This window comes from Ciconia boyciana, chromosome 5 (assembly GCF_034638445.1).
Source record: "Ciconia boyciana chromosome 5, ASM3463844v1, whole genome shotgun sequence".
Classification (NCBI taxonomy): domain Eukaryota; kingdom Metazoa; phylum Chordata; class Aves; order Ciconiiformes; family Ciconiidae; genus Ciconia; species Ciconia boyciana.
Window position 1 is genome coordinate 15,148,201 of NC_132938.1, and position 66,097 is coordinate 15,214,297.

Below are 66,097 nucleotides of genomic sequence, written 5' to 3' on the forward strand. Positions count from 1 at the left end.
CTAAAAAAATAAGGTAAATTGCTGCCCTTGAAAGGTCTAGAAAAATCCTGAAAAGAGGGGTTATTTACTACCAGTGGAAGTGCCAACTGCCAAAACGAAGGCGGACTGTGGGGCGCAGGGCGTGAAACCGTGGCGGGTGATCCCATTCCCAGCCCCGGGCGAAGGAGCTGCCTCACCGGCTGCTCGCTCCCCGGGCTGCCGGCCAGGCTCCCTCGGCCCCGTCCTCGCTGGCTCCGAACACCTCCCGCACGTTGCCCGTTCCCCGGCTGTCCCGCCGGCCGGTCACGGTCAGGGGCGCGTCGTCCCCGCTCGCTGTCCTCCCCGTCTCCCTGGCTGGAGGGCATGTCGGGCCCCGCGCGTCTCTGTCACCTCGGGGGCAAGCGCCCTGTGCCTCCCCGCAGGCGGCCGCGCAGGGCTCCCCTGCCCGCCTGCAGGGGACGTGGCCACCTCCTGACTGCTCTTCCGCGGAATAAATTCTCCCTTACCCCTAATCTCGACCCTACTGTTGGCTGAGTCTAAGGCAAGACCCCCCTGCCCCGCAAAACCTCGGCAGCCTTTACCCCCGGCAGCCTACCTTCCCCTTGGGCAGCCGGGGACCCCCCGGAGGCCCCCGCCCGGCGGGCAGCGGCTGCGGGGAGGCACGGGGAGGCCGGCGGCCCCGCTCCGCCCCCGGCCGCCGTCGGGGGACGGGCCAGCCGACGGCCTCGGGGCTCCCCGGGGAAAGCGGGGCCGCCTGCTTGCAGCACCTGGCCGGCGGCGTGGGAGATGGAGAAAGCCGCCGGTTTCCCCTCCGTGGGCGGCAGCTACCCGCAGAAAAACGCCGAGATCCTCAGCAGCCAGTACGGCATCAACCTCTTCCTGGCCGGGCTGCTCCTCACCTTCGCCTGGGCTGTGCATGCCGTGGGCATCAGCAAGAGCCACTTGCTTTCCTACCTCATCACGCTGATGCTCATCCAGCTGCTGTGGATGCTGTGGTACCTCTGCAGGAGCTGCACGCAGAGGAGGCTGATCCGGGACAAGGACACGCACGCCGGAGCCCGCTGGCTGAAGTGTAAGTACTGGCCGGTGGCACACAGGGTGGTACCGCGCACGGGACATCCGTGCCATCACCCGTCTCTGCTACCACTTCGTTACCCTCTCCATCCCTACCAGGAGGCATCCTGGTATTCATGAACTTAACACACATGCAGTGCGCTCTAGAGTAAATATATGCATAAGGCGAACGTACCAGGAGATTGTATGGGAAAGCTGTTTGCTAAACATCCTCGCTTTCCAACCTACCATTTGCAGTACTGAGAGCTCTGGTGCCTTTTTTCCCTTACCAGGCTGGTTTGGCGACACTTGAAAAATAAAATATAGCTAATGGAAGAGGCAATTTTGTTGATGTCATGCAACTCTTTTGGAGGAACTATCACCTTTTCCAGACAATATAATGCAACTTACTTCAGGCTAGTATCAGTCAGAAAGGTCCTCAAGTGCTCTCTATGCCAATGTATATCAGAGATTCCCATTTATATGTGTGCAGTGATGCCTTAGAAACATCTGGAGTTAGACAGAAGAGGACAAAATCCCTGGCCAGATCAGTTCATAGATTAGTACATAAAACATCTAAGCAAGGAAGCTAAAGCTAGCATTAGCTTGTAGGAAAAGCATACAAGTTTGCAAGGGTAGTGATGGGATGTGATGGCCCTTATCTGCAGAGTCAGGTGCGTACTGGAGTAAGGATATAAAGGTATATTGAGAGAAGGTGGTTGGGGAACACATCACAGAGTCAGTGACAGGAATGCTGTGTTTCTGGGCCCCAAGAAAAAGAAACAACCCACATCAGCACTGTGTAGAGTAATAGGCAAGTCCAGTTTTACCGACCTCTTTTTCAGTCTCAGCACTGTAAATGTTAGGTTCAAAAGTAAGTACGTAAAATGGAGTGCTATAAGACAGCTTTTCCATAAAATATTTCTGTCCTGCTAGCAATGAGACAACAGTTATCACAGCAGCTAATGAAATATCTAAATGAAAATCCCAAGAACACCTAAAACCTGATTATTTTGAAAAATAAGGTTGTGTTGTGGAAGTTAGTTTGTTCTCAGTCTCAGTGCTTGTATGTCTTTTATTTTCTTTGCAACTGTTAACAATTGTGCTGTACGAATTGCTCAGGGAAAATCTTTTTTTTTAATGTCTAACATACAGTCAGGGCCTGTAGAGTCTTTCCTGAAATGTGTGGAGTTCACGTACCAACTGTTCAATTTTTCTCCTTGATTATTCACTGTTTTCCAAAACAATATTCAGCTCTTGGGCATTTTTCATTTATTAGCTTATGTGGCTTACAATCTCCTGAAATTCATTAATGCAAGGCTTAATTTGATCCTATTTTGGACCAAGCTATGCTTTTGTTACTCAGAGGGTAGCTTTCTCCTCCTAAGTATGGAATAAATACTGCTTAACATGGGTAAGTACAGCAGGACCCCTTGCCCTTTTTCTTTTGGCACAGCATTCACAGCATTTCATTTGTCCTACAGGATATAAGGAGTCACAGAAACTTAGAAATAAGATCCTGGAATGAACTACTAGGTTACCTTATCCATTTCTTTTACCAGCACAGGATGGCTCTTTGTACTAGCTTCTCAAGTGGTGCGGCTTCCACTGCTTCTCTTGGATGTCTAGGCTGCAATTCAACAAAGTTGCCCTTAGGGAAAGACCTACACTTTTCTATTCTGAGGAGTTTCTTGTAGTTACAACAAGGCTGTACAAGTCCTTTATCCTCTGTTGGTAAAAGAAAACTTATTTGAGCTAAGGAAAAACTCAGGTAGCAATTCCTCTGCCAAGATCCCCCTTGCCCTCCTCTGCATCAATGGTTTTGTCATAGAAATCTTTTATCTGAAAGATTAAAAGTCCAAAAAGAAGGAGGGGGGAGGAGAAAGTTTCATCAAGTCTTTCTACGGAAAGCTCTCTGCAATTTTTGACTAGCTCTATCAACTGCTTTTGAAGAATGACTCCTTGCTCTCATCATTAGAGAAAATGTTCATGTACAGTTAGAGAAAATGTCCATGTCCAATGTCCAGTATAAAATGAGTATATTTTCATGATTCCCTTCAAACTGTGAATATAATTTTAGTAGAAGTGGTGGTAGCTGGCTACTTAGAGCATTTTGCTATCACAAATGTTGAAAAAGAATGACTTAACAAAAACCTCCTATAACAGAGTCCTTGCACACAGTTAACAACAGTCGAAGGACAAATAGCTTACAAGAATCGGTCACAGAAAGGTTTCCTTGAGCGTTTTTGCAACTGTGTGAACCCTAGAGCACAGTTGTCTTCCCACTTGTGTGGTCGACCAAGAACTGCTCTTACAGTCTGAATGTGGGAAAAGTTTCAGGGAGAGCTTTGTCTTGAATAGGGTACAGTTATCCCAACCCAAATAATCACAGGGAAGTTTAGGAAGTCCTTTCCTTGACTTACTCCAAGTGTTACTCCCCTGAGTACACTCTCCTGTTAGGGAAAGGTCTCTGGCCATTATTTGGAAGTTCAGCCAAGTGAGACAGAGAACTCAAAAGAAAATCAATTTGCTTCACAAATAGCTTTATTTTATCACGTTCTCCAGCAGCACAGCTTCCGTTTAAAGCATAGACAGCTGGTCAACTTACAAAGCTCTTGGCAGACTTCAACTTGTATATTTTTCCTGCTTGCATTAAATTGTCTATTATTTAAAACCAAATAATATTTTAAGTTTAGAGTGGCATTTTCACAGCTGTATCATTATGGCTTTTTTCTTCTTGATGGTTAATAGAAAGAATTAAGCCAGCACTTAGCAACACTGGAAATCCTGTTCTTGATTTCCTAAGATATGCAGGTTTCAGTGACCATTTGAAAAAAATCCCAATTTTTTTTTTAATAATTCAATGCTCAATAGCAATAATTTCATATTTCTTTAACTTTCAAATAGAAATAGCAAAACAGTAGCATGATCTTCATAATTTATAATTATTGATATATATCTAGTAGTTAGTATTAATATACAATACTGAAGTTTCCATCAGGAAAAGTTAACATGGAAACCATTAGCATACCATATGTATGGTCATTATAGTTGTGCTTTGATTTTTGCCTAAGCAAATTAGTACAATCATTCTCTTTTGAAGCCCCTTAAATATGCATCTTGGACACCTGGCATATGCTTACAGTGTGGTCACCTGAGTGATTGCCAGAAACATCTAGATTATCATTTGAATAAGTGAAATAATTGAACATTAAAAGAAATGAGCCATATAAAATCTTCTAATCCCTGGAGGACAATGGCAAAACTATTGACTTCAGTGGGAACAGATTGAAGCCCACCAAATCTCTGATGAAGGTAAAGGAAAAATGAAGAGGCATACTAAGGCATAAACCAAAATGCTCAATGTGAAAGAAACTTTTTGTTGTTGTTGTTGGTTGGGTTTTTTTTTGTTTCCCCTCCAAGGGTCTGATGGACTTTGACGTAAAACTGTAAAACTGTGCAACTGAAAGAGTGATCTTGTGAAATGCAAGCAAGACAGAGTGGAACTACAATACAAGTCATCCCTGTAAAGACAAGATGCATATATGGTGCAGGAGATGGATCAATAACCTAAGATGCATTTGCTTTTTACGTTAGTGAATTTAAACCTGAGCCCCTTGCCTTGCCTTCCCTTGCCTTCCCTTGCCTTCCCTTGCCTTCCCTTCCTTTCCCTTGCCTTCCCTTGCCTTCCCTTGCCTTGCCTTCCCTTGCCTTCCCTTGCCTTCCCTTGCCTTGCCTTCCCTTGCCTTCCCTTCCCTTGCCTTCCCTTGCCTTCCCTTGCCTTGCCTTGCCTTGCCTTGCCTTGCCTTGCCTTGCCTTGCCTTGCCTTGCCTTGCCTTGCCTTGCCTTCCCTTCCCTTCCCTTCCCTTCCCTTCCCTTCCCTTCCTTTTCCTTCCCTTCCCTTCCCTTCCCTTCCCTTCCCTTCCCTTCCCTTCCCTTCCCTTCCGTTCCCTTCCCTTCCCTTCCTTCCCTTCCCTTCCCTTCCTTCCCTTCCTTCCCTTCCCTTCCCTTCCCTTCCTTCCCTTGCCTTGCCTTCCCTTCCCTTCCCTTCCCTTCCCTTCCCTTCCCTTCCGTCTTCTAGTTAACAAGTCCCTTGTGCTCCTATTCTGCTGAACCACTCTCATAAGTAATGGAAGCAAGGATGCAGAACTTTTACATTATAAAATACATTTCCACCCATTTTGCTCTGATGTTACTACTTCACTAAAGCAGTTCCCCAGGGCTTGATCCTGCACCATGAATTAACTGGAAAATTACCTTACTAGTGTCACGAATGGAGAATTAAATACCTTTCTGAAATACACTGTAAAGTCAATATAGGCGTAACAATTCACTGTAGAGTAATTGTGGAAGATTGTTGTCATCTTTTGGCTTCAGAAGATAGCATTTTCCTAGTTATTGAAACACAACACACAGTAAGTCATCTTTGACATCTTTCAGACAAAGAGTGAAACAGGCTGAGTTTCCCACATACTTTCTAAATAAACCACAAACTAGAGAATCGATCATAGAATAATTTAGGTAGGAAGGAACCTCTGGAGGTCATCTAGTCCAACACCTTGCTCAGAGCAGGTCCAATTACCTCAAGTAAAGTTATTTTAGAAGAATTAATAATTCTAATTTATTTTAGAATAATTTAAATTCTTTAAATAAGGAAGGAAACTTATCACTCCATCTCAAGAGTAGCCTAGAATTTTGCATTTTGTGATGCCATTTACATTTATACATAGCGAAAATGGCATATATATTTAAGTATGGGCTCTAGTCCTCTCACATGTGTTAGAAATAATACAAATTAGCTGACATAATAAGCACAAATAAAAAAATGTACGGGATTATACACATGCATGAAGTACAGAGCAGAGGTTTTAGATTTTGAAATACGAAGGCAAAAGTTGGGGGGAGGCAAACTGTCTCTTGGTAGAAATAACACTCCATCAGTAATTTGACATTGATTTTATTACAGAGAGATTATAAAACAGAAACATAAAATCCTAATGGAATTCATAACCTTGTGGTTAAAAAAATTTCTGGTCTATTTTTGTTTAATTGTAAAGGATCAATGAAATAGTAAACAAAAATATATTGTATTTTTATAATTTATACTTAATTTTTATCAATGCAACTTTAACAATACATGTATTATTAATTAAATAAATTATTAAATTAGTGTTATATTTTATTAACACAGGTCAAGTGGAACATGTGGTGCTTATAAGGAAGTTAGGTTGTGGGCCCTTATAAAAGATAAACATTCATCAAAGTCAACACTAGTGATGTTATTTCCTCTGTGAGGAATTACAAAGAAAGTTTAAGATTCTGATGCTGATCTATATCTTAAGGTCCAGTTAAGGTCCATGGATAGATTTTTATCTAGTCTTAATTCAAATAAACGCAAACTAAATCCAGTGGAAACTTGTTTGAATAAAAACCTAGAGAGAAAAAAACCCAAGCAAATGAAGATTTTGGAGTTTGGTTCAGTAATTTTATTGCCAGTTGTGCTTAGTCTTACAGGTACAAACCCAATAATATACATTCTGTTACCATGTAGCTTTCCAGAATAAGTTTGTAACAAACATTTGCATTCCTGAAAGAAAAAGAAAAATAAACAAGGGGAAACGTATTTTGAAAGTTCTTTAGGATACGAAATACGTATTTAGAGAATATTAAGGGGCTTTTTGTGTATGTGTGTGAAAATAATAGATACTGAAATGAAATCTTTGGTTCCTTTCTAGGAGAACAAACCATACAGCTCATTGTAGTTTTGGTCTCAGAGTCAAAGCGTAACCTCCTGAACCATGGGGAAGGCATACCAAGTGATTGTGTTACTTCCCACTGTCGAGCTCTTGGGCCAGGAGACTGTAACATGATTGTTCAGCTCTGGAATGGTATAGTTTGCTGTGTGGCTGTATCGAGAATTAATTCATGCACTGTATGGCTGCTTCAGTGCTACCGTTACTTGAGAGGCTGACCTTGCAAGGAGCTGGGAGCCATCTGCAAGGTGCTGAGTGTCTCCAGGTCCTGGCCACTGCTGGACTGGCTCCTCTGCACTGATCGTGCAAGGCGTGTATGGGGATGTGCTTTCGTAATATATTGGGCAGAGGCTTTCACAAATTAGAGGGACTTATTACACTGAGTCGATTATCTTCATGAACATCAATCTACTTTTATTTCCCTAAACAAGAACCTGGATATTGATTGACTTTTATTTCCCTAAACAGATTTTAGCAGATATGGGTACAGATTGTCTCTAGGCACTATAACTGTCCATTGACGCTTTCTAATATCTTTTTCATTTGTAGGTGGGATTACATTATTTGCAGTGATTACTTTATTTCTGGACTCTTTTAAAATTGGATATTATATTGATTTTTCAAACTGTTTATCACCAACTGAAGGCATTTTTCCTGTTACACATGCTGTGCACACCATCTTACAGGTAAAAGTCACTGGTTGCAGTTTTATATTATACCTGTATTTCTCACCAAAAATATATTTTACCTTCTCATCATCAGTGAATTTTACACTAATTTTATTTCTAAGCATATCACAGGATACTTTTGAGGGCTAAATTCTTGTGCATATATATCCTTTCTATGTGTAAATTCAGGCTTTGCAACCTGAAATTACTCAGCTGTAAAACTCACATGTGTTCAAAAAAGAAATAATCAAAACATGCTCTCCTATAGTTGAAGTTACATGCTTTTTTTAGTTCAAGTTACATATATAATTTTCAGAATTTTCAGGCTGAAATGAGCAGCTTGGCTAAAGACAATTCACTTATTTCTATATGTAGGACTTGCCACACAAGTTCAATTCAATCTGACTATCCTCATGTCCCGTTGTGGTTAGGGGTGGAGGCCTGATACTTCAAAGGCACAAAACCCTTCCCATGTATTTAGCTTGTTATAAAATACTTGCACATTTTTCCTATACCAAATGAACATGGATTTTCCTTCTAGAAGCATTTGGTTATGCTTATCAGTGGCTGCACAGTAGCAAACATAGTCAGTGACTCTGGTAAAATAATCCAGCTGCTTGTTTATTTTAAGGCTTTGGGTCTACATTATATGGTGATATTCCATAGCTGATTGTTTATCACATGAATTCCTCTGAGCCCCTGTCAGCAGATTTGTAGGAAAGAAGGAAAAAAAAAAGCCACTCAACTAAGATACTGAGTTATAGCCAGGTCATTTAGTGCACTTTCCAAGATGATTAAGTCATTCGGAAAGAAAAGAAAGATTTTCCTAGCATGTAAATGAGCATTTGAACAACCTACATTTTTCTGTTTTCTGTAACAAAAAAGCATTGAAATTTAAGCAGTAACTCTGACTTCTATCTTTTTCTCTGAGGGTGAAATTCTGATTTCGTTGAAGTAATCTTAATTTCACTTTCTTGTAATATCCACTCTCCATGTCTTGCAACTTCTTTGCTTTACCTCTGAAAAACAAACAAAAGAAATTAAGCCTTTTTTCCTTGCTGGTCTGCATGCAGCATTCTTCATTGCATCCAGTGACCCTGAGATGACAAGGTTTCCAGCTACCGTGAACTGGAGTGGGGAAGAAACTGTATAACAATGCTGAACAAAGGGAACAAGAATTCTAATTTAAATTTTACATCAGCCAATGTTGCTGAATTTATTGTCTACTTAGCTTAAAATAATGAAATCTTGAATGTTAGCCTGAGCAGTCAAAGAAAAAGTAAAAAAGTTATTTACCAGATACCTCTTACCTAAGACAAAGCTTCTCATGTCTTTGAAACACAGGATGAAATTACAGCAGAGAACATTCCTAATAACGTGTCATCTAAAAACCGAAGGATTTGTTTTCTACAGAATATGTGTCAGATTCTGTTGTATTTTACTCTAATGAGGCATCCTGATACAGGCCATTAAATGAACAGATCTAGACATACTGCACCTGTGCAAGCAATGAACTAACACATACCTGCCCTTCCAAGATGGGCTGTGATTTATGCTCTTTCACAGGCAGAAGTCCCTTTGAGGCAATGAGTACTCTATGAGCAAAAATTGGATTTTATGCTATTTCTTTACCTTACTGACTTTTCTGTTCCTATTTCCCCCCACTTTCTTGACTCTACTGTCTGAACAGATCTTCGAAACTTATGTTTTTTAAGTTTTGAAGAATGCTTTCACATCTGCTGTTAGATTTTACTACATCTATCCCAGAATGGGAAATCGAACATGGCATTAGATGAGACTAAGGTGCTAATTTCAATTTGTTTGATTTCAGTTGAAACCTCCATGATATCTTGCAGTCTCTACACCTGGGGTTTTACAGTGGTCACACCTTTTGAAAAATGCTTCATTAGGGGAATGAATGAACATGTTATTGCTGGATGATGTAGGTGACCCACAGAGAACTGCATTTTCCTAGCTTTTTCAAAAATCAGATACTGAATGTCTTGGACAACACCAGCTGTGGTTTAGGATGCCTACATTAATGGGCACAGTGGTAAAATGGGCTTCCAGTTACTTTAATTGCTGAAGAAGAACCCAAAATTCTTTGCACTTTTCAGACCATTTCTGGAACATCAAACCAGGCAGGTTTCTAAGAGAAACCTTTTGGACCGTTTCTCTCCTGATAGTTCACCTACTGTCAAGTTCAGTGTCCTAGGAGCTATTCTGGGTAAACAGGACTCCCAGTTTCACCCTAACATCCCTGAGGAATATTGGTATCGTTCTCCTTGCACTTACTAGCACTTGGAACCCGTTTTGTAGCAGCAACAATCTGTATCCTGAGGTTTCCATTATCCTCGCACAAACAGAGATTCCCACTTTTAATATTTCTTTCCCCTTTACTTGCTAAATCAATGCTGTTACCTTTCTCTCTTTTATTCTCCAGGTTGAGCTTTCTGCACCATGCTTGAGTTCAACTGCATGCGTTCCTAATGGGATTGTCTCTCGGACTGATAGTACAACCTTTTCTCTTGCTTCCTGGGTGTCCGTTGTTTGTTTTATTAATCAAGTCTGGCATCCTTTCACTTATCTCTCTCCCTCCCTAGAATTTAATGTATTTCATAAATTATTCAAACTTAGCATCACCATGCCCTGCAGCAATCATCCTGCTGTCCACAGCTGGTAGCTTTATTTCCTTTGAAATAAAAGCCTCTCCAGATACAGCCACGAGATATGTTTTGGTCAGTCATACTGAGACTTTCTACTGTTGAGCCACTGACTTTGCATATAAGAAATCTCAGGTTCATCATACCAGAGAGGTTCTGGGTGAACATCAGAGGAGATCATAAGTTATGTCATATGCGTGGAGATGGAGCTACCTCAGTTTAAATCTTCAGAGTTTCCGCCTACAGATGCACTCTCCTTTTTGAGTGTCACACATGCTCATTAGCGTAATGACATTTTTTGTATTCCTTTCATTTAGGTGTACTTTCTTTGGTGTCATGCAAAGGATATTATCCAGTCTTTCAAAACACTTGAAAGGTAAAGTGGATCTAATCCTCATCTGGAATGCTAATAGCTGTAGGTCTGCACAGTGCTTTAACACCTACAGTTTTACTGTATGAGGGACATTGAAAACTTACAGAGCTTGGTTCTCATCTTAATTGTGTTAATATAAATAAAAAGTAAATTCATTTACCCAAGCGAGAAGATAATAATTAGTCTGAATTACTTTTTTTCTTATTTAAACTGTGCTTATATTTTATAATATACAACAGTCACAGAATAAGTATCTTTTTATCATGAGAGAGGGAAGTGGTCAATGTATGATACCACAGTGTCACTTGCTCTTTTTGAAGGAAGGAAGGGCCATGTATGTGTCTTAGGGCTATGCACTATATTATGTTTTCTTTATTTAGCTACTGAAAGGGAATCTGCATCAGCAACCTGCAGTCAGTGCAATATATCTGAGGTATTTTATATGGATTTTTGTGGAAAGCACCTTTTGGAACTAGGTGCAAATTCACTGGGAAATACAACCTCCCCGGTGGTATCCCATATACCCAAATCAGTAAAGGTTGTGCACATTTCTGACACCAGAACTTGGTTGTCGCAGTGTAACTGATGTGTCCTCTGAACAGCTGAATACATACATTTCTTATAGAACTGAGGACTAGTCTTTGAGGCAGCAGAGTCAATTCCGATGTATTTTTGGTTTTGTGAGAAGGTGGATTAATGTAGATTATCTGTACATAGAACATAAATAAACAAATATGGTAACTTTTAAAATAGTCATCTCAAATTATCAATGAGGTGACCAGTTTCTATAGAAAGTAGAAGACATGTACTCAGAAACGTCATTTATGGAGAAGGTTCTCCTTTTGTTTTGCTCTCTTGGGTAAGTGTTCAAGCCCCATGCCAATGAGGAGAGAGATCGCAGAAGGCTTGCAAAGTCAGCTGGTGAAATCAGCTCTGTTTATAAGTAGAATTTTAAAAACCCCTAACTGCAAGTGTATCAGTGAGAACAGTGCAGTAATAAAGAACTATTTCTTGGTGAAGGAATGTTACCAGCCTCAGGTGCAGGAGGAAAACGCCTGGCTTGTCAGAAAGCAGGAGTCCCAAAAATACTTGGAGACCTACCTTCACTGTACCAGTAGTCTGAATGGGATAAAGCCCTCTGTTGGCTTCAACTCTCTCCAGGAGACAAAAATGAATGGACTAGAAGTTAGAGGAGGTGGTGGTATCTGTGAAGAAAGACCAGCCACAGTGAGTATGAAGGAGCACCGCAGAAGGCTGTGAAATATGGCTTGCAAAACAATTAACCCTGTTCAGACTATTCAGTCACTGTCATTAACATGAAGCTTGTGCAGCCCAAAGAATAACAATCATCACATAAAAGAGCATAACAAATAATAACAGCATGGTATTAATGGTTTAATACATTACGCCATTGTGTTTCTATAAAATTTTGGAAGTCTAACATTCATTGTGCTCCACTGAGGAACTTCTTTAGAGAGATCAGTTATGATTTTATTTTCCCTGCACTGACAACTAAATAGTGCCACGTAGCATGTTTACAGAAAGTTAATGCATTTTATTTAACATATACGGAGGTATACTCTGTGCAAATTCCTTCAATAATTACTTTATTTTTGTAGGTTTGGTGTTATCCATTCCGTGTTCACAAATTTACTCCTGTGGACAAATGGAGTGCTAACAGAGTCAAAACATCAACTGAATGAACATAAGGAAAGACTAATCACACTTGGTTTTGGGAACATAACAATAGGTAAGTGAAAGGGTTGATACATTTTGCAATTCCTGCTCTAACATGCTCTCATACAAAATACTGCATCACTGTAGGATGGAGCTGGGTCATTCATGACTATGTCGTTCCTGGGCAAATGGTAGTGAGCTGATACATGAGCAGTGCAGATCACAACTAAAATGTTATATGATCATTATCATATATGTGATTCGGGCCATAGTTTTCTGTTTACTCGTCTCCCCTTTGGATGAGGTCCAGAAGAAAAATAAATGCTGGAAGTTCCAAACAAACAAACAGATTTTTAAAAACATTTTGTCTGAGGAGTAACATCTCTGAGGAACCCCTTTATTAGTAAATCTTAGAAGTAAATTGAACGTAGCAGTGTTAAAAACAGAGGTTACTATTTTGTAAATTATTCATAGCAAAACAAGCATGGATAATCCTGCAGATCCTTCCCAGGAGAGTGGCGTGTAATCCTATGGCATTCAGTGGAATGGCTCAGAGGGATGGGGGTTATCCATTAGTGCTGCTTTACAAGACAAGGATTTTGCTCTGGGTGGTTCTTTTTTTGTAACGAACCATTTTCTCCATTGGTAAGATGATGCAAGTTATAGTCAACAAACATTGAGTATAACTGCTGGGGATGCCTTCTGCTTTCAAATGCCACTGAAGCATAGGGAAATAAGATGTGCTTAACTTGAAAGAGAAAATAAAAGTTCTCAGCAGCTATAAGTAATTTTCTTCCCATGAAAATTTATTGGTACAGCTGATAAATTTTGATTGTGTTCACAAGGGAAAAGACAGTCAGCTTTTGAAGAGGCAAATGTATGTTTTCCCACCCAGTGAATTCAATAGTGCCTGTATCCTAAAACCTCCTGATTTTGGCCTACAAAGCCAAAGCCTGAACTAATTTCTTATTTGTCTATTTATAGTCTGTATAAATTGAAAAATTTTAGGCATTTTTTAACAATTCCTGCCAAAGTTCACATGTAAGTGAAAATTTTAAAATCTGTAAAACAGTATTTTCAGTATAACTGTGTCTAAAATTATGCCCACAATTTTACCTCTATTTGTGAGTGTTACCCTTTAGCTGTATCTATGGAAACTGTCTACTTTCCATTAATAATCAGGTAGCTGAATTGATAGTTCAGAGATTTTGTAATCATGTGGAGCATTAGTAGAGAGCAGGCAAATCACAAGTTAGTGGCTCTTCTTGATATTTCTACTGGTTAAATAGAAGCAGTTTCCTTATATTATTTCCTATCATTCTGCTGCCAGAATTTTTACACAATTATGAATAGTCAGAAATAGCATCTGAAACAAGGGGGAGTGAAGTAGTGATCTGCAAGGCAAGTTTGGCATTAACATACAATCCACTGCAAAAACAACTTTTTTTCATCTCTTAACAGTGTGTGCTTGAGACAAAACAATACCAACTTTCTCCTCTCCCTTTCTCTTCTAAAATTATAGAAAAAAGAAAAACTTCCAGGCAGAAATCTAAGATCAGCACCTAAAAATGTGTTCTTCAGCATGTATGTTTATGTATTTATAAATAAACACATTGTGAAAATAAGTATCTTTTTTTTCTGCCACTGTGGAAATTTCTGATTTCTGAAATTATTTGCTTAGGCTATAAATGCACATTAAATATATTTATTTTACAAATACGAGCAATTGTTCATTGAAATACCTTAGTGGTTTACAATGCGGGTAACTGCACTGCAGAGAGATAATGATTTCATAGATTCTTCTCAAAAGGAGAAGATTGATTTTTAATTTTTTTTTAACCTTAAAACTATACTGGTACATTGAGTGAGATATCTGTGGTTTACTTCACCTCTTTCCTAGACATAAACAACTTTTTAATAAAGTGATTTTGGTATCAGAAACCACACTAATGTAAATAACTGATAAAAATGAGAGTAGAACTGAGCCCTTTCCTTGTTAAGCTTGTTTGTGATCTGATCCACAGATCCCTGGGCTTCTATAAAAGCCTTCTAAACTGAAGAGCTGAGGACTCAAAGCCCTTGGGATCTGGATTTCTGTGTTACAAAAAAGTATTTTTACCAAGACCCTGCTGAAGTTTGGTGCACTTTGGTGCAGTATTTGTTCATGACGTGATTATTGCTCAGTGGCTGAGCAGTGAAGTCAGAGATCATACTTCAGTGCATGTGCAAAAGCTTTGTTAGGTTAATGACTTCAATGACGAGACCTTTTCTTAGGTGGCTAACTGGGTGGCGTGATATGTTGTTTGACCTTTTATGTTTTATTATTTTATTCATGTTTTATGTATTCACTTTAAATGAGAAATCCTTATAAAGCACACAACTAATCTCTCCCTCTCCTTTAGTTTTAGATGATCATGCACCTCAATGCAATTGCACAACAACAACTCTCTGTTCGATATTTTCTCAAGGAATATACTATCTATACCCCTTTAATATAGAGTACCACATCCTAGCATCCACGATGCTCTATGTCCTGTGGAAGAACATTGGCCGCAAAGTTGAGCACCACCAGCAACACAAAACTCCATTCAAATTCCACGGCATAACTATTGGAATGATTTGTGGACTAATCGTGTTAACTAGCACAATAGGCATAGTTGTTGTGTATTTAATTCAGATTGGACGTTCGAAAATCAAAAGCGAGTTAGCACTTACTATGTTTTACTTGCATGCTATCTTTGTGTTGGCTCTCATGTGTACAGCTGGAATTGTCGCCCTTCTCATCTACAGACTGGAAGATAGATCGTTGGATAATTCAAAAAATCCTGCTCGAAAACTTGATGCAGAACTGCTGGTGGGCACAGCTGCAGGGTCCTGGCTCCTCTCCTGGGGCTCAATCCTTGCCATTATCTGTGCCCAGGCTCATCCAAAATACACATGGTATAACCTGCCCTACTCCATCCTGGTTATTATTGAGAAATATATTCAGAACCTCTTTATCATTGAATCCATACATCGTGAGCAGGAAAAGGTGAACGATGATATTAAAACTCTTCGAATAGTGACTATATCTCGGGGGAGCACTTTATCACTTACCCCCTCGTACAAAGAGATTTACAATGGCAGAGCCGCTCGTGACAGCAGAGAGGTACCCTGCCTGTACAAGGACAGTATCTGTGGGAGAGAAAATGGTGGTGGTGGTGGTGCCAAAGAAGAAACAAGTCAGGAAAATAGTTCAGTCATGCATTCAGCCTCAGATTTCTCATTTTACAGTAGAAACTCAGTTACTAACAACAAGAGAAGAGTTCTGAAGAACATTGCTGCATTTTTATTCCTATGCAATCTTTCGGTAAGACGTTTTGAGCATAATTCACAAGTTAATACCCAAAAGCTTCCCAACCTTTCAAGCCTGATAAGTATATTAAAATTACATGGTTCTATAGCTTGTAGCAAGTAAATTTTACTTCTTCTGGAAGAATAAGTGAATGTGCCCTTGGGGAACAAAGTTTATTTAAACATGGAATCTGGGACCCTAGCCTCGTTTCAGTCACAGTACAAAAACTGTAGCAGCAGTGGAAGCTGAAATCCTCTTCCACCAGTGTGCCCCAGTAGCAACCGGGAGGGTTTTCCTAGGGATTTCTGAAACCAAATTGCAGTTCAGTGAGTTCACAGTCATTAAGGGCTAGTCACTCGTATCGCTGGTGATTAATATTGGCCTTGCGTTCTTTCCTTGCAGCTTTGGATACCACCGGCATTCGGGTGCCGCCCGGAATATGACAATGGACTAGAAGAAGTAGTTTTTGGCTTTGAACCCTGGATAATTGTTGTGAACCTTGCAATGCCTTTTTCTATTTTCTATCGGATGCATTCAGCTGCCTCACTCTTTGAGGTCAATTGTAAAACGTAGATCATATACGGTCCCTCAGGGAACAATTGATTGAATAAATAATTAAATAAATAACAGTTGAATGAGTGGATGGATGAATGAGTGAATGTAACAACAGCTGCTCAATAAATAGGAGATTCAATAATTTTTTTTTAAAGACGGGACCACAGCTAATAGCATGTAATTTTTTTTTTTATTTTTCTTCCATATATTTTGTTATATATGTGGTGTTATTGTATAGGTACACTTTTCAGAATCATATTAGTGTTAATATGATTAACACTACATAGTAAAGTTAATTTGATCTCATTAATCTTTGTTTTAGTCATCTGGGTTTTGTCCTCTATATAATTTGTATTGCTTTGTTTTCATTCATTGTAGCTTGTGAAAAGGGTTTAAAAAAAAATTCTATATGACTTAGGAGGGAAAATTCGAGGAACAGCTAAACTAAGTGATGCTCCTGAATCACAGAGATACTATGAAAACTCCAACTCTTAATTGCTAGCTATGTTTTTATAGTAAAAACTGAAAACATTTGCTATTTAGTTGGGATATGAGAATTATTTTAAACTTCCTGAATACTGATTAAAAAATCAATATGTAATTATTATTTTCTTATCATGCTGTATATAATTTCTTCTGATAAAATATATTTCTTTTCATGCATCCCCCCTGTCTTGTATTTACTATATGACATAACTGAGAAATAAAGTTACTCCTTTTACTTAATTCTTTATTCACACATCCTTGAAATGTTTTAAGAGAGAAAACTAGTCTTATAGCTTATGTTTAGGTATATATGTTCTGTTGCCAGAATGGTATATATTCCCTGTACAATTTTTTTATAAGCTGCTAATTTCTTTGTCATTCAGTCTCCTAGTTGGAAGATAATCATATGTCTTCGTACAGGGATGCTGTAGAGCGTAGCTGATGCCTCTAGAAATCTAGAGGGCCCTTGGCTGAGGATCTTACAAGCATGGTTTACAACTGTTTGAACATAATCTCAAATCCCTAGGATATTTAGTTGCCTGAATTCTCACAGGAAATAGTGAAAGTCGGGTGCCTGAATATTCTTAGAATCTGGACCTGTAAGATGGGAAGACTGGAGCAATGACCAGAGTACTAAAAGGGAGTGACAGATCAATTACTGGATAGCCCTTGCTAACTCACTAATGATCTAGTCCTAAATCTGGTGGGTCAGGGGCTGCAAAATTTCTGCCCCTCGTTCCTCAAAGGGCAGTTATACTTTTAACCACAGTTGCCACTGCCACCTGCCTGGAAGTAGTCCTATTTCTGCATGGGAGAGGTCTGCTTCTGGGACAGAACATTTCAGCAGTCTTGCCTGCCCTTACGCATCAGAACAAAAATTTTGGCTTTGTACCACTAGATGGCAAACACAGACCATTCAATAAATTACCCGAGTCCTTCCAGAAGTTGCTTCACATCATAATTAATCTTCAGTTCTATTTTGCGGTACACACAGCCATTACCTGCTTTGCCTGTTGCAAAACCCAGATGAGGCAAAGCAACTTTCATCTGAAGTCTCAGGTGAAGTCTGGATTAGATGAACCGTCAGCAAGGCTGAGCGAAGCAATTCCAGTTGTTTGAGTGGTTTTTCAAAGTCACCACCTGATCACATTGCTGTAATCGCTGCCTTTCTCTAGGGCCACTTGTCGTGCTCTTTTATCACATCTCTGTTAGTTCTTACATTCGTTCTGGAGAGTAGCCTTTTCTATCTTTCCACTTGAACATAGTAGCTTGATCTCACCTACTTCCAAGCAAATACCAGCTCTAACCACATCACTTGGTTGTCTCTTAGACTGTTTTCATTTTAAGTAGAGTGAATAGGGCCATCCAGATAATTAAATAAAGCTTTAATCTTCCTTCCAAATCAACTGTTGGACCAACTCTCCAGCTAATTCTGGTATCAGAAAAAAATAAATTCACTCAGTAAGCCCACAAATTCTACTTCATCTTTTAAGCGCTCATAAAGATGGCTAGAGGAAGCCTGTTTCTTCTTCCTCCCCTTCCGTGGGATGGGTCCCATGTCATTCTTCAGCTAGAACTGGTGCTCTTTAGCTGACTCCCAGCATTTGTGTTCAACCAAAGCAGAGCTAGCTAATCCCTAGGGCCAGGAAGGGGCCATATGCTCTATTACACTTAGCACACATTCGGAAGTTCCAAAAATAAACAACATCCTTATTTGTTATATTTAATCTGCAATTACTTAGACCTTTCTGTTTCTTAACATTGCTATTGAAATAATTTCATTTGTCCACAATATTAAATTGATTTTGAGTGCTGAAATTGAAGTTTATTCAGAAAAGTGAATTAAGGCAGCACTCTGGCAGTGAGCAAATACTTTAAGCATGCTAATGGGCAAATTCTATTCTGAGCTGCACTGATGAAACCCCGCTGACTTAAATGGTTCTGTTTCAGGGAACTGGAGACTAGATTTTGGTCTGAGAAGCTTAAGAGGTTTTCACGACAGGACTTCTCTCAAAAAATATTGTTTCATCCAAATGCAGAATATTTTATGGAAGTATGTCTTAGTTTAACTCCTCTTGAAGCAATGATGAGTCATGAAGTTCTGAACATTTTAGAAACATAGATTTTTAAGAAACATAGATTTTTGGACCAGGAACAATAACCAGATTGTTTAACATAGTGTGACCTCTAGCTCTCTGATCAATGCTAAACCTGGGCTTTCTCAAACATCTGCTTTCAAACTTCTCTTTTTTTGTCTTTCCCTAGCATATAACAACAATATTAATTTATCACAGTTTTAAAAATATAAGAAATAGCACGAAGTTACCGTATTTCTGCCTACCTATCTGCTCAAGCATGTGACAGGAGGCTGGAGAGCTGGCCTACGTCTAACAGCTGCTCATTGTTATGTTCCCAAGGTGCCTCTGGGGGACAGTTTGTCTAATGTGAGATCTCCAGGCAATGTCTTTGAGACCAATTTAATATTATTTAAAAAGAGATTTTTTTTTTAAAGGGAATTTCTTTAGTCAACTCCAAAATGCACTTGATATGTAAAGGATTCTAAATTTTTGCTGTATAATTTTAATCAGAAAGCTATTCTCTGATATTCACCATATCCTTCTCTTAGACTCTTCCACTCCCTCTCTTCCTCCCTAGATAATTTTATTTATTCAATAATATGTGCTTGGATATTATTTAAACTCATATACATACAGGAATAAAGGCTGCTAAGGTGCAAAAAGATTCCTACAATCCTCAAGCATTTGCCTGAACAATCAAACTTGCATGACCATAGATTTTTCCCAGTGTTTTTTAGTGTCAGTGACACTAAGGTGGAAGAAGGTGGAGGAGTCACGGTCAAGTCTTTCTAAAAGAATTGAATTCCTTTTACTAGTATTTCTCAATACTTTGAATTTCCTCTTTTAATCACTTTAAAAAACATTCCAATGACCATTTGATAATTTTGGAAATATTCCTGTTTTGTCTGGCCCACTTGTGGCCCATAAACTTTGACTGGGCTATATCAGTGCAGAGAAGTAGATGGGTCCAGAAAATGGCAGAGAGGGAAATTATCCAGGTAATTTAAGCACATGCTTCTTTCCACTGACTAGGGAATTTAAGGTCCTTATGAGGATGATTAGTTAATTAAAAAAAAAAAGCTGACTGTCTCTTCCATTGAGCAGCATGTAATAAATCCTTCAAGATCTAATCTGCTCTTTCCTAAATAGGGGCACATAGTACCTCTTGCTTGTGTTATTCTGCCTTTTCCTGCAAAAGCGCTGAACAAAGAAGGATTTGGCTAAAAAGAAAATTAAAGATATAGTAGTTTTGTTAAGCTGTAGGCTTTGTTGTTTGCTGGAGTTGTTTCTAGCTGAAAATAAAGGGCAAATTTCAATCATCATCATAATGCGACCAGGGTAATTTACTTGTAAACTTGATGACAATGTTTTGTGTAGCCAATCTGAATTTTAATTTAATTTATTACTTAATAACATTAAGAAATGCTTAGAAATCACATTTGCAAGAATAAAGAGAAAAAGGCTTTTTAACAGGGTAGCTCTTCAGAGCTTTCTCTAAGGTGAGGTTCTGGACACTAGACTGTGGATTTACAGACGATGCTTTCATTTTAACAGTTAACACCACTTCTTTACTTGTATCTGACTAGGCCTGTGATGGCCCTGTTGAAATTTTAGCAAGGCAGGTCAGAAAGCAGCTTGGCAAAACCAATGAATACTACTTGAATGTTATGTATTCTCTATGTGACCTGACAGTACGTAAAACGCAGGTTGAATGGAGATATGAGTATCTGCTCGTAGTGATGTACGAATACCCTTAAATGATTCATTTCTGGATCCTGAAAAATGACTCTGTGGATACCGCTGAACATATCTTATATGAAGTATTATCAAAACCAAACATGCACTCAATAAATTACATCTGAAATCTAAGAAATAAAAAAGATCCCTAAGCTCGAAGATTTTAATACAAACATTCATTTTAAAAATTTTCCTACCTTGCTCTGTCAGATTAGAGATGATGTACACACAGCTGGCTCATTGGATCCCTTATTCTCTAGGACTCTTGTCCCCAGGGATTTGGCCTCATTCTGGGCATGCATGAATAAAATGAGATCTGGATTTAAACAGAATTGAAGCAGCTGAAATTGTTAATAGGAACCTTAAAAAACAGGGTTGGCTCGATTAGCTTTAAAGGATGAATTTGATCTTGAAGTTGATTACAGTGGGAAATCTCACTTTAATGTCAATAGTTGATGGTTAGAGTCCTTTTTTTTTATTAGGTGTGTTATTTCCCATAAATTCATTTGGCTGAGATTGAAAGCAAAACTTGCAGTTTTCTATGGCATGTCTCCTGTCTTCCTCTGCTACTATACTTCACCTAAAAAAGAACTGAGTTTCATTCCTATAAATATGTCCTTTGGTAAAATCTTTACCAACACATTTTTGAATTCTTGCCAGAAGTAAATTCAGGCCTAAGAATATGTTATCAAAGAAAGATAGATGCAGTAGGTGATTTGTGAAAATACAGGGATGGCAGGAAAACCAGTTGCCATCTCTCTCCTTAACTTGCAACAAACACAATTTATTATCTTTACACAACATTTTCTATCAAAACCTGTACAAGCAGTGGGTGCTTCATGTTTATTTTCCAACAAATCTTTGCTTTAACATCACTGCAACATACCTGGAATCAAAAGCCAGTTTGTGAAAAGCACACATTGATACATTAATTCCAGGGAACCACATCAGGAGGTTAATCAAAGCAGAGTGAAGAACAGCTCCTGTCCACACAGCCAGGATTATCAAGGATACCGTAACTTCTTTATTCAATTTATTCTGCAATCGAATATTTATCAGGCTTAACTGAAGATCAGAATGCTTTTTAAAAATGCATGGAAACAATTCATAACATATCTAGGGCTAAATCTACACTTGGTGTTTGGTTCAGACTTGAGTCCATCATCTTCTGAATTTAGTAATTTCACCTCTAACAGGCAATGACCTTTGTAGGAAGGCAGCAACTAACAGCTATGAGGTAGTAAGCAACAGCTTCATAACAATGTCTTAATGGTAGCTGGTTACATGGTTACCTTCCTCATCCCTCCTGTTGCTCCTCTCCCAGGTATGAGGAGCGCTCCTGCAGAGCTCCCCAGGTGGGATTTTCCATCACTGCCTGCTTGAATCAAATAGCTTAATTACCAAGAAATTCTTTAATAAGACGTAACACCAGTCAAACTTTTGAAAATATTCTTGAGTCCTTTTCCAAGCATCAGTGACTTTCTTCTCTCCAAACCTTTAATTTTATTTTCTTTGCTCACCATTTTGGAAAACCTTTCCCGTGCAATAAAAGTCAAGAACCCAAACTTCACTATGTCGAGAAGAGATGACTGTGCCTGCATTTGACATCAGCTCTGCATGTAGGTGTGGCACTGGCACTGAACCTGTGAGATGTGGCCACCACGTACAGGTAAGACCTGTCAGGGGGAGGCCAGTCCACACACTGCTGGGTGGGGACCTGACACTGCGACAACATAAATTAGTGGGGCATAATTAATAGATTTAATGACCCAAGGAAGGAAACTACCTCATATTCTGTCAAAGCAGCCGCAAATGTTAAACTTTTGTGGAACTATAATTCTCATGATTATCTTTTATGTTTGGATAGAGCTACAGCTAAAATAAAATAGCCCATCCTTCTTCAGGCCAAAAATCTCAGTCAATAGTACTAAAAGGAATTGCATTAGCTAGTTATTTTTAACCATAAAGGCCACGGCAGCAACAATAAGTATTTGCAAATTATTCTAAAATTAAAATTCAGATCCAGAGCTGGGTATCATTATTGCAGGTAATTAGTGCAATCAGTACAGCCTATGTGAAACAAACAATTCACAAATATCAGATAATTTGATCTGCAATATTTTCTTTGATGAAAGCAGCTAGACAATATTTCAATTGATAGTTTCTGTCCTTGGCTTTGTTTTCTGCTCTAACATTTGGGAACCTGCTGCTCCCTACAGCAACTCTTTTTGTCTCAGATCAATAGACATTTTATGTTTCATGAAGCCCAGCCTGTGTACAGTTACCTCTGCTGAATCCCCAAGGCAAAAATAGTCTTTTAACAGATCTTCAAAGTTAGTGTATATAAGAGTCTTCTGATTGACCAACGCTGCCAAAATAATATACAGAAAATCTTGCTGGGTCCAGTTTCAGGAGAAACCAAGAGAATGGCAAACCTAGACACAGTGTAGGACGAAATGCCTCTGCTCAGCATGCAGAAGGCTATTCCTAATTCAGAATAAATAGCTATTGCTGTCTCATGGATGGACAGAAGAATACACTTTAATTTTTCTTTGTCAACCCCAGTACAACTCTGTCTTGTGTTGGCAGACTGACGTCTTCATCAGCAGTTCCTCTGTGTTCTGTAATAGCACTAATAGTCCTAAGGATTATTGCAATAAGTATTTAATAAAGAACTTTCTAATCCCTATTGCTGATATTCTGCTACAGAGATGAATGAGACCTGTTGATTCTAAAGGAGCATTTTATTTTAAGTCTTACTTAAGGCAAAAAAAAGGCAGAACTAAGTAAAAGCAGTAATTTATTGCTGTTTATCTCAAAGTGACAAAGTTGCTCATTCTTACCACTAGTGTTTAAAAATTTGAAACTGGAATTCTTCCCCCAAATAAATCCTGAACTACAAAATCTAGCCCTGGTCCTACATGACTCTTAAAAATACAGATCAAAAAACATATCAGCTCTAACTGTTGACACACTGGTAAAACTACCTTGCGTTGTAGTTTTCTATTTAGCATTTGCGACAGGCTGTCCCGTGAGGATACAGCTGTCCCACAGTGCCAGCGAAGCAGCCGAGGTTTGGGGGTCCTGCTTCCAAACCCCATTCCCTTCCATCCAGCAGCTGCCTTTTGGGAGGAGGGAAGACCAGCAATGAGTTACTGTCCGACCCTATGAGACATCACCTGCTTTCCTCAAGAGGCCAAGACCCAGCTGCTGACTTCTGTCTTCTGAGTCCCCTTTTTCTATCAGACTTGAAAGTCTTCAAAATAGCATCTGTTTTCATTATGGAAATTACTGTTTGTTTGATTCCATAGAGGATTTTCTTTTCCTACTCATTTTGTGGAAGACAATCTCACACTAAGCTAATGAACTGGGTAAAATCCCAAGATAAATGATGTTGATTGCAAGTGTTCTGATAAAAATTATTAACTAAAAAAGCCTGTAATTTACACATTCAATATAAAATTCATAGGTCCTGTTCATTTACAGTGGGTTAGAGAAACAGAGAAATCAGAACACTGAAAAGAAATTTGTTTTCAAATTACTCCATAGGGCAAATTGTTATACTATTTAAGCCAGAGACAAAATTACAGTGACTTCTTTGGGAATTAAGCCCACCTGATTTTTATTTACAGTTAGGTAATATAGTTGACAAAAGACAAAATAAAAATTTTGAAATGTTCAGTATTAGAAAATTACAATCGCTTTGTTCATCTTGATAGTTTTCTCAGGACAGATGTTCACCTGGGATGTAGCCATGCATGCCCAGAGAATACGAATAACATACCCAAATTGTACTATTGTATAAATCAGTTTATTTTCTTTTTTCTTTATCTTGCTTCAGATGTCACTGATCTTTATAGCTGTTCATCATGTGAGTTCTTGCTGTATGAGCTGCATCTTCTGTAGCCCCTGAAAAATAATGATACTAAGTTTTAGTATATAATTATGAATGTCCAAAACTACAAGATAATATTTTATAAAACAAAATGAACTAAGATGGTCCACCAGGAAATCATATTTACAGTCCTATTCCCTTTGCTTTTGATCTTGGCTAGCATACATCTCTCATCTTTTACCATTGATTTAAATGAAGTCAGGCTCAGTGTGAATAACAAAAAATGGAAAATGTTGGAAATCTCTTCTGGTAGCATCAATTACTTCATGATTTCACCCAGAGAGTGATCAACAGCTTATGTAGGAACCATATCACACTCATTACAGACAAAAAAAGCAATGAAGATACTGGGAGGACTGTTCATTCTGTTATATATGGTTAATTAATACCATTCATCACAGTTCCAACTCAACAAAAACTTGAATAGGTTTAAGGCCAGCAGGGATAATTGCAATCGTCTAAAATGATTTTTCCCACAACGCAGACTACAGAATGCTGTTTGGTACCATCTGAATCAAGACAGAGCTGGGGGGTGAGCTGAGGCACAGCCTCCAAGAAATGCATTCAGCCTTGGCTTTCAGGGTGCAAATGATGGCAAATCCATTACAACCTGAAATCAATTGCATCAGCCATTAATCATCCTCGCTGTAAAAAACGTGCATCTTATCTATACTCTGATTTATCATAGAGTCAGTTTCTAGCCACTGCAGTTTTTATAACCTTACCTGAAAGATTAAAAGTCATCTATTATCAGAAAACTTTCCCCTCTGTAAGACATCTCCAGCTGTTTCTAACTCTTCTAAGCTAAGAAAGTTTCCCAGACATAATTCCTGTAACACTTTTCTGATCATTTTCCAATTGCTCATATTTATTTGGTTTGAAACACGAGCAGCAGAACCAGACCTAGTCTGCAAGGATTTTTCTGTGCTGAATCAATTGATGATACTAGTTTTCTCCCTTCCTTCCTCACTATTTTCACGTGGCTATATGTACACCTGTGTCTTTGACCATCCCTGTGCAGTAAAGCATTTCAGCTTCAGTGAGTAAAACTGATGGACCTTAAGCATACGTTCAGCGATGCTCCTAAATATAGCTCCACTTGAGCATGCTTCTACAGCTGAGAACGTGTCCAGCCACTTTGCTAAATTGGCCTAATATACAGTGACTTCCAGCCTCCTCCACCTCTACCACTACATCTTCTTGCCTGTTGTAGAGCCTAACCATAATGGGAGGTTTTTGCTGGGATGCTTTTATAGCCTACACCTCAGCAGTACATCTGTGTCTATATATTTTGACTTCCTTTTGACCTTAATTATTTTTTATCTCTTTACATTGAGTATCTCTTAGATGAGAGAATGTGTGAATTTCTGAGTGACGTCTATTATTAAATAAATATAATTCAGCAGAATAGTAGTTCTGTGTATTTTGAAATGGAAATAGAATATGTGGCAATGAAGGGAAAGAGCTGGTAAAACATACACTTCTGAAATCAGGAACTGCAAAGATTTTTTTTTCGCTCAGAACCATTGCAATAGCAGTTAAATTCCATTACTTCCAATTTGCCAGCTGTGAGAGAGAAGTGCAATTTTAACAGGTGAATAAAAAAAAGAAAAACAAGACAAAGCTCTGAAGGAAAAGCACAAAAGCCATTACAAAGATGATTTCAGGATGAAAAAAGCCCACCCCAATCTCTCAGCAAGTGACAGCTGTGGTTTTAATGGACTAGTCTTAAAATGAGATTTATATGCAAACTGCCTACAGGAAGTAAAAAAAGGATGCTAACAATGTATAAATCTTAAAGGTTTTTATCTCAGGCTCAAAAAATGTTGATGGCAATGGATGGAATATTATACCATACCATAAATGTCCCCTTTACACGATTGCTGCTCTGGCCTGGTGCTGATACGAATGATCTGGTAGAAGCGCTGCAGCAAAGCAGTTGTCCTGTTGCCTGCTTCTGCTCCACCTCTTCCCAACCCACTGGAGTCTATTAGCATGGGGGGGGGTTAGTCTCATATGCCACCCCATCACAAACCAATATTCTTTTCTACTACTATTGAAAATATTCCTGATGTCCTAGTGCATTCCTGTGACTTGAAAGAAAGTTCTCAGCATACATGAGATGTTGGATCAACATTGAAGGCTGTATCACCAGTGCACCTGTAGGTACAGGTGCGTCTTTGGCTGATGAAACTTCCCCCAGCTCAATGATAGGTCTTTTTCCATAGGTATCTCTGGTGAGCAACTTCAGCTCACACCAGCTGAAACTCAAGAACATTTGCCAAAGATGAAATAGGTGGGAGAGGATATTATATCCTCTAAATTCTGAGTTATGCAGGAGCCAGACAACCAAATGCAACACTTGGCCGATAAACAAGATACTTTGGAAACTCCTCTCTACTTTGGGTCTGCCTATTGCAGACAGTAGCGTAGAAAGCATAGTGAAATTTCATTCTTTAGATGTCTGACAAGTGAGCTCTGACAATTTTTGTTTCAATGGGTTAAGGCGTCTTTCCTGGCTGCTTGCACCTCCTCTCTGCCTGACTCCACCACAGGCAGCAGAGCTGGCAGGAGATAATGTACGCCTGCATCTCTGCTGCTCCCGGCCACAGCCCAACATCTTCGCTTCCAGCGCTGGTGCTGATTTGTACCAAGCCACCAGCGTGCACGTGGTGCTGCTGAGTTGTGGGCAGGCTATGTTGTTATTGGGCTACTATTATGATTAAGCAGACAGATACCTCACATGTATTTAAATAGCTAATGCATACTGACTGCATGCATGTAAATACATACATGCATATAGATACCATATTATATATATAATTTGTGCTGGTGGATTTGCATGTATACGCACACACTGGTGAAGCAATGAATATAAGCTAAACCAGCAAATCAGATCATTGCTTTTTTACGTAAAATATCCACATTTCTGGACCAGCAGCTTCAACAGGCACGTGCACAAGTACTTGTGCAATTCGGTCCTTTGTTTATACAAATTGTACGAGGCACTGCTGAGGAAAGCAGAGTTTGTGCAAGCAACACATTGCCTCAGCGTCACAGCTTTAGTCATGCTGTTTAGAATTCAGTGGTAACGAAAGCTAAATTCTCCCTCCAATATTAAATATAACTCTGCTTAAATGTGGAAAAGTAGTGCCAATTTCTTAAGCGAGAGCTAAAGTGAAGCTCCAGATTTCCTTGTGACAATTTTAGAAAATTGCCTAAAAGGTTGCAGAGCTTATTTATTTTTTTTTACTCTTTATTTAGTAACACTGAATCTGCCTTCATGTCACTGCAGATCCAGCAAGGTATAGCGAGTCTTGTCCTTCCCCATCTGCCTGGAGAAGCAGCTGGAAGGCCCCTGAAGAGTGGCTTTCTCAGGCCTTCTAGTGCCAAAACAGGCTGTTGAGTTAAGAAGGGGTTTGATCTCTGTCAATGGTTTTAAAAAAGAACTAAGTTCTGGAGAAACTAAATCCGTAATATTTTGAATAAAACTCACTAAAGTATGTTCTCTGAAACACAGGCATGACATTAGTGCACGGCGAGTCCAACAGCACAGCGTTCACACCTGTACTGCTTAGGGTCATAACTCCGGTTTCCAGCTGTGCTGGAGCCCTACCGAGAGGGATCATTCATCCCAGGAAAGAGCTGACAACTGACAACGCTTTCATCTGCCGGGTTTCTTGTAATACATCCCAGCCCGTCCCGCTCCCTCCACGGCAACTTTCAGCCCCGCTCGCTCCCCGCTGTGGCCGTGCTCGTCCCCGGCAGCCCCGCTTCCCCCGGGGATGCTGCGGGGTGGCATTTCCCCTTCCCCGCGGTGGGACCGCGCTTTTCCCTCCAGCTGCGCAAAACCACCGCGCAAAGCCGGTGACGGCTGCAAAAAATTGCGGGGATGACTGGGGTTCGGGAGGGAGGAAAGGAGCGCCGCAGGGCAGCCCCCCCGCCGCGCCGCCCCGCCCCGTCCCGTCCCCGCAAGCCCCGCTGCCCGCCGGCCCAGACGGAGCGTCCCTGGCGGCGGAGCATGCTCAGAGGGCGGCGGGGGGCCGGGCCGGGGAGCGAGCAGCGGGGGCGCCACTCCGCCGAGCTGGGAGCCCCGGCGGGCGCGGGGCGGGCGGAGCCGCCAGCCCGGGCGGGAGCCACCTGGAGCTGCGGCGCGGCGCAGCGCGGAGCGGTCACCTGGAGGAGCGGGCGCGGAGCGGGTACCCCGAGCAGGGGGGTTCGCTGAGCGGCGGAGCGGAGACCCCGAGCAGGGGAGCGCGCTGAGCCGCGGGGCGGGGAGCGCAAGCGGGGGTACGCGGAGCGGGTACCCCAAGCGGGTGCCGCGGGGCAGAGACCCCGCGCAGGGGGACGCGCCGCACTGCGGAGCGGGGACCCCGGGCGGGAGCCGCGGGGCGCGGAGCGGGGACCCCGAGCAGGGGGACGCGCTGAGCCGCAGGGCGGGCGCCCCGTCCGAGAGCCGCGGGGCAGAGACCCCGGGCAGGGGGACGCGCTGAGCCGCGGGGCGGGGACCCAAGCGGGGGCCGAGGAGCGCGGACAGGGACTCCGAGCAGGGGGCGCGCTGAGCGGCGGGGCGCGGAGCCGGGAGCCCGATACGCGCTGAGCGGCGGAGCGTGGCCGCCGGAGCGGCGGGGCGGGGGGCAACCGGCAGGGGTGGCGGCGGGGGCGGGCAGCGGCCCCATGGGGCCGGGCGGCGGGGCGGCGCTGGCTGCTCGGCGCCTCCCGGCCGCCGCCGCCCCGCCGCCGCCGGGAGCCGCCAGCCATGCTGCGGGGCGGCCGGAGCCCGCTGCCGCCGGCGGCGGGGTCCCCCGGCGGGGCGCGGGGGCCGGCGGGCGCCCCCGGGGCGGCGCAGGTGGCGGCGGGCAGCCTGCTGGCTCTGCTCATCCTCTGGACGCTCTTCGGGAACGTGCTGGTGTGCGCGGCCATCGTCCGCTACCGGCACCTGAGGAGCAAGGTCACCAACATCTTCATCGTGTCCCTGGCTGTCTCGGACCTGCTGGTGGCTCTGCTAGTCATGCCCTGGAAGGCAGTGGCTGAGGTGGCTGGGTACTGGCCCTTTGGGGCTTTCTGCAACATCTGGGTGGCCTTTGATATCATGTGCTCCACGGCCTCCATTCTGAACCTATGCGTGATTAGCGTGGACAGGTACTGGGCTATTTCCAGCCCTTTCCGCTATGAGAGGAAGATGACCCAACGATTGGCTCTGGTGATGATCGGTGTGGCATGGGCTTTGTCTGTGCTCATCTCCTTCATCCCTGTCCAGCTCAACTGGCACAAAGGTGGGGATGTTGTTGCTGCTGGTGATATTGGAGATGGATTTGGCACTGGCTGGGCAGCAGCAGGTGCTGTCACCACCTGGGCGGAAGATATCAGCACCACATGGATGGCATTAGCAGCAATGAGACCCTCTGATGGGACCTCTGGCAGCAATGATACCCTCACTAGACCCTCAGAGAGCTGTGACTCCAGCCTCAACAGGACTTACGCTATTTCATCTTCCTTGATCAGTTTTTATATCCCGGTGGCTATCATGATAGTTACCTACACTCGAATCTACCGCATTGCCCAGGTGCAGATTCGTCGTATCTCTTCCCTGGAGAGGGCAGCTGAGCATGCGCAGAGCTGCCGGAGCAGCCATGTTGACTGCCACCATCACACAAGCCTCAAGTCCTCCATCAGGAAAGAGACCAAGGTGTTGAAGACTCTCTCTGTCATCATGGGTGTCTTTGTCTGCTGCTGGTTGCCGTTCTTCATCTTGAACTGCATGGTTCCCTTCTGCGAGAGCCCACCCAGTGACCCCCATGCTGGCCTTCCCTGCGTCAGTGAGACCACCTTTAATATCTTCGTCTGGTTTGGTTGGGCCAACTCCTCTCTCAACCCCATCATCTATGCCTTCAATGCTGACTTTAGAAAGGTCTTCTCCAACCTCCTGGGATGCGGTCAGTTTTGCTCTAGTACTCCAGTGGAGACTGTTAATATAAGCAACGAGCTTATCTCTTACAACCAGGACACCCTTTTCCATAAGGAGATAGTGACTGCTTATGTTAACATGATCCCAAATGTGGTTGACTGTGAGGAAAATCGCGAGGACCCTTTTGATAGGATGTCCCAGCTCTCCCCTGACCACGAGATTGCCACTGACTCTGTCTGTGAGCTGGACTGTGAAGGGGAAATTTCACTAGGCAAAATAATACCTTTCACTCCAAATGGTTTACATTAAATTGCATCCTGTCCTGGTCAGTTCTTCTTGGATTATACAACAAAATATTAGCACTGAGTGGAAAAACCTGCTTGATTTTATGCTGTAGTTTGGTCAGTCACTTCATGCTAAACTCAATTCTACGTGTAGCACTTTGCAGGATGTAGACCCTGTCATACAGGGAGCTGGCAGCACAAACTTAATTCAGCACTTCCCCAGGCTGAGAGAGGAGCAGGCAGTCGCGTTGATTAGCTGTGGTGAGGCATTGTGGTATAATTACAGTCAGTTCGTGTTTATAACGTGTTTGCAAATGAAAGGTGCCATTGTCAGTGCTAAGTATTACAACTTCTAAAATCAGGGACAGATGTGGCTGGCATAGACATTAAATAGAAAAAAATTCTAGGCTGTTCGTTTGTTCAGATCTTATGTTTCTTTTTCTCTGTTGTTTTTTGTTTGTTTGTTTTGTTGTTGGGTTTTTTTTTTTAAAGATAGAAATAGTGAGGTGGTGATTTGGATGATTATTTAAATGCGTGTTTCTGCCAAAACAGTTTATGTGAAATCCATGTTCTTCTAGGCGGCATTGTTGCCTATGATATCCTATATTCTTGCCATGTTCCCAGATGAATAAATAAAAGTTACATTGATCAAGGGGTTATTATCTTTCATTTATCACCCTGAAAGGTTTACAACAAGTATTCAAGCTTTAACATTTCTGTTTGAATGGTTAGAATGATTAACAGCTAAACCCTATTATTTTAAAAGCAAAATAGTCTGTACAGAAAATACAATTTTTGAATAAAAGCAAGGCTCATAGGAATGATTGACTTAAATGATTTCTTTTATATGGCTTTACTTACAGCTAGATTTATGCCTGTTTTGCTTTAGTATTATAACTGATGCTATCCCTCTCTGCAGCTAAGAATATCAAGTATACATACCTACAAGCTATTAAAACTTTCCACTTAATTCTGTACTTGAACTTACTTTTTAAATATACTATTAATGAGAAGAGTTTGGCGATAGAATTAGGAGCTAGATATGTCTAAAACCAATAATTATGTTTGAAAATGATGCTAATAATCAGCATTTCCCAGTGTAGACATTAGGACATTAGAAACATTTTAAAGCAGTCTTTTAAAATTGTAAAAGAGTATTTTAAGCTGTGTTTCTATTGAAACATTTATATCAAATGGAATATTTTATTTAGAAACATTTGTAAGCTTTTAGCTCAGAAATCAAAAGTGATCTTGTTTCCAAGATCAAAGGTGGTAAAAGCAATACCAATATTAATTTCAAGTTTTGGCTCACAAAATGAACATTTGAATTAATTTGCCCTTTAAAAATACCCATGCAATGAGCCGGCAGATTTAAATCGAATTGTAGGTGTTGATTCAGTAGCAGTCCCTGCTGATGGCCCTGACCAGCCTCACCTGGGACCTCCCCATCCTAACGGGAAACTGAAGGCCCCTGTATGATGTCTGGGGGACAAGTAGGATCTGCACTAGTCAGCATGCTTCAGGGGAATTCATTTAAGCAGATGCTGGGATTTGTGAATGTTACGCACTTAGGTTTGAGCCTCTCTGGAAGTCAAGCCCCTCATATTGGTTTGGGGGTTGTCTTACCTCCCCTTGGGATGTGGGGTGGAAGAAGCACAGGAGGTATGTGATTGAAATCCCTTCGTGGTTGCCTCTGCTGCAATCGGTTTTGTCTGCAGTCAACGTTTTGTGTGTGTAGTCTTTGATATTAATTGGTTATATTGTCGTTTTGGATTATCTTTTCAACTGCTTGTCACTGAAGATTGACATCTACCTGAGCGTTTTCTTTGCTGTTGATATGAAATCTCAGTGTAACATCCCTTTGCAGCTGTCCTCAGAAAAGGGTATTGTGACTGTGTCTTAGGGAAGCTTGAAAAACAGAAATCTCATGCCCAGAACCAGGTTCAACCTACTAATGGCTTGACGTTGAGGGTGAGTATGTTATTGTTTTTCTACTAAAGCAATCATATGTTGCCAGGAGTTAACCATAGTTCTAGCCCTGCTGGTTAGATAAACTTGCCCAGAATAAAATAATTTTCCCAAATAAAAATGAAGGAAACTGCTTCTGGTGGTGCAGTGATGAATTATCCCAGCCAGAATACAGACTTTTGCATTTTCTAGTTACTACTAAAGTTTTGAGGCTAGTACAGCATATTAAACTTTCCGGATCTCTGCAAAAAGCCTATGATACCCAGATGCAAGAAGTGCAGGCACCTGGTGCTGATTCCAGCTCTCAGGGCAAGGCCTGTATTTTATCCAATTTGGTCCATATTACATCAGAAACAGCCCATGGAAATGGGGAAGGGAAAACAGATGATATCTTCCTGAGCACCTGCGTGCCAACAGCCTGTGTGGTCTGATGCTGCGTTATACCCCGCTCCAGCAGCAGTACAGAGCAGCAGAACAGCTTCAGCAGTAACAGCGAAGAGGGTGTCCCCCCACCTCCCCAAGTAGCCTTTCCTCTTCGAAATAATCCCTGTGCTGGTGGTGTGACAGTTCCCTTGGATCCAGTTCCCTTCAGGTGTGGTAGAGGGGTAGATGTGTGCAAGAAGATGCTAGTCCATCCTCCTGACAGGTGTTTTTCTCCTTGTTGAGGTTTTACCTGCCTGAGTTTCTGGAATGAGTGGTTGTGCTAACACTGGGATGCAAGAAGATGATGTCTCCATCAGAGGGTTTATATAACAGCTTTGCACAGAATATTAGAAACAGTCTTATCTCAGATCTGAAGGAAGGCAATTTTTAGCCTGCTGCCAGAATTTGGGAGCATGATTAGGACAATAAAGAAAACGGGTCAAATTGCCGCTTTCTGTTATGAATTTTTAGTTTATGACTTCAGCTGGTAAATGATTTCTGATGATGGCTCTACGATGTAATCTCTCGCCTTGGAATATGTACCTGTCAGGGGCTTCATCCTTTGGAGCCTAGGAGCATCTGAAAGGGAACACTTCTGCTTCAAAAGACAGAGGGAAGGTACACTTTTGCTAGAAGCACAGGTTGACCTTACGGATCTTAACACCCCCCCCCTTTTTCTTGAGTTGTAACATAGGGACAATTTGTTGCTTTTTAATGTGTCTTAATTACTTATCACTGACAAAGCTAGAGTATTCAGAATTAGTAAGATAGACTTTTTAAAGAAATGTGTATCTTGCCTTGAACTATAAAAAGGGGCAGATGGTTTTCCTGAGAACATTCCCCCAAAAAGATTGTTTTAACTGGTTTCTCTCAGATAAAACTGCTGCCCTACTTTTTTAATGGTTTCCCTTTTAAGGACTAATGCATCTGCCTAGCTGTAGAGGGGAGTTCACTGGAAGTACAAGTAGGTTTTTATAATCCTCATATCCTTGTGGTGTCACTCTGGAACTCATCTGTGCCAATGGTTTTGTGCCTCCCATCAACATGTTTTCTTCCGTGAAAGTCACCTTGCTCCTGTCATGCATTTTACTCCCTAATTAAGCATGATTACTTATTGCTAGGTCAGTTTTGGGGGTTTTTTCTTTTTTTGTCCTTTGTGCTTTAATGATTTGAATGTACAGCGCAGTTTGGCTTTGAGTCATCGTTACTTAATCTAGTCCTGAGTGATGGCTGACCTTCAAGATCCCCGATTATTTTCCGTTTCTGTTTTGTGTTACTGTTTATATATCTTACCTTGCAATACGTGCCACTGTTAAATTACCTCTGAGCCAGCCAAATCTTCTGTTATGGCTTATTCTGTTAGTCCTGGATAACTCCGTACCAAAGGAGGGTCAGTATGTCAGTAATCTGTATGTTTTCTGTCTGAGTTAACTAATAACAGAGGAGTTCATTTTAATGAAAGAACAGAACACGTGAAGGTAACTTAGTTCATTTTTAAGAAGCTGGGACATGGAGGACGTGAAAGTACAGTGTTTTATGTAAAATGCTGCGAACACCATGAAGACGCTTTCACTATTCAAATCCCCAAAGAGCTTTTAACAGCACTGGCTTTAACAAGGACTGGTGGGTTGTATAGTGTTGGGTGTTTTTTTCCCCAAGCTAAAGAAATGTAGATGACTTTCTCAGAGGTGAACAGAAACAAAACACTTTTCAAATGGAGAAAAATTACAGCAATATTTTTGGTAAGTTTGGTACTTTATCCCTTTGCTTTCACTGTGTTTTTTACTTTTGCCAGCCACATCTGATGTGTCTCTGCAGGGAGGCTCCCTACTGAAAACTCCTGTATTTTTGTAACATATAATAAAAAAAGGCTTCAAAATTAGGAAGGCTTCTTGTAGAAATAACACTAAGCACAATCTTATGCCATTTAGGAGTCAATCATGTATAAACTCAGCATTCAAGAGACTGACAAGACTGGAGGCAGTGTTCAGAACATGCATCAGACTGGAGGTTTGAGAGGTGACAAGTCCTTCAGCTGCTTCTATGTGCCAAAATTGCCACTCTTAACAAGGAGGGCATTTTCGTCACTGTCACACAGAAGGCAGGGTATACACCTATGTCGGTGTTAATAATTATGCAGAGATTTTTCTTTCCTCTGAGGCCATCTTCACTACTGTTTAATTGGATTCATCAGATCTTTAAAATTATTCCGTGCCTATTTAAATCAGTAGAAAACCTCAGTGATGGATGTGGGCTTGGGTCACAGAGCAACAAAATTCTTTCTCCTGGCTTCTTATGAATATTACTACTGGTATTCTCTGCTGGTGGATGATGACATGTTAAAGTTGGCATGCTGAACAAAATATTTCGCCAGATGATATGCAGAAATAATTCTTTTATTCAGATTTACTTATGTGTTTTCAAACTTCAGAAGACTTTTCGAACTTTCCACGAGCTTCACAAAGTCTACATAGAGCATCTCCACTTTGATCATATCTCAGATCAGCAACAACTGGTTGCATTTTTAGTGCCCTGGTAGCTATATAGTGCACTATGCTTTTGTGAACAGAATTATGCCTCTGTAAGTTTAAACTGATGTTTTCAAAGGTAAAGGTATACTTTTGGTCTAAAAGCACAGATGTGCACAAAAATACCTGTAAATGAGGACATTTCCATTATTGATAGGGCACCAAAGATGTGCCTCTTTCTTCAGCCTTTTGTTTATTGTAGCAGTGAGCAATAATGGGATTAGGGGTGTAAAGAGTGGAAATACAAATAATATTATCATCTGAAGCAGATGATGGATTGTTTCTTTCAGGAAGCCTGGTGGCTCTCTGAGGATAGTTTAGTTTAACAGAAAATTTACAAGATGATTTTATGTTGTTACATGTCTAAGTCCATTCTCAGTTGTGACTGGAGATAACGTTCAATAAGATTTATAGTGGACAGATAGCTGTTTGAGGCTAAACATTTTTTGTGGACTTAATCATTTATATCACAGCCATCACAGTCACATTTGTGAGGTTTGCAAAATACAATGCAGTAATCATTAAAAAATAATTAAAAATTCCAGTCCATGAAAAAAATTTCTTCCTATATATTATTCCCCACTTTTAACAACAAATATTTGTTTGTATCTTGTACTGCACACTCATTGCTACCAGAAGAAGCTGGAATGCTCTGACCCTGCTACTAATAGTCTGCTGATTCACATTAGGAGGAGGGTCTGAAAAATAAGAAAAGAAACGTCAGCAACGCATACAGATAAGTTCAGTTCGCATGAAATCCGTTTAGCGTCAGCCAGCCCTTGCAGGGGACTGCATGGCAGTGTGCCATTCTCTCTGATGCACGAACACCTCAGCCTTGACTACAAACACCAACTCCCTAGACCTTGGCTGCATGGTAGACCCCTTGCTCCCAAGGTGGATGCTCAAAATCTGCATGTAATGGTTAGGAAATCTGAACTTTTTAACAACTGCTCTGACTTTTGTTTGCTACTTAAAAGAGAAACCACACTTTTTTTTTGAGGTTATACTCTGAAATAAGTGGTTGCAAATGACACCTGATTGGTGTAGCCTCTCTGGTTTAGCTGCTGCCTGGCTAGTGCTTGAACGGATGTGGCTACACTAGCTGCTTGGGGTTTAGATATCTGAACTGCATGTATGTTGTAGTTTAGGGGCCTAATATTGAGTGGAAGAAATCCTAAATTCATATAGTTTTTCCAGAGCCCCTGAGCAGTACTGCAAAACACAGTGTGGTGGTTGCAGAGCAGAGATGAGCTTCGACCGCAGCCTGAGCTTGGCTGCTTCTGTGGACATCAGAGAAGTCTAGTCTGCAGCTCACCTGCTGCAGTTTTGAAAATGTTCCTTGAGTAAAATATTAACAAGGAGGTTCAGCGTGCCCTCTTTTACCCTTTGACCTCATTTTTCCAATCTGAATAATTTTTAGTAAGATTAAAAATCTACATTTCTAGCCTTTGGCCTTGACCTTTTGCTTTCTCTGTTAACTTCATATAATTAGTCTCTTTTGGTGAACAGAAGCTCCTGGCATGGAGTTAGCTGCTTGGGTACCTCATTGTCACCAAATCTGGAAATACCTCAAGCTACACTTAAATTACATTATGTCTCCAGCCCAAAGCGAATCTTTTAGATCTTTTTTTTTTCCAAGCGAAAACATTTCCCTCCTCAACACAAGATTATTCACCAGAAACATAATTTAGAGGACAAGCGTAAATAGACTTTTTTTAAAGCTCTTAGGGATTTTGCTTGATTATACAAAATGAGAATGGATCGGTATTAGGCATAGAGATAAACAGAGTTTTTTTCTACAAGAGGTTTAATTTTTGGCTTTTTACAGAAATAAAGGCTGGATGTTTTCATTGTGAAGAGTATATGCATTTGATTTTATACACTTACATGCATACATATGTTCTTTTATATATATACACACACACAAAATATATTTTTCATCATATTTATAGCGTAATTAAATATATTTCTCTCTATATAAATACAAAATGTGCAAATTCATCCAGACGGAAGCAAGTCAGATCTTAAAGTTTTACTATTATTCTTTCATCACAACAATCAAATACAAGTATACAGTCTTCCCAGATGTTCAAAAGGCATTTTGGCTGTCGAGAATCTTTGAAAATCTAAACTTGAATGATGCAGTGAAAGGGAGCATAGAAAATTCTTTCAACTATTTTATATTCAAAGCATTTTTACAATGATTTGCTAATTGATCGTTATCTATAAGCATTTTGAGACAGATAGCAAGAAGAAGAAATTATTTAGAAGTAACTCTTGAATGTCTTTCAACAATAGATATTAAACAATGCTATTGTCTTTCCAATTTGGTGAAACAAAAGTGCAGACTTCTTGACAGTGTGCAAAATGTTTCTCCTTCATCAGAAGATAAAATGTATTGCATAACCTTTCAAAACATCAAATTTAGGTAACACAGTGTCTGGATTTTAAATGGCATCTTAGGTAGAAGTATTTTCTGCATTAAACAACGACTTTGATAATTCAAATAATGCCTGCTCTTAAAAATAATATTTGGAAAATGTCAGGGTTTCATAGGTCAAATGGGATAGAGAAGTGCAAATTCAAGGACCAGCTCAGCAGCACTGAACAAAGTAGGCAAGACTGAATATCCTGGCATTAGCAGAGCCGTGTCTGAGGACAGGGAAGTTGGGTATGAGGCAGGGAGAGAATTTTAGGGAGGAATGAGAGAAACCAGCTGAGGGTTCAGGAAGCCAGACATTTGTTGGTGGTGGAAGAAGGCAAGGGACCAGGAGGAATCAATATGGTTGCAGGTGGTTGAGGCAGGGGTGATAACAGAGGTCAGTAGGTTTTGGAGTGAGTGGGTGAAAGGGGGCTGGAAGGGGTCAGGATGGGGTCTGAGCAGTGAGCCTCTGTAAGGCCTCGTGGGGCTCTGGGAGGCTGTACAGAGACGGGTGAGATTTCTGTGGGGAAGCTGAGAGTGGACAAGTTGACCACCCTTTCCCCTCCCAGGATCCACAGACTCTCCTGCTCTGTGCAATCCCCACCTACCACTTCTGATTAACTTCAATATTGCCACTTCATTTTATCATTAAACTAGGTACAACTCAAGTGTCAGTCTACTGTGCAGCAGATGAACAGCTGTCATATTTATTCCATTTTATTAAAGCTTCGAAAATAACTTCCACAGCAACACCCTACATCATCTTGCAAGGAATACTTAGTCAAGGAGTGGAGAGCAAAGAGAGCTTTGAGATCATCTTCCCACTGTGCTGGATAGCGCTGTTTTCACTGTGGGATGGTAGGGTGTTTTAGAGGTTTGTCCTAGTTCTGCTGGCTTGCTAGAAGCAAATCTGTCTTCCAGAAACTTTCTGAAGGTGCTTAGTCCCATTTGAAATCTCTGTTAGAATGGTCCTCAGTATGTCAGTACTATGATTTCTTTAATCTGTGCAAATAAGGTATCAAAGATAGTAAAAATCTGCTGCTATATATTGAATGCATATATTCATTGTGAAAAGCTGATCTCCTGTGGTGACTTGTAACATGAGGTTATGGAGTTTACTCTTAGTGACTCAAACCTAAATCTGACAATGTGCAACTACAAAAGACGTGGGGGTTCTGCTTTTTGCTAAATACAAGTATTAACAATATTTTTTTCAGATACAAAGGTACCAACTTCTACTATTGGTTTGCATATTGAGTACTGATACCTTTATACAGTGATGGGACAGTTGGAAATGAGCTCGAGACAAAGCTTAACTTCATAAATAGTTATATATCATGTAATATCTAATAGGAAAATATTCAGTTCTGTACTATACAAGGCTCATGCTGGTTTGCATCTTTGCAGAATGCTTCTCTTTTTTTTTCTTTTCCTTTTTTTTTTTTTAACCTTTTAGTGGCTTCTGTCAGGATACCCAGGTGATGGTAACAGCCTGCAGAGATCTGCAGAGTAAACTGCAAAATTTAAATGTTTTGCTTATGGACTGTTTGGATGAGAAGTCACAATACCTCTGTTTGAATGTATTCACCATGTTAGCACAAAGACCCGCACCAGGTAAAGCTCAACATCTCATACCTGCTCTCCCTCTGGATCCGTGCACAGCACAGGCTTGGCCCCGTAGTGCCCCAGGTTTGAGAAGGGGAGACAGTGCCCCTGCTCACACTGCAGCTCAGCAGCTCTCCTTGGTGGTCGCAGAAGCTTAATCTCTCTGTTTTCAGCAGGGTCTCTAACCACCAGACTATGATACACATTGCAAATGCTGTCCTTACTGGGTACATTTCTGAGTCAAGCTAAATGGCAGGCTCTGAGTGTACTCAGTAAATCAAGCAAGTGGCAGCAATGCAGGAATACCTAGTCTCCAGGTGCCAACCCTCCATAGCTGGTGGGAAGGTGTCTAAGCAAAAATGAAGGCCAGTGGGGTGTATGTGATGGCACAGCTTTAGACACTTGGAGACAATATTGCCTTAAAAATCAGCTGGGTGTGGAAGTGGGATTTTTTCCAAGACTGTTGTCCTACACTTAGGCACCTAAATTCCACGTAAATGGAAATGTAAGCATTTTAGTACCTTCTAGGTTACAGATGTATTTACTCAAGTATGCCTGTACATGTTGCAAATGAATCTGGATCCCAGCTGGACAGGCTTTGAAATGCAACATAAAAGTGTGTAAACCGAATGACTTTGCAAGCACAGATTAAGCAGGATTGCCCCTTCTCACTTGCGAGCATCACCTGGTTCAGCGTCTACTTTATATTCTTTCAATGTGAGATGAAGCAAACCACTGGCCCCTGCATACTACTGCATCCATTTATGTACAGGGGATATTAAAACACCCTGGAGCAGGGTCTTCCAGCACTGGGACCAATGGATGTAAAATGAGGACCATCCTATGCGATGTGCCCCCCAGCTCGGGCTGGCCAGAGAACGGCTTGTGCTACATCTGTGCCTCTTTGCACGTTCAGGCAGCCTCGGGGAGGCTAAAAGATGCCCTTAACTTCACGTTTCTGGGCTGAGAGCTTTATTTTGTGGCTCAAAGAGGCACAGCCGACTTTCAGTTGCTTTTTTAAAAAGATGGTATGCTTCAGTGCCTTGTGTATAAAAGCAAATGCAATGAATTCAGTGATGGCAGCAATACAAACTTTATAACTTTAATCTACTAGGACAGATCATTCAGTGGTGAAGATGATTTAAAAGAGATGACTTTGCCATTCTAAAATTGTCTTTTTTGCTGTCTCTCCTCTCCTGCTTAATTTCCTAGCATATTAGCTGGAGCATGAGAGAAAATTGTTTGGTACAGGAAGAAAAGTTATTTTCTGTTTGGTTAGATATAATAAATTGTCCTAAAAGTGTCTGATAGTCTCCTTAGGGAGCTGCTAATCAATGGCTGGAGGAAACCTACTGCCCAGATCTTGCCTCTAGCCAAGATCTCAACTTTCTTCTTTCCGGGCTCCCTTCTTTCCAAGATGACGACTTCTTTTTGGGAATCCTGCTTTTCTGCACCGCCTCTGCTTTCCAGGACCCCAAGCACCCCAAGGCTATGTGCAGAAGCACATTGTGTGATCAGCCTCCTAATTGGTGACTGTCTCTCACCTCTCTATTACTGGAGGATTCAGGATGTGCCACTTCAATTCAGTCCAGGTTTTATCAAAATTTACCTGCCTATATTGGTTGCAGTAGCAGGCTTCTGCTTGAGAGTTCAGAAGTTTGCTTTCAGATACTAATCCCTGCTCCTCCATACCAGTTATCTGCAGCCTGTTAATGTTCACAATTTAAGTTCTTTCTTTCACCTACAACAGCTAGAAATGATTATAGGCTAGAAATTGTCCTCCACAAACTCTGTTTTCTTTTTCCCTGTGAAGGAACTCCAAATTCAGAGGAGACTCATTTCTGCATGTCTTGTTCTGTGTTCAAGTCACTGGCTTTCAGCTTATATGAAAATATCTCTTTGGCTCTGTGTATTCTTCCTAGTTGGCAAGCAGCGATGATCTGAGGCCAGACTAGAACTGGGCTTCTAGCTTACCTACAACTGACCTGTGACTGAAGTGAGGATGGACCATTCAGGGTCCATCAGGGTGGTGTATTGACTTCAGTTTTGTCCAGTACTGGAGCCAAACTCTCTCCCTTTGAGAATCTGCTCTCCTTTGAGAAAAGAGATGCACACTTTCCTAGGTCCTTGGAGGTCTCATTTGTTGCTTGTGTCAGGTTATGAAGTTCCTGCTACTCTCAACTATTCAGTTAAGTCTCTGACTCTGTTGGAGGTGGTGGAATCTGCACCGACCTTAGCTGCTAGCACTTTGGAGTGATGTTGTATCTATTGAGGCTTTGAACAGTGGGAACGTGGTCTTCTCACAGCTGCCTTCTTGCCTTCTCTACAGGATGCTACATGCTGTGACCAGTCCCCATCTTTATGAGTTAGAATATCCATACACAAGAAGAGACTACAGGAAAGAAGGAGAAGGATGAAATACAAGAAGAAGTGAATAGCTATACAAAGACTTACAGTTTATGGTCCCAGCATCCCATGCAAGGCTGGCTCTTCATGAACTGGCTACACCTGTGTATCTTCTTCCTCCAGCAAGGACAGATTTGGAGGCAGCTCACGCCCAGGCTCACATTGGCAGCATTTCTCAGTCCAGTTCTCCTCTCCCAGCGGGCAGAGCTCAGAAGGTCTGGTCCTGGTATAAATAATGTGCTTTGAAAGCTTAGCCCGGATTCGGTGCCCACCTCTTCAAAGGCCCAGTCCAGATCAAAAGTCCTTGATAAAATTAGTTGGCTGGCATTCCCATCCCATAGCTTCCACTTGTTTGGGATTTTCCAAAACTGAGAAATAAAAGGAAGTTGGAAATGCTTTTCTACCCTCTTGGCTTTTGTGCGGTGTAGCCCATGTTGTGCCACACCACTGTTTTTTCAATTTGATATGATTTGATGTTCAGCCTGACAAACCTACGCTTAAAAAGTTAAAGGAAAAAGAACCAACAAAAAACTTTCTAGGGTTAGCAAGCAGTAGTTGGATTGCTTTCTGGCTTCATTTCAGCCTCAGTTGCTTCCTCCCACTTCCACCTCTTAGCAAATATTTGATACAGCAGCAGAAGATACCTAGAAGGTGGATTGTACAAAGTGTCTCTGTATTTGGCCTCTGGTTGGAATCCAGACCTGGTTAGTTATTATAAGATCAATGAAGTCCATTGAGCAACCTATGCAAGATAAACTGTCATACTCCCACAGCACGAAGGTCTTCCCCTAGGAAGAAGTGGAGCAAGAGCACTGAAAAGTGTCTTAAATGGCTCTTGTCAAAATTCTAATAAGGCCTAATGTGGGTATGGCAAAGTGTTAGATTTAACTTCTTCCACAGTTAAGAAAGTTTATGTCCTATTTACCGGGCTGGTATTGAAGGTATTTGAAAATGAGCCAATAACTCTTTCCTGGAGCAGGGAGGAGGTTGCTGAGGTCTTCAGGAAGATCTTGCACTGAAATCCCAGAAGAAAGGAACTATCACACCTGGTAAGATGTGTGCACGCTTTGTCTAACCCTTTTGAATATTGCAGCTCAAAATGAAGGCATTTCCTTTTCTGTAGCTGTTCCTTGTTAAAGTGTGCTTAAAATACTGGTGTCTGAGGCATGTTGTTTTATACTCCATCCCTGATTTCTGTTGTCATTGACTATTATAAATCCCAAGAAAGCTATAATACCTTATATTTAACTGATACAATAAACAGTCAAACTTCTGGGAACAAAAGCCCTTCTTCAGCTCTGAAGTATTTTGCCTCTATATCTGATGAAGCAAAGCGTGTGTGTTTGAAAGTCTCTTTTTTTGTCATAGAGGATAATAAAAGATACTACCACCTGCTACAGATAGTGCTGTCCTTGTAGCCTTGATGAGCAGTGATTCCTCTACAATTTTAACTAACTTTAGATATTACTGAAGATTGTGTAAATATCCAACTTGGTCTTAGAAGTTCCCTACAGTTTCACTTTCAGATCTGAGGATGTCAAACAGCGTTTGAAAAATTGGTTCCTGTGATCAATTTTTGATTTGCTGCCTCTCTGTTTCATCTAATGCCTCCTTATTTCTTGTGTCACATGGCAAAGAGAACAAAAACTCCCAGTCTAGTATTTTTGTGAGCTTATATGCTTTTAAGGTGAATGGTTCCAAACTTTTCAGTTACACTTTACAGGGAAGTTGTTTATGACCCTTATAGTTCTTGTGCAAAACCTCTGCCCTACTACAGTTCTGCCTCCCTAGTTTATGTAAAGTATCCTGTAACCGCTGTAGGCCTGATTCAGAACTGAATTATGGCAATTTTACACCACCTTAATGCATTGTCTCAGTAAAAGCATGGGTGTAAATTTGCAATAGATTGGTAGGAATCGTTATTTGATAATAAAGCAAGAGGAAGAAAAGCAAAACCAAAAAAAAGCAAAACAGGGACCATGGTTCAGACAAAGAGTTTGACTCACTGATGCAACTCAGAGACATTTGACAGAGAATCATCTTTTTCTTCCATGTATTTTCAACCTTACGGAAAAGTTTTGAGCGTAGCTATCTTGCCCTGTGAGGATCTGGGAAAACATTGAAGTTATTTTTTTAAATTATACATCTAAGGAGTGGCAGGCCTGATAAAAGAAAATGACTCAAGTTTTACTTAACATTCCCATACATCATTAACCATTTGAGTCAGCACTGTGCAGATAACATGGCATTAAAAAATCTTCTTCAGCCAGTGTTCTTTCCTTGCCTGGAGGATTATAGCTATTTTCATATGCAGGGTTTAGTAGAAAAAAACCCCAACATATTAGGCTGAGGAAGCAAATGAAATGCTTTTAAGTGACAGAATGTGCTGTAGACAGTGTTGTATGGGGGCTCCAGTCCTGCATTTGTGGGTGTGTGAGTGGCTGCATGCAAAGGCCAACTGTCATTTTCCTTCCTGCAATTAAAATGCAGAAACCTATTTATTTCAGTGTTAAAATCTGGAGGTAACTACAACAGCAAAAGAATAACTGCAGCATCCTACGCTAGTAGGAGTAACTGAGTAGTTTTGTAACTGAGTGGGTTTGTCATTTTTATATCCTTTTTAGGACAAATCCGATTCTAAAGCTGATGATGTATAACAAAAGCGGAGTTGTCATGCATCAAGAGCTTTTGAGGTGCAGCTGACGCTCCAAGATTTGATGAGTCTAGAAGTTCACTAAGCTTGATTCTCCCCCTTCCCAACCTAAAACATACTAACTCAGACTCCAAACAGGAAACTGAAATGTGTGGATTCAAGTAAAAATATTTCAGTCAGACGCATTTAAAGTAATTTGTATTTCTCCAATTGATTGCCAAATTGTTAGGAAATTCTATCAGCAATATTTTATTTCCCCTAGCTCTTTTCCTCCCCCACAAAAAAAGTAAGTTAAAGACAAGGCTGCTAGGTGCAATTTAAGAGAAGTATCATTACATTCTCAGTGGAAAGCAAACAAACCCACATCCATATTAAAACTCTGCAACTTGTGCTGCATAAACAATTCTGACATCAAATTTAGTATTGTGTTCATAAGATTTTCAGTGGCCAGCTCACCCAACTACATTAAATCTGCCTTTGAAGATGCAGAGGCAATTTTGATAAATATAACAAAAATATGATCAGCTTCTGGCTATGAATTCTATATTGTTAATGTAGCTATTTACAGCCAGAGCTGCACATCTCATCTGAAAATCAGCTCTTCTGTACTGGCTCTGGCTGGGATACAGTTAATTTTCTTCACAGCAGCCCATATGGTCCCGTGTTTTAGCTTTGTGACCAGAACAATGCTGATGATAGCACACTAATGTTTTAGCTTTTGCTGAAGAGTGTTTGCACAGCATCCAGGCCTTCTCTGCTTCTCACTCTGCCCCCCCGGTGAATAGATTGGGGATGTGCAAGAGGTTGGGAGGGGATGCAACCAGGCATATGACCTGAACTAACCAAAGAGGTATTCCATGCCGTATGATGTCATGCTCAGCAATAAAGCAGAGAGGAGTGAGCTTAGGTGGGTTAGTCATCTTTTGGTCAGGAACTGGCTGGACATTGGTCTACACAAGGAAGGTGCTGAGTGCTTGTCTTTCTTTGCATCACTTGTTTTGTTTTTTTCTTCCTTCCATCCTTCCATCCTTTGCTTATTAAACTTGCAAATTTATCTTGACCCACGAGTTTTCTCACTGTTACTCTTCCTTTTCTCTTTCCCCATCCCACTGGGGGACAGTTTTCTTTCTGCTTCTAGATCATTGTGTGACCTGTTAGTGTAAAATCATCCCAGTGTCTCATCCACTTCAGTGTAAGGTCACCAAAAGCAACACCGTGTTCATGCACCTTGTTATTTCACTATGCTGGCCAGCATAACCTTTGTACTGTGGACGCTTTTAAATACAAGGGAGGAATTACCCTAGCAGAGGACAAGATGAAGTTCTTGCTTGCAAAACTGAGAAAAAGTTACAATGAAAGCAGTAGTAACAGAAGGCAATTACAGCATACTTTTGCTGACAGAATCTGTTATAGATCAAAGAAGAAAGCTGAAAGAAAAGCCATTAGGGCTGGATTGGAGCTGCAATTGCAGCTGGGCAGGATGGTCCCATACCCAGGGAGCTCTGTGATATTGGTGGGGCTTGCAGGACCCCTTGTCCTGGCACAGGCACCAGCAGCTGGAGCAGGGGCAGGCGGGGCACAGGGGCTCTTACGGTCAGCTGCTGGGGCTTCTTCCCTGCCAGTTCTTTGTGAGGCGTAATGGCTCCCACCACTTTCCTGCTTATACCACAGCATATCTAACATTAGCCCAGTGGCTTGCCAAACCTGGAAACTTGCCTTAAAGAGAGGGAAAAAATGAGAGGGTGAAGAGCTGATGGCTGGCTGGTGCCTTCTGTAGGTGGCAGATGAACGTAGATTGATTTGAAGAATTTGCTGTTTGCACGGATGATCTGGTAAAATTCAATTTTATTAATACACCCCAAATTTATGGGTGATTACTATGTCTCTACTGATGCAGACATTTGTCTGTTTGAGTATTACCTTCAATCATGCATTGAGAGATACTTATGCCAGTGGAATTATCATTATAAAAAGAAATATTTTCTCTTTTTCTTCCAACAACTTGACTCATCACTCTAGTAAGCTACATTTGTTCTTATTTAGAAGCTGTTTTTCAAATATCCATTTTCAATCCAAGCCAAAAATTCTTTTCACAATTTTCTTTCCACTTCAGCTAAAAATGACACAAGCTGACAAAAGCAAATAAATTTCCAGGTAATGTTTGTCTTTTTTTTTTTACGAATCCCCTGATGATACCCTTGTTGTTCCTCTGCCTGTTGGTCACTCTGTAGCCATCGCTGTGGGTGAGTTTACAGAACAGTAGAGGAGGTAAAGCACATGTGTTTTAGTGTCATACCAGCAGCAGAGGTGACCTGGTGTGAGCAGGGTCGGGCATCCTGGGCACACAGCTTCACAGTGAAGAGCAAACAGGGGGTGGACTACACGCACCTTATGTATATCTGGTAAATCCCACCCCAGTTCTCAATAAAGCACTGAGAAGCAGCAGCCAGGATAGAAAAACTCATTAATTTTCATTCACATCAATTTTTTCAGGATTCTACAGAAAAAAAATGGTCATGTTCCATGGCAGGAACTTCTAAAAAATGGAAGTGATTGCAAGATGTCACCCTAAAGTTGAGGTTTGCAAACACTCCCAAACATCGGTCATTTTACATGAATGCCATCACACTGACCTTGGAACTGTGGCTGCAGGCACAGCTGCTGTTTGGGACAGCAAAGGACTGTCTGTGGCTTGGGAGATCAGTATGATTCTTCTTCCGTAATGTATCTATCTTCAATGTAAATTAGTGATGGACCCCTAGACAGTGAGGGTTGGTGAAGCAGGGTTGGAGGCAGGAGGGCGGAGTGGGAGTGGAGTGGAGCGTGGCCCTCAGCTGAAGGACTCACTGTTGGATTGGCATTGAGAGGGGGCTCACTTGCAGGCAAGGAAGAGTATGGAGGAAGAAAGGGGGAAATCTGGAGAGGATGTTTATGCACTGGAGATAAGAAACTAAGAAAGAAACTAAGTAGTTGAAAATCAGTATTATTTTCCTTTGAAGACAATAAAAGTGAACTCTCCCTCTGTGAAATTACCAAGGAAATATGTTAACAGTTATCACAGCTACGTGGGGAAGGGAGGTGAAGCAGAAAGCTACAAAGACTAGTGATGAAATTTGCTTTCTTTTTTTCCCCTCCTGGCTCCCCCTAGACTAGAAGGTGATTTCTCATCTCATGATTTTCAGGTTTGAGTCATGATCTGAACTGCAGAGCTGGCAACACAGCAATTCCTAGTTAGGGCTAGAAAGACAGACAATTTCCCCTTTAATTTGAAGAGGTAAAGATCACAAAGACACCTGGGACATGTCCCCAGAAGCCTAAGCAATGTTGTAGAAAGGCTTAGCTGCTTTGTCTAAATTTGTTCTGGGAAGCTGGAGTTTGAACATCCCATCCCAGACAAAAATAAAGCAATAAATCCAGGTCTGTTGCTTGCTGTGCTTTAGCCACTAGGCTACTCTATGTCAGGTGAGCAATAAAGAACAGAATGAGCTCAGAGGAGCTCTTTGAAACCTTCCCAGCAGATCTCAGTCTCTGGAGCCCAAGGGTTGGAAGTTCATCTGCCCATCTCACAGCCCTGAGTTGAGGCCCAAGCTCCACTCCAAGACCTGGTGTTTGACACCAGCTCTGGACGGGTCTCTACAGTGTGCTGGGGGGTTTTGGGTAACCCTTTTGAGGAGTCCTCGCACGATGTGGAAGCTGGACACCTGCCTGTGCCTTTGTACTCCAGCCTGGAGGCCAGGTTGTGCCCCCTCACCTGCGAGCACTGAAGTCCTTCGGTGGCCTTAGACCACAGCAGCTCAGATGCGGCTCTCCTGCCTGGGTGCTCACTTCTGGCTAGCCTGGATATTTTATACTCAGGTGCGGGCCATTAGGACAATCTTTTAATTGAAGACAGATTTAGAGCGAATATTGGCCATACAATGTAAAGGTTTTGAGCTGTGTTTGGGGTTTTTGATCCTCAGAATGAAGCAAACCATGGCTGAGAGGTGTGGGATATGCTGCTGAGGTGCAGTCCGGCATTGCTTGGAAAGGGCACAGAGGGTGAAAGGAGCCTCCTGCCTTTATGCTCCCGAGTGCCCTCGGTCAAATCTCCCATGTTTTCTTACTGGCCACGATGGGCACTTGCTAGTATCCCTGCAGTTGCAGATTGCTCTACCAAGGCTGGCGAAGACATAGGTCCATGAATTACCTTACCAGCTCCATAACAGGCAATCAGCTGGAAACATGTACCCCATATACTCTAGGAGGATAATAGGCCTCCTTTCTCCACCCTGTTTTGCAAAAGACCACTTGGCTGTGTATGACTGCATGAATTCCCAGCTCAGGACTGTGGTAGAAGCTAAAAGGAGAGTTCAGTAGATTCCTGTTTGTGCATGTTTTGCTGGTCTTCCCTATATCACAGAGGTTTGATGGTATTTGGGAAAAAAACCATCTGTGTATCTAGTTGTCGTCATGCCATGCATTCATTTGCTCTGGAGCTGTTCTCATTCATGCAAAACTTTCATTAGCTTTAACGAAGCTCTCTGCAAATTCTCTGGCCATGGTCTCTTATTCACTGCTATGGCTCCAGCAGGAAGGGAAGTCCCTCAGCTTGACTTTGCTAGCCTGGACAGCCATTCTTGATCTGCAGTGAGCCTTCCTGAGATGGTTCCTCTAATTTAAAATAAAATAAAAACACGCTAGTTCAAAATGTCTCCACCTCATCAGCATGAAGCATGAACTACTGCAATAGCAATGCATTATTAATGACCTTTGGGGAAGAAATTTTTTTTTCTTAAGCTACTCACTTTAAAAACACGAAGGTTCTTTGAAAACTGCTGACGTATTTGAAACATTAGTAATGATCCCATTGGAAGATAGATTAGTAAGTGAAGATGAAAATGCCCAGAAAGCAAATAAGCTATATTTGTTATATAATTCTAATTACAGCTTTTTACCTGCATGCTGTTAGCTCCTTTTAAGATATTACAGATACCTCCCTAAATTCTTCCGCATCTTGTGCTTTTGGGCTTCTTGTGGTACAGACAGTGCATACCTGTTGTATGTAGCTAAGGTGAATGCCACTGTGCTGCATTTCTGTTCTAAAGCTGTGGTTGCTTCTGCCCAAAATGTGGCTGCTTTTTTTACTACACCCCAGCAGTATTGCAACACCCCCCCACACCTCAAACAGTGCAAACTGGCTGACCTTTCTAGAAAAGTTGATTTTTCTTTACAAAGCTCTTGAAATTAAATTGGCAAATGTGCTAAGAAGTGTGATGAGTCCATGTCATAGCTTTCAGAAATATATGAATGTAATAACTTGATTAAGGGCTTGAGCATACACTGAATCTTACAAGCTGTGGAAAAGTTTACTGTCGCAAGGCAGTATCTTGCCTTGTGGTGATAGGTGATCTGGTGATAGGTTACTTCTTAGAAATCTGTTTCCTCTGATCACCTTCTCCAGGGCTTTAACTGGTTGCTCTGCGTTGTTCTCGGCAAGATGGGTGCCTGTCTGAGAGATGAATCATCTCCTTTTGCTTTTAGGCTTTTGATTTATGCCCCATTGGAGATTCTCTTGAGAATGGCAACAGCTTTATTCCTGCAACCTGAACTGTGTACTTGTGAAATCCCCAGGGAACTTCTTTAATAATATCGTAGTTGCTTTAGTGTTTTTGTGTTTCCATGTACATGGTCCTCTAAGAGTCTTCCAGATTCCTCCTGGGGCTCTGTACGCTTTTTTATAATTATATCCACCCTCTTTTATTCCAGTTAAGAACAAAATGCTCATCAGGCTTTTTAGATTTATGTCAGAATGATTCCTCTCCTTTTCTTCTGGGAAGGCAAATGCCTTGTCAGTATCTCTGTTTTGCTCTCCGTTGCATATCTCACTGGCCTGACCTGTGCTTTGCAGCTCCTGAGCTAAGCAGAGCTGCAGTTCAGAGTCTGGTGAAGAGCTCTTTCCACTCATGCTTGTCAAATTGAAAGCCATTTTTGGAGTGCTGAACTTGGGAACTTTGGCATTTTCTTTTTCTCTTTTGCTAGTTCAAAATGAGTCACCTCCTGCCACTTGACGATCACAAAGAATTAAGGCAGCCGTTTTCTTTTAGGGAGCTCTAGTACAGTATGAAAAACATGATGAGCCGAAGGGTGGCTCTCCCCAGCCTGAAAGTGCAGCACTGTGCTTGGATGAACGGCTTTGCCCTGTGGCTGAGCACTAGGGCATTGGCTGTTACTTCGGAAGGTACAAGAAAGTGTCTAAGAAAAGTAATTTTATCGTCAATAGGCTTTGGCTCATAAAGGAATCTGTGTAGCCAGTGGAAACTTTTTAGGGGCCAACAAATAGGAAAACATTGACAAGTGTGAACCTGGAAACTTTTTTCTGGTTTCCGACTCCATATTTGAAAAAAACATAACCAAAAAGTTTTTCATAATATTTTACTGAGAGACAGTGATGCTACACACACAAGCACTGTCTCCAAAAAGTGGGGAAGTTGGACCTATTACCAAGATGCATGAACTCATGACAGTGCTCTGCAGTAAGAAATAACAGAAAAATGAGAAATTGCTCATCAGGAGCGGTCCTTGGCTTGTCCCAACTCCCAGACTCTGCCTGGGAAGTTTCTGGGAGACTGCCAGTCAGCATGGGCCAAAACTGAGCCAGGGACCTCTATAGTGATTTAATGCTATAGACAACTGTAAGGTTAGAGTGCCCAGGCATGTTTCCTTTTGATTTACAGGCTCAGACTTAACCGTCAGAGATCATAAGGAATATTATTAGGTTTTGGACCACCTGGTCTCACTAAGACAGGTGCCGTTCCTCTGTGTACCTCCGTTGCCTGCTCTGGCCCCTGACCCATGTGAGATTTGCAGGGGGAACGTCTCTGAAAGCAGCACATGGCTGTTTGCCCCGGGATGTGTGCATGGGGGCTGTGCAGCCGGGAAGTTTCCCTGTCACAGGCCAGGAGCACAGGCAGCGGTGGCAGAGGGATCAGCTCTGGTCACTCTCTTGGTCCCACCAGCAGCTACACTGTGAAACCATATGGAGGAGCAGCCGCTTTGCTGTAATGTATGGCAGGAGGTTTCCACTAGAGACCAGGCAGCTGCTATGAACAATACCTATTATCATTTCAATTGAAACACAAATTCTGGCTCTGCAGTAAGGGTGCAAATTAGACAGAGAGTTATACAGAACTTGCATGCAGATCTTCATTGATGTCTGGCTTTGGATGAGAGCATAATAAATACTGACTTGTTTAAGAATAAATTTAGTGGCTAAAATCTTTACCAATGAGAGGGGCAAGGTGATGGTGTCCTCTAGAGTGGAAATATAACCTGCTACTCTGCTGGAGTGAAAAGAGAGATATACAGTAAGGGAGACATTTATCTCCTTTGCTGGTACAACAGACTCTTATCCTTTCTGGAGTGATCTGAAAGGTAGTTTCCAATACATCATAAATTTTGCTTTGGTTTATTACTTTAATAGTGGTCTTGGGCCAAAATGCAGCTTTCACCATCTTTTACACAGTTTCTGTTTTGAAGCATGTGGGGAACGTACTAACGTTGAATTTAATGCTAAAGGACAGGAGAGCGATTCCGGAAATTACTTGTGCCACATTATGAAGTAATAGGGTGTGCTTTGGGACTTGAATTCAAGCCTTTGTAGGTAAGAAATTGTGGAACTTAATGTGCACTGATTACGTGCTATAAAATGTCTTATGAACTGATAGAAAAGTTATGTTTTCCTCTGACAGCTGTAATATTACAATTAAATCAGTTCCAGATACCTGGCTGTTATATCTGAAGTAGCTTGGAAGTGGAAGGATGTCAGTTTATTCCAGGTGGTTCAGAGCCTATGTGCACATTAATCCAATGCACACCTTAATTTTTAAAAAGGCTCTAGCTCTGAAATACTTGAATGCTGGCTTTCCAGGAGCATGGGAGCAGCATTCAGGACCAGGGTCCCAGAGTTTGGTGTGGTGCTGTGTGGATGTAAATAGGAATCAGGACTTAGGCTGACGTACTCCCAGGAATATCAGTAAAACAAACAGCTTCTGCCACTCCTGTCCTCCCAGATAAACTATTTGCAAATAGTGCACCCAGTCCTCCTCAGCTGGAGCCCAAGACACAGTCAATGGCTGAAAGTGCTTGCAAATAAGAAAGTTTTGCAATGACTAAATTAATATTCTGCAACAAAATGATATATTTTGTTTATTCCATTGCCAAATTGTTTTAAAAGCCCATTTAGATAAATGTCATAAGTAGAAGGAGTGATTCTTTTCTAAAAAGCACAAAACCTGTGCACTGCATAGTCTGATCATCTGTAATGACAATAATTACCATTACACTTTAGTGTCTGCCTTTGACAGCATCAACAGAGATTGATTAAGGATCAACAGAAAGATCCAGGAAGAAAAAAATTGGAGTCTAGATAAAGTCTATACTTATTTGAAGAAAACAGCACATGGAAACAATACTTTGTATTTATACCATCTTTTCTGACTGGAAGGATCTGCAAATGTTGTACGAATTAAGTCAAGTGATTTTCAAAACATGAGACATGCTATTTGTACATTACCATCAGAAGAAACCATATATGTAGATTGATTGTATGCTATGAATAGCAGTAATAACATTTACACAGCATCTCTAGCTATGAAACAAGTACTGATTAAAGTAAATTGCAAAGGGGAAAAATGGAGTAATGGCCTTGTTTTCTTCATCATAGCCTTTCACACTACTAGCTATTCTTGAAAATAAAACTTTGGTTAGCTGCCCCTACAGTAGCTTTAGGCAATGCACTGAAGGTACAGTATCTTGATTCTTCATGTATGTAATATAAAATAATACAGAAATAATTATGAAAGGCACTTCTGATAATCTGCACTGCTGACAATTTGTGACAGCTAAAATCTTTTGCTGTTTTGTGCAGCTCTTGTGCCTCCACATCCATCCCCTGCTTACGCCTGCCTGGAGGCTGCCTGGCCCTGCCCAGGGGCTGCCAGAGCACGGGAGCAGAGGCTGGAGCCGGGCATCCCCTCTGCCAGCTCATCTCGTCATGGCTGGGCTGGAGCTGTCAGGTCACGGGGAAAGGTCCCGCTTGGATTGGGATGGTAAGGGAGCTTCTACAGGGCCTGTTCAAGCATGGCAATGGCTGTGGCTCATGCGAGATCTAGTGAGCAATCATCAGGTGGTCTGTGTAGGTTTGATCTTTTGACACCAAGACGCATTTCAATACAAATCCCTGGAAAGGGTCTGTACCTCTTCAGTTGTATGGTTGCCTACACTTACTACGCAATAAGTACCCAATTGCAAGGCAGTATTAGAAAAAAAGGCTCACTTCTGCCTAGTGGGCCTCATCTTCCTGGCTGCCCTGTAGTCAAGGGGGGAAGGACGCCCCAGGACGCGGGCTGGCAGCAGGCAGTGGGCAGGCAGCCTCAGGACGGAGCAGCCTTTGTGGATGTCTCTCAGTGCCTTGGCAAGCCTGTCAGTCTTTTCCTCCTGTGAGCATCCTTTGTCATCAGGAGCATTTCAATATTTCACATCTCATCTTAGCATAAAATGTACATTTCTTGGGAGTATAAAGGACCAGGATTTTATCACCATTATAGTGACATAAACCCAGGGCCAATGTATGCGAATTTACATAGGCACAATACCAGTCAGAGTCTCACCAGAATTGAGAGGATTATTTTTACTTTAGGAAAATATTATTTTTGCAGCTTGTTGCCCTAAAATTTAATTATGTGACCATGGAAACAAAGCCCTGCATCCAGCCCTGGTTACAGCTGGGGCAATACTTTTGGTGGGAAGCAATGTAATGCTATCATTCACTTATCACCATTGTATCCAGGTATTACTTATTTTTCTCAGTCTTGTGCAAACTGCACACATTTCTCAGCTTTGCAGCCTGATATTCCTGGCAAAAAGTGATTAAAAGTGTGACTCCAGAAACCCTGGTATCTCTGACAAAATAGGCAATGTCAAGATAGACAGGGAAAGAATAATTTAGATAATTCATAGGTTCATTTCTCCCCCTGTATGTCACATCTTTCTATTTAAAATTAATTTGTGTAACCTGTAAAATAGGAAGGTGATCATTAGATTACTGAGCAGTTGGACAGGAATTTGACTAAGGCAGATTTGATCTCTGCATGAACCTTGTTGCAAAAAAGCTGGCACTTGAGTTCAATTCCTTAAAGACCAGCTCAAACCATAATATTTTAAAATCATTTTGAATAATTTGAAAGAGCCATATTTCAAAATCTCTCTGCTTGCTGCACTGGAGCTGGACCTTTTCCCAGTGCTCAGGTGCTGACAGAAGAGCCCTTTTTCAAAGATGCTCATGGCCCAACTCGCCATGCTCATGTCATGTCAAAATCTAACCACTTCTGTTATTGCTTAAATGCATTTCAAGGTCTCTTGAACAGCCTGTCTTTTATCACTAGTATTTTAAAAAATAAAAATCCAACAAACTAAACATTGCCAGTTGCTAGTGTCAGTCTGTGAGCAGCGGATGCAGTGGGCACAGGAAGTGTGTGTCCAGCAGTGGGACAGGGGCTCTGGGGAGGGAGCAATCTTAAAACTAGCCCCTATTTTTCTTATACTGGTAGAAGAAAGCACTAGACTTTATGAGCAGTAAAACTCAGGGTGCTGCCCTAATTTTAGGGCTACATTTAATTCCTCTATTTTTTGTTACACTGTCAAAGTTTTGTCATTTTTTTTTCTGAAGTTCTGAGGTCATTCAGGTATTTTAGCAGCTGGCAAAGTGCCACTGCTGAGTGAAGATAACTCTTAGTATTTGCCAGTTATTCACCACATTCATCAACATTAAGGCTTTTTAGACTGCCCTCTCATAGGTAAAGAAGAATCCTATGGACAAGATGATTTTACTGGCTGGTAGATTGGTATATAACAGCAGAGATATTGCCATATTACAGCAGACATGCTGTAATAGGGGCTTGCTATACCTATGATAGTTGCTGCCACCCCTGCCCCCTTCCCCTCCAATATGTCCAGTGTTCACCAGTATTTCCAGGACTCTCTGCTTTGTCATGTGCAGGATGCTCTTGTTCCTCCTCTGGGCTGTGGATAATGCCAGCATGGCCAGGCGCCTGGGTGTTTGGCACTTTTCTCCCTCTAGCTGTAAGTGTTTATTCAGAGCCTGTTACAGAAGTACTTCTGAATGCCCAGACCCCAGCTAAATTCTCTGTGGCAGGGGTCAGTAGCTCCATTGACCTCAGCAGCTCTGCAAATGCTTTTAAATGGCAAAGACTATGGGCATAAATCAGGTGCTCCAGGAAGAGTACCATGTTGACAAGCAAGAGATGATGGCAGCTACAGCTGCTGTGGAGAACGAATTTGGTGTGTCATGTGGTTGGCTGTAGGGTGAGCCAGGTAGGATGATCCCATAGGAGATGCTGCCTGGCTGGCTTGGTCATGTAAGTGTGAGCTCCTGAGCCAGCACAGCCTCACTGCCAGTGAGGTGACATGACCCGAGGATGGGAGCTAAGTTTTAGCTGCCCAGGAGTGAGACACAGGGGATGAAGTGTGGATTGGCCACATCTGCACTGCAAAATGCCTTTTATAGCAGTAATAATGGAAAGAGATGACAGTATGGAGAGAGAAGGTCCCTTCCATCCCCAGGGTCACTGGTACTGAAGTGGGTTCTGGCTCTGAATGTCATTAACAATTAAGCATGTAGTAATATACCTTCATCAGCAGTTTCCAGAGCCTAAGAACAGATTACAGTGGGATTTACTGGGCAAAAAGTAGGTTAGGGATGTTAGAGGTCTCCTCTCTCCCCATTCGTGTGTCCTGGTGAGGTGCTATGGAGCATAACTGCTGGGAGCCAGTTAAGAGTGGGGGCAGAAACATGCGTAGTCCTTTCTGCCTCAAGGCACTGCTGCCACAGAGCAGACTGTTGCATTTGGTTTTAGCAAGTGCTCAGAAGCACTCTGATTTGCTTTGGCTGTGATAGGGATGGCCAGCTTCCCTGCCTCCTCTCAGCCTCATCTGACAATCTTTGTAAGGGAAAGAGTCATCGGATTCCCCCGTGCCTCCAAATGCCCTCTCTGACAGGAGAAAAAGACCTTGAGAAGATGACGAGCAGAGATGAGAGCAGCTCCTTGGGAGTCCCGCTGCTCTGCTCTCAGAGGAGGACGAGCAGAGTCTGCAGATGGGTCCCTGACTTTTCCCACCCCCCCCACCGGCACGTTGCACCGTTTCCCGTCGCGGCAGCTCTCATACCAGTGCAACTCCAGTACTCGTCATGTGGTGTTAGCCAGCGCCGTGGTGGCTCCTGAGGTGCTGAGAGGTCATGGGCCATAGCTCACCCCTGATATATACATTATAACTCTTACTAAGTTGATGTAAGCATGCTGTGGAAAGGTGATCTTTAAAACATACTTTACAGGGTGTCTCTCTTCCAAAAGATAGCTGTTAAGGTAAAGCACTATGTAATTACTGGAAGTAGATAGTCACCTATTCGAAGTTGATTACCTCTGCTAAAGAAAGGACTAATATTCTGCAACTGTGCAGTGTATGTTTATTGTGGAACAGATGTTGGGATTTGGAATATATACTGAAGAGACTTCATTTTCTGTTTATTTTCAGCATGGTATTTGGTGCTTGAGTGTATATTACCATGACTCATTTGGGGAGATTAAACTTGCGCCTACCAAGTTCCTAGCGCACAGCAAGGTGCCTTGAAAGTTCTCAGTGGTTGATGGTAGAGTTCGCTCCTTCATTTAACCGCACTGCCTTAATGAGGAATGCATTTACAGCACCCACTGGTCCCGTCCAGGTGACACAGATTGGATTCTCCCACTCCAGAATATCAACACAAATCACTGCCGCCACCAAAGTTGAGCCAAGAGAATAAAATTATTGAGCAGCGATTTTATTTTTTTTGCCACATGGTTTTAAAACACAGTGTAGTTGAATGTTGTGGCATTTCTCTGTTGTGAGGTTCAGCTGTAATTACTAGAGACTTGCCAGATCAATATGTTCAGCATTTTGAACTTTAGATGCTAATTAAAACGTTTTTCCTATTCCCATTGATTTCCTTTATTTGACTTTTTCCATCACAGTGAAGAGGAACACTGTTATACCCTGTCTCTGTGGAAAACGTACAGACAAGAGCAGCTAGCCACGTTTGAAGCAGTGTTAGCTAGAAGTGATACAATCAGTATGGCTATGGCTAACTTTTCCTCTGATGCACTGTAAAACAATTTCAGGGAAAAATAAGTTCTGAGCAAGTAAAAAAAAAAGGATCATCACTACATCCTACTGGAGACAGAAATATATGGATTAACAGGAAAGAGGCTTTTCTGGGTGAAGTCACTCAAAAAGTCAACAATTATCTCTTGTATCCTGTCAATTAAGAAAATTGCGCTGAAAGGCTTTGATTATAGTGTGGAAAAAGAGAAAAGCATGAAAGATTAAAAGAGCTGAAACACAGGTTATTCCACATGGAGTTAGAAACATCTGTGTCTGATCTGTGGCTTGAGCATTGCCTGCTTGCAGCTCCCTCCCGGCCAGGGCTGTGGGGATTCGGGGGCACTTCAAAGGAGTAAGAGAAATGGTTGTTACGTTCCTGCTCACTATGCGGTTTCTGGCTGTTCATAGTCGCATTGTGATACTGTTGGCTTTATCCTGCCTTGTACCATGTTGCCAATGATCTACTCCAGAAGTTTGAACCTGAGAGCCCCAGAAGAGTGTTGCACAAGGCTACGGGAGATCCATGGCAGCCACTTAGTGCCTCGTCAGAGAGGGATTAATTGCATCTAAACCGCCTTTGTACAAATTATTCCTTAGACTAACGCAGAGAAGAACCTTCCCCAGCTCCCACAGCCACCTACTCTAGTGTCATGCTATCTTTACTGCCAGAAAAAATTTCAAATTGCAATTGAACCCCACTGGTTCTTGTTGCATCCAGCAAGAGCATGGCTAGTGCCCTCCCTTTCTGCAGCAGCATCTTACATATATGGGTTTTCTCAGTGTGGTGGGTTTTTTTATGCTAAGCCCTGGTTCTTTCATTCTTTCCTCAGAGGCTGATGTCTGTCAGTACCAAAAAACTTTGCTTCTCAAAACTTTTGCATTAGGTTTGTTTCGTGTCAGCACATTGTTTTGTGATTTGCTGTAACGACTGAACTTATCTCCTTGTGAACCCTGAGTAGTGGCTCAAACAAGTGTTGTCAGCTTGAAGTCTGAGTGAAAAACGTGTAAATCACAATTATCTTCAAAAGCCTGCAGGACCGCAGTCCTGAAACACTGTCTGTGCCAATGATGCATAGGCTGACAGAGAGCAGAAAACAATGTAATACATAGATAGTATGAGGAGAGGGCTGGAACTGAGTGATGAGTGAAGGTGCTGTGGAAATTGTGCTTAAAAGATGATGCTGAAACTAAGGAAAAGGATGTTATCAACGGGTTGGTGTTGTTTTGAAATTGATTCAACAGGTAGGCTGAATAATGTGGTTTTCCCCACCATATCCTTAGTGGTTCCCCTAAAAACATCCATCAGGAGCAGGGATTTTGAGGTGGTCAGGCAGGCTTGTGAGCACCCGCTGAGCCAATTCAAACATAGAGAACAGTTCCAGCTTGTGTAAAAAAAAGGGGATCTTGCTTTCGAGGACTAAATTACGAATTGTTTTACTGAACCTGAGCCATCGAGTCATGTGTAAACCTAGGGTTTGGCTGTCAACCCCCAAAGACTCTGAACCTATGTTATCACATTTTTTTCTATAAACATTGTAGAGTATATAAAAAGATGCAGGCATCAATGGATTAATATAACTCCCCATTCTACTGCCAATATAAACTAAGCAATACAGAAAGAACTTCACTATTTCAGTATTAACAAGATCATAAAAATTCGTGAGGCATTCAAAGCTGCTAGTTAAACTGTGTGAGAATTTATGAATATGCTTTATATAGGACTAGACTGAAAATAACTCATGAAAACTTATTTTCAGTGGCTTTTTAAGCTGCTCTAAGGTCGGCAAGAGTTATGATTTGCAGCCTACTATTATTTGGCCCTAGCTTTGCACAGACATCTCACATGGAAGTACACTGATAGTTATTACAAACTTTGCAGCAATAACTGGGAAGGAATGTAGAAAAATCCAAACCAGCAGGGAGCTGCAATCCCTCTTTGCTAGTTATGCACAGTTGCATTTATATTTCAAGGACTAGAACTATTCCAGTGACGATTTATAGAACTTCCCTTTTCTAACTAAAGAAAGCAAATCACTAAACTCTTCACAGATACATACAAATTTAATTTAAAAATCTGTGAACTGGTCTGGAGAAGTGCTTCAGTTTGTGCAATTTAATAAAGTCATAATTAATCCAACATGTGCAAGGAGATACAGTTTACTGTATTTATGGATTACTGCTATTAGAATATGGAAATTTATTTTTTTTTAATCTTGTAGGGCACATAAAGTCATAGTTTTATATATTTTTATATATATATAAATAAATGTATATGTATATATGAAATAAACGTATATGTATAAAGAACTCTGCACATGAAAATATATATAAAATTATTTCCCTAGTGTGCATCTGATTTCCATTATTCTAGGAATGGATCTGGCAACTGAATGCAATTATTCCAATGACAGGCCATTTTTGTACACATTCTCTGTTTTGAATAAAAAGATCTCTGCACTTGTAATTTTGGAAATTAATCACATAGCTGCAGTATTAACCCAAGAGCAAGACTTTTCTTGAGTCTGAGATGCACATTTCTCTGTGCATAACTATTATTTGAATACATTGTAGAAGAAACATCTGAAAACAGCAATTATCTGAAAATTATCTGAAAATGTCTATTAAAAAACCCCCAAACCTCTTTCACTACCATCATAACAACAGAAGGCATTTAAAATTCATGAGCATTCTTGATAGTATACTGAATGCATATAAGGAATAACTGACTAATATCTATCTAGCTGTCTAATGTATGTTTTGCCTTCTGTTTTGCATTGGGATACATCTGATGCAGAGCCATTAGTCACTACAGTGACAGAACTGCATTTGATCCACCAAATAAAAGTGAGGTCTAACCAAACTGGTATATGACCACAGTGTTATTGTCAGTGGACTACCACACCTGAAGACAAGCAAACTTTTGACCATTACACCTCTTTTTTTTTTTTTGCAGGCAGTGATTTTTCCTTGAGCTAGAAATGTTTGTAGGCATTTATGCTGTGTGTTAAGTTTAATGTGCCGAGGATGCACCTTAGGTCAGAGGGTCAGCTGGCAGAGCCTTGCTGGTCAGAGCCTGGCATTTAGCTGCTGTTTCTGCTTCTCACATCCCCTTCACAGTTTGGTTTTTGTCTGAGAAGCTGTTGGAAACATAAGCAAAATGCAGCAAGGTAGAGCAGTGCTGCTCCTTCTCCTGATGTGTGGTAGGAGCTTCGCAGTCCCCAAAGCTGTCGTGCAGGTGAGAGGTGAGCTGGCTCCATCCAGGACAGAGGCATCTGGAGGAAGAGGGACTCTTCAAGCCTCAACACCTTCATGGACCTTTATAACATTTGTTCTTGTGCTGCTCCATCCTTGTTCTCTTATAGCCTCCAGGGAAATCCAGCTGACAAAAATACAGGCTTTGAAAGGGGTTGTGATGATGTTGTTTGATGAGGTATTAAATAAATAAAATTCAAGGTTATATTTTGGTTCTATAATGCAAGAGAATCTGGTCTCCTAGGTGTCTGCAGCTTAGCAAGAGGCAAGGGCTGGAGTTCTTTTGCTATGAAAAATATATGTACAAATGAAGAGACCACCAAAAAATACAGAATGAAGCAACTCTTGAAATTCATAAATATGAAGCACAAAAGGTCATAGAGCAGGTTAAGCATTTATCATGTATCTTCTCAGTAAGTTGTAAGGTTTTGTCCTTTAAGTAACTGTTAAAGGACTAAACCAACCATTTCTGCCAGGCAGAGGGAGAGGGACCAGATCTCAGATCTGCTGCCAGCAGTGACAACGCGTAGGAACTTGGTCCAACCCAAACAGTTGTCAGGAGGGCAGATCGCGTGCTGGTCGAGTTGTGTATGTAGGTCAGATGAAGTATTACAGATAAATGCCCAGGGCAAATCCGTTCATTGTACTAATTCCTACAGAGCAGTTTCTCAAAGTACAAAGCAAATTGTAGAGGTGGTTTTAATTTCACTCTTTTTAGGTGGTGGTACTAGTATCCTGGTTAGCTCCATAATAAATCTATAGGACCGCAGAGGTGGGAGATTGGTAATATCTGCTGTATCTGCTGTTTGAGGAACAAGGATCTAGTCCTGCAAATTTTTCACCTTCTGACTAGCCCTCATTTATGTTGTTAATCAATCACTTTCATACCACTGCAAAGCATTTATGTGAATATTCAATGCTGTATAAAAGTTTTGAGTGAAATCCTGACCTGTGATGGAATGGAAGGGTAAAATGCCAATTAGCTGCCTTCAGGATAATGCCCACCATTACCTACTTCAGATCCCATCTACAGCATTTAATGGTAAAACCTCTCCAGGAACTATGGCCTGAAACTCCAGAGCTGTATCAGTTTTACACTTGGCTATTCTGTCATTTTTGTTTTGATCATGAAGTAGGAGCAACCTAAAAGACATTATCATGTGGGGCTAGAAGGAATTTTCTACTGTTGGTCTGGTGGAGCTGTTCATAGTATAATTGATCGTAAGTGGCCATCAAATAGGTGTCCATGATCTAATATTGTATACAGAAGAAAGTATTGTCAACATGTTTCATTTGAAAGAAAAAAGAAATGTTTGCCTTCAAAATCATATTTTTGAAGTAGTCTTGAGTAGCTTAATGACAGTGAAAGCATGTATGATGTGTTACAATTTTCTGTCACTTCTAAATTAAAAAAAAAAAATTATCTTAGAGCTGTGAACGATTTTGCATTCCAGAGTGATCATCTCTTCGGCACCACCTACATCCCGCGTGCCAACATCACCCACTTGATTTGGACTCCATTTCTTCAGCCTGTTAGTTTGGACCACAAGACTGACCCCATTTAGTAATATAGTTTGAGAATATCTAAAAAACCTACTTATTAGGCTTTTTAACTTTTAAATAATTGAAGCCAGCTATCCTAGTTCATAGAAAATACACAAGCTTGCCAGACATGCTGATTCTCCTCCTACTGTTACTGAATTGTTACCCTTTTTTCCTGTCTTACTAACACTCATTTCTAATGCTTATTAGCCAAGGCTGTGAGCAATCAGAAGAGGCTGAAACTTGTACCATATAAGAGCTTTGCAAAATTGAGTTAATAAAATGTAGCAAAGCTCTTAAAAGAGCAAAGAAAGTTCAGCACACAATTTCCCAATGATTATCACTAGGCATAATGTTCCAATTTTCATCTGAAAAGCTCCCTCTATGGAGAAAACTTAGGGGGTTATTTTTGGGAACAATTGTGAGACTTAGAGTCTGATTTATTTATCAATTGGGCAGTACTGGGACTTCCCCACTTCTGTTGTATTCTGGGTCAGCTCATAGTGCTCACTGCCACATGTAAAAATTATGACAGCGTGACTGAGCAATGATCCACATAGAGTGCTGTCTTGTCTCCATAAATTATCCATACATCTCAAAAGAAGGTGAAAGAATGACCTAATGGCCATTTATAGGCTACTCAGCTCCTCAGAGAAATTTCTTATCTCCTATTAGCTGTAGCTCTTCCCTTTTTTATTTCTCTTGCCTAATTTAAATTCAAACGATCTCATAAATTTAAATATCTAATCCTATGAAAATTCATTAATTCTAATTTGTGCCAATGAATTCTACAGCTTTAGTTATGCATTTTTAAATTTTTCTATCAGTTTTAAATTTATTTTTAATTGCTCATTGAATAGGTCCTGAGTCATGTACTGTAAAAACAAGCCATCCATCTGTCTTGCATCCTGTTTTCCTCAGCCATGTTTCTTCTTAACTTTTCAAACTCTCATTTTCCATTTGAACACTTCAAATAATTATCACCTGCCTCCTCCTATGCTCCTTTTAAGAGAGGGGGACCAGACTTGTAATATTACATTTTTCTTGCGATGTCCTTTGCTATCCCTTTGGCCCTTTGTTTTCTTTCATTACTGTTGCAAAGCGAGCAGTGCTTTCATCATTAGCTCAGAATGATACCTGAGATGCCTTCCTATATGTTTCATCCTAATTAATCAACTCCAGCAATGTCTAAGCCACTTGGATGATTTCTCACACATGGATTTCATCTGTTGGCAGCTGCTCGGTCACAAACTCTGAGTCTCTTCCACCTTCCTTGCAGTTGCAGTGTTCATGCCCTCTCTCAAAGTCTATTAAAAAAAGTTAATAGTGAAGCCATACGTGTTTGCAAGAGGTCCACGGGTGGCAGTGTCATCCTTTCATCCCACTGAGACCTGACCCCCCCTTTCTGCCTCTTAATACTCTTTCACTTCCCAGTTGATGAAAATGTCATTTCTAATGACATGCTGTTGCACCTCATCCTGGAGCGTGCAGCATGAGAGGCAAAGCACAGCCCATGGCGGGGGAAGGTGGGGATGGAGGAGGGAAAGGAAGGGAGGGGGTGGCAATGAGGCCTCCCTACCAAAAGGTTGAGAGCTTCAGATGTACAAAATACATCTGAGTTTCACTAGATACTGGAAGAGTGTATTTGGCTTAGTCCAGACTTGGATGCTAATACATCCTGCTTCTTGAGGGACTTCAATACAAAGCTGTCCTCTTTGTATTGAAGTTTTAATGTTTTCCTTTGATGCTTCAAAAGAAAACCCAAAAGTTACCATTAAGGATAATTTTTCTATTCATAAATATGGAAGCCTATTTGACAAAAGGAACTTAGTTCTCTTACTACATGTTGGCAATTATTTTAGCATTAATGTCCAGAACTGGAGCTATCCTGAGGATTTCCCCCAGCTTTACGTTAAGGTGATTCCTGTGCTGTGCACCAAGCACGTGAAAAGCTCTTGTTGACTATTAGTTATCCACATGATCAGTCTGGCACAGCCCAGTGAGTGTATCGATTAGGAAGATAAGGCTTCAGCAAGTCAGTGACAGAATAGAAATTGTCTAACTTTGGCTTATTGCATTGTTGTATTAAAGCAATATATAATTTCTTATATTAGCTATTTACCCCACATTTGTTTAACAAAATATAGTTCCATAGAATTTAGAGAAACTCCATTCTTTTTCCTTTGAAGAAACGAAATTATATATTGTAATACTATCTATAAAGATGTTAAATATTTTAATATAGATAATACATACACACACATAAATATAAATAAATTTTATATAGATAAAAATTAAATTAATTTATATATATATTAGCATAGTAGTCTCCACCTAGCAGTTTAGAAAAGTGCAAAAAGAAAAATCTAAGGCTGTCCAAAAGGAGACAGCCTTGCTAGACAGCTCTTCCAAACCTAAGATCATGCAAATTTTAGCTAAGTTTGTTAATGCAAGTATCTGAGCACCATCAAAGTCTAGTTTAGAACTTGACGTAGTATCCAAATGGCCCAATTTCTTTTATGTATGAGAATTAAAGCAGATGAACTTTTTCCATGGGATAACATAAAAGTCTCTCTCTATATACATATGCATATATATAGTCTGTAGCGTTTAATTCAAAGGGATGAAACCATATGAAATTTGGATTTAAGTGATTAACTCTTGAACTCATCTTCGAAAATGTCAGCCTCTAGAGAAAATTGTACTTATCATTTTTATAATCTTTGGCATGTTTGCTTTTCCTAAGTAACTATTGCTTTCCTGTTTTCAAATCTGAACTGTAAAAATAATTATATAATTGGGTTAAACAAGTCAGAAACAAAAGGTGGAACAAATGTAAAGAGGTGAGCATTGCATTTAGCTTGACTGATTTTTTCACTGAGAGAAACAAGAGAAAATGAAACAAAAATCAATGTCTCTGCATGGCAGCTTACATAGCAGCAGACAAATTATCTCCTACCCTTGCAAGATCATGCTCTTAACGTATTGCATTTCAGGGGTCTGACAGAGTTATATTTTGCTTTTTATCTTTTGGGAATTATATTAAGACAACCAGCAACTCCAGCAGTCTCATGCTTGGTACTCTTCTTTGGCGTATGAACCAGACTACTAGTGGTCCCACTTAAATCAAAAAAAAACAAACCATCAACCAACCAACCAACCAACTCCCCGCCCCCAAACTCAGAAGAAAAGCAACAGATCAGTGCTTTTGCAGCACCTGAATATTGTTTTTCCAGATTGAGAAAGCAAGCCATCGGTTTACTATCTAAAGAAGATAAAAATGTGCAGGGTTTCTTAAGCTTAGAACTCCTTTATGTATACCATGCCTTTCTTGGGTACATTTGTACGGTTGAAGACACTAGAGGAGACTTCTCTTGACTTCACTAATCATTGGATGAAAGTCCCCTGAAAGCTTTTCTTCTATGCTTTTTAAAAGTCGAAAGCTGAAGTTTAAAAGAATTTGACGGGAGCGCAGCCTTAGCAGGAACATCTCAAGAAGGAGCTTGACCATCCACTGCCCATGTTTCTCTTAGGTCACTGCAAAGCAAGGTTAATGCAGCTTAGCTTGCAAGGAAGAGGGTTGTAGTGACTCAGGTTATGCATGATTGCTTATTGAGCTGTGATAACTTGATTAGGAGTCCAAGTACCAAGCTTTTGCCAT

At 41.1% G+C, this 66,097-nt stretch overlaps 2 protein-coding genes across 2 annotated transcripts; both read left to right on the plus strand.

Annotated features, from left to right (window-relative positions):
* The first annotated feature begins 765 nt into the window (after positions 1–765).
* On the plus strand, positions 766–16,073 carry OTOP1 (otopetrin 1). The gene is made up of 6 exons (XM_072863103.1): positions 766–1,051; positions 7,335–7,471; positions 10,434–10,492; positions 12,109–12,239; positions 14,569–15,515; positions 15,903–16,073. Exons 1-6 carry the CDS (start codon positions 766–768, stop codon positions 16,071–16,073), a joined length of 1,731 nt encoding a protein of 576 aa, XP_072719204.1.
* Positions 16,074–29,010: 12,937 nt separating this feature from the next.
* Positions 29,011–31,059, plus strand: DRD5 (dopamine receptor D5). The gene has a single exon (XM_072861969.1). The coding sequence runs from the start codon at positions 29,011–29,013 to the stop codon at positions 30,466–30,468; it is 1,458 nt and encodes a 485-aa protein (XP_072718070.1). The 3' UTR covers positions 30,469–31,059.
* Positions 31,060–66,097: the final 35,038 nt, after the last annotated feature.

Excerpts from the sequence above, each read along its gene's own strand:
- OTOP1 (XM_072863103.1), top strand. The coding sequence starts at position 766 with ATGGAGAAAGCCGCCGGTTTCCCCTCCGTGGGCGGCAGCTACCCGCAG. Across the intron at positions 10,493-12,108 it reads TCTTTCAAAACACTTGAAAG|GTTTGGTGTTATCCATTCCG; the intron begins GTAAAGTGGATC and ends TTATTTTTGTAG. Across the intron at positions 15,516-15,902 it reads TATTCCTATGCAATCTTTCG|CTTTGGATACCACCGGCATT; the intron begins GTAAGACGTTTT and ends CTTTCCTTGCAG.
- DRD5 (XM_072861969.1), top strand. The coding sequence starts at position 29,011 with ATGCTGCGGGGCGGCCGGAGCCCGCTGCCGCCGGCGGCGGGGTCCCCC.